This window comes from Carya illinoinensis, chromosome 8 (assembly GCF_018687715.1).
Source record: "Carya illinoinensis cultivar Pawnee chromosome 8, C.illinoinensisPawnee_v1, whole genome shotgun sequence".
Taxonomy (NCBI): domain Eukaryota; kingdom Viridiplantae; phylum Streptophyta; class Magnoliopsida; order Fagales; family Juglandaceae; genus Carya; species Carya illinoinensis.
The window spans coordinates 4,486,584-4,539,048 of NC_056759.1; the positions used below are offsets into that span (position 1 = coordinate 4,486,584).

Genomic DNA, 52,465 nt, shown 5'->3' on the forward strand with positions numbered 1-52,465 from the left:
CACACGTGCAAGCATGAAGCCTATCCTATGAGTCATCCTGGCCACCCATGGGCCACTGACAGCATGAGGCCTTAACCAGGAGGCGTGGGCCCAGAACCATTTTCCCTTTGTAATCGTTTTAGTTGCTTTCTAGTATAAGTGAGGCAATAGGCTATCACTTAGTTTTTATCTTTGAACATTTGGACGAATTTGGCTTGTAAGCCCCCATAGACACATTGGTGCTTTGTCACTTAGGCTCTATTGGGTGCAATCCATGAATCTCAAAGGAGAAGGCTCACCCTGTGCAATTCGTAAATCAGGGTAACCTATTGATTTCATTGTTTTCCTTTGATTAATGCATTGTTGAAGTATTTCAGCATTTTGGATTGTGCCTATTGCATCACATTCTCATTTGCTTGCTGATTATTTTGAACCGTTTGAGTGGGACATTGCTTAAGGCAGCCACGAGTTGCCATTGAAGGGCATCTGATCTGCACCAGGCCACCCTGGTCGAATTTGGAGCAAGGTCGGGGACAAGTTGACAGTTACCACCCACCAGCCAAGCCACACGCCCAGCCCTTGCCACCTGTCTAGCCACAACCGCTCCCCTACTTTGTAGGGAGTAACCAACCATCCCTTAAACCGCTCAGCCATCACCCACTCAGCCAACCCACTTAAACCACCCTTAGCCACGTGTGCTTCATCATCAGAAAACACCTGTGTGAAACTTGGTCAACCCCCCAAGCGAGTGACACATGTGCTTGACTTGGTCGGCCACCATCAGGAGACACCGGGTGCCTGACTTGGTCAGCCCACCAGCAGGAGCCACGTGTGCCTAACTTGGTCAGCCAGCCACTTAACCACATGATCCCACTCACAACCGTTTTTTACGATTCATCTACTACACATGCATGCATGCACGCCCAGTCACTAGAATCACACCTACCATCAACAACTGATCAATCATACGAACTTAGCCAACACTACCCATAACCATCACGGTCAAGCAAGTGGCAGCCCACATCGGTCATTGAGAAGCAAGAAGGGGCGCGACAGCTTGGTGTCTAGGATCTCGACCGAAGACCCTATCAGAGTGGCAACTAGCAAGTGTGTGACTTTCCCGTCTTCATGTGTTAGTTGCAACTTGTATTCGAGTCCATCTTTATCCCTTTCATAAAATATCTTTATAAATATCATCGTATTGAAATTGGAATGTGTCGAACACTATTTTGGCCTTTTCTTGCCTTTTTTTTTTTAATTTTATTTCTCGAGACATCCTTAAAAAAGATTTGAACATAAATTTGGCTTGGGTTGGCGTCCGAATTCAAACGAACCATTTGAACCTTACTACACGGTAACAGGATTTGGAGAGCGTGACTTTTATGGGCTTCTACTCTTTAGCAATCAATTTTGATAGTAAGTGGAAGGCAAGACTCTTTTATCGTTTTATGAAAGGTACTGAAAGTCGAGATATCTCAACACGTGACCTGACTAAATGAACACAATTAATCTTTTTAATGAAAAACGAAGTCAAACACATGAACTTGAGATATTAATAACAATTTCGTCTTAAAATATATATAATTTTTTTTTTTAAATTAATACGCTTTATGACAAACTTAAAATTTGTCCCATTCGTTGGTAATCTCGTCTAACTTACTTCACGGAAATATGGAAAATTTATTTCCTATTTTAAGAAGTATTAAAAAAATTTATTTACAAATAAGTATGAATAATACGTCGTTTATATAGTATAATTAAATTTAAAAAATAAATTTTAAAATGTGAATTTTACGAATTAATTCTTTGCATCTAAGTGATATAGATAGTGTTCTATGCCCAAGACTTACAAATAAAATAACCCAAACACTAAAATTTGACAGATTTGAAGGATGAAATGAAATAAAAATTTTATAAATAGTAATAAAATAGTTTGTGAATAGTAATGAAGTTTGAGTTGAATATTTTTAAATTTTGAAAAATGAGCAAAAAAGTTGAATAAAAAATATTATAAAATTAAAATATTGGAATAATATAATTTTATAATATTATTTTTATTTAAAGATTTGAAAATTTTTAAATTATTTTTTTTTTTTTTTAAATTTAAAAAAATTATAACGATTCATTTAAAAATTTTATATTTAAATTATATTTAAAAATAAAATGAGATTAAATGAGAATTTTGTATTTCATTTCATACCCTAAATCTATCCTTAAAGAATTATTATAAAAAATTAAAATTAAAAAACAAACATGAAAATATATTAAATAAATTTTGCAGATATTTCACAATCCTCATACAGTTACAACCCATGTACAATATCCAGCTTTTTTTCTTTCCTTGTTTTTCTCTCCAAGCTAAACTCATCGGCTAGGCTATTACCAGCACACACGCACACGTGTATATATATATATATATATTTTTTTTTTTAGAGAGCACACGTGTGTATATATGACGTATCAAAACACGCCCAATAACATATTAACAACTGGCAGAAACTGGTTTCTTAGATGACGAGGACGGTACCGGAGCTTGAACAAGCTCCTCTTCTTGATTCCGAAACACCCAACTCTCCACCGCCAGCTCGTCAGATTCCGGCACCTCCAGTACCGATATGTTTTCTCCCCTTCTCTTTCGGCCGGAAAAGGAATTTGGCGAAGACACTCCGGCCTCCAGAGGAAAATTCAATATGGCTTTACGACCCCTCATCTTGAAGGCAGCGCAATCATAGGCCTTGGCAGCATCAACATCAGTGTCAAAGGTTCCCAGCCAAGTCCGCCTCCCATTCCTGGTCGGGTCCCGGATCTCCGCTGCGTACTTACCCCACGGTCTACGTCGAACTCCCCTGTAATGCCTCCCCTGCTGCTGATCACCACAATCCGACACCTTCACGATCGAACCTTCAGCTGACTCGGGTGATTTGAGGTGGTTGATTTTCTTAAGCAGGTGTTTTGGAGTTGAGCTAATAATGAAAGTACCGGTTCCTGTATGGTAGTTTTGGTCGAAAATGGGAGAGTGGGATTCGGATTCGGATATGGGGCTTTCAGCTTCATGTTTGACGGGGTGAGAACAGATGGCTTTGGGTGCACTGAAATTGAGACTGTTGACAAAGGAATCCGTGGAGGTGAAGTCTCCGAGAAGGTGAAGCCGGATAAGCTCCAGGACCGAGGACTCACTCACCGCTTCCATTTCCGAGATAATAAGCAAGAAACAAAAAGAGTTGAGTTTGATCAAGCTGAAGGAAGATGCATTTTTTTCAAGGCTGGGTTGATTTATATAAAGAGAAGAGTAGTAATGTTACAGAAAAATGGTACGATCTAATCAGTGTCGATGTCAAAAGAGATGTGGGACTCGCCTGAATTTAATTATAATCTGCTGGACTATCCTCCAAAGCAAATTGGGATATCTCTCCTGTTTGTTCATCGGGATAACCTTATCCTCTCCATTTAATACAAATCATGAATTGGGAGTCTTTTTCATAAATTGAGATGAAAGCAAGCCGTTAATGGCTTCCAACTCCAAGTTGGTAATTGGCATCTAGCTAGTGGGAGAAATTGAATTCTTGTGTACAGAGCTCTGAGTCTGGACAAAACTTTCCTGCCATCCATCATATTCATCTTTCTCCTTCCAACTTGAAATATTGATCCTACGTGGACTGCTAAGGCGTTCTGACTTTTCTAAGACAAGATATCTTCAACTTGTGTGTTATGACCACAGAGAGATAGGTGTAAAGTGACAGATGCAAGCTATCTTAAGTTAAAACAAACTGAAACATACTTGTTGGTCTCTTAAACGTTTCTTAAATTTACTATTAAAAAATTAATTTTTTTATATAAATTTTATATTTATTTATATTCTACAAATAAATATACTATTTATATAATTTATGAATTTAAATATTATATTTATTCTTATAAAATAGAATATCTCTTATTTGAAGATATAATTATATAAAATGGCGTGAAAACGATGTGTTTGAAATTATAAAGTTTCGGCATCATCAACTTGGGCGCCCATGACGTATATATGGAATCAAGAATAGTAAAGCATTGATTAAGGGAAAGAAAAACAGATAAGGAATTGATTATTGGCTAAGTTTGTAGTTGCTTTGTATGGTTGGGTAATTGGTGATACCACGTCAGCAAAATTCTAGCGCTGATATTTTCTATGCTAATTTTGTACTTCTCCAAAGCCGTTATCGTAGAGAGGATATTTCCATCGTGGATTCTTTCAACTAAACCATCAACATGATTTATGAGAGGAAGAGAGAGAGAGAGAGTCTCTACAACATGATCTCTTACGAGGAGTTTGATCTAAGTCATTGGATGATACTTTCATACCGTACTGTTTGGGTTGACAAATAAGGGCTGCATTAGAGCTGAGTCTAGTAAATTTTATATCAATCTTGTTGAACCTTCGATCTTGTGTTGGGATCGTTTTTTAAAAATCAAAAATTTTATGTGCAGTCATTTTTGTGGACTCTTTTGTGCACTCCAGTGATATGATTGGTTGTGTATTAAAAAAAAATAATCCAACCAATCATATCAGTAGAGTGCGCAGAGAATATGCAAAAATAACTGTATGTAGCATTACTCTATCAATTTCTTTAAGATAAATTTGCCCCTACCAGTAATAATATGTACAAAAATTACAAGCGAGTTTGTCTTTAATACATAATGAATAAGTTTGTTTATCTAATTACGTTATGTACACATAAAATTAGACATGAATATTTTCTGATTTTACTATTCAATCAAAATATTAAAAATTTATTTTCTGCAGAATGGTCAAATCGTTATAACAAAGTTTTGAAGAAATAAAAAATTTTGGGAGAAAGAGAATTTCGAAATTTGCTTATGAGATCGTTCAATTCGTAGGCCAATAAATCTACTTATAAATGATCAACTGATGTGAATGGAAAGTTATAACTTTTCTTTTTATTCAATTTTCTCTCTTTATTTTTTAAAATTCCATAAAACATTACTAAAACTATCTGAGTACTATTCATAAAAGAGTTTTGCTACGTACAAATAAATTCGCGCACTAATCTGCATGTCAATACTGATTCTTTCATATTCAAAATTTAAATTAACATTGTTTTCAATAAAATTTACTTTTTAACCAATTACATTAGATTGATATATATATTATGCGTAGTTGTGCTTACAACTAGATTTTTCTTTCATAAAATTCTCATAACATCTCATTCTCCAAGCTTACCCTTATGGTATACACATAGACCCAAAATGTTAGAAGTATAAGCCATAGTTTATAAACTTTCCATAATTTCTCTTTTTCTAAAATAATTCATCCCTTTCAAATAAAACCTAAAAATAATTTTAATAATAAATAACAAATATATATTATTTAAAAAATATTTCCAACACATTTTAGTGTACCGTGTTGAACCATGCTAAATAATGTATATTGATTAATGTAGTTTCTTTACTTTACTTTTCAACGTCTTTTTGTTTTTAGTAGCTTCCTTACACTCGAATTTTGTACGTACGGTTGACGTGTTACCAATGTTTGCTGGAATTAGTTTTTGAACTTTGAAGTAATTGCTAAAATCAATCACTAGCAGTAGCCGTGGATCTCCAGCATTATGGTTATTTATTGGGCCTTGGGCTACTAGCGGGGGGAATAAATATTCAGAATTCTTCCCATTAATCTACATAAGCATGGGTCTAAATTTGGCAGGAGACCCAACCCATCAAGAAACTCGAAGGAGAATTTTAAAACAAAATCATTTTAAAAATGAAATTTAAACAATATAAAATATAAAGGACCATAATCACATTTTAATCTAAATTCAATAGACAAATCAAACCGCATGATGTGATCAGATAAGGAAAAGCATTAATATTATTTTTATTTTAAATGAATAAAATAATTAAACATTTTCAAGCTGACTTCTCTAGTCCAATACCCCCAAAAAGAAAAAACAATTAAACATTGCCAAGGCCCCAAAAATAAAAATAAAATAAAATGAATTCAACATGATTTGAGAGCTGAGACTCTTCTAATGCGGCCTTTCTTAAGAGACAGAGTGTGGAAAATATTTTCCTTGTTTATTCATTGATTTCATACACGTATATAAGCTCGAGTAAAATAAATCATACATGGAAAGAAAAATGATTTGTTGTACATAGAATATGTAACGGCTAATTAGCTAAAATCATGGGATTGCTAGAATTTTAGAATGTTGCGAGGATGAGGGAATTTGATTTGGTAATAGTCCCCCTCAAGTTGGCGCATGAAGATCCGTAATGCCCAACTTGCGAAATAGATGATGAAAAAGATCACTACCCAAAGCTTTGGTGAAGATGTCGGCGAGTTGCTCGGAAGAGGATAAGTGAGCGATGGTGAGAAGACTAGAGCAAAGTTTGTCACAAACAATGTGGCAATCGATCTCGATACGTTTGGTGCGTTCATAGAAGACAGGGTTGTGAGCAATGTAGATAGCAGATTGGTTGCCGCAGTAGAGAGTCATGGGACCTTTGTCTAAGATGCCAAGATCACGAAAAAGTTGTTGCAACCATACTAGTTTACAAGTGGTGACAGCCATGGCACGGTATTCGACTTTAGTAGAGGAACGAGCAACTGTAGTCTGCTTCTTGGTGCGCCATGAAATAGGACTAGAGCCAAGAGTGATAAAAAAAAAAAAAAAAAACCAGTGGTAGAGCATCGGGTGGTGAGGCAGCTGACCCAATCAGAATCTGTGTAGGCACAAACATGAAGATCATTTGAAGAGGAGAAAAAAATGACTTGGCCTAGAGTGCCTTTGATATAGCAGAGAACACAAGTAGCAGCTGTCCACTGAGAAATTCTAGGAACATGTATGAATTGGCTGAGGATGTTGACGAAAAAGACTATATCAGGGCGAGTAATGGCGAGATAAATGAGTCGTCCAACTAATCGTCAATAAGGTGCATGATCAAGAAGTAAATCCCCATTAGTATCATTGAGCTTCAAGTTCTGTTCCATAGGAAAGGAACAAGGCGAGAAGCAAGCTGATCACTATCGACAAGAATATCCAGGGCATATTTTCACTGATTAAGAAAAGAGCAATGCTACATACAGTCGTGGAATTGCAAACGCCGCGCAATCGCTTTGAAAAAAAGTGGGGTCCACGATTAAAAAGTTAGTTTTTTTCATGTGGGTCCCATATTAATTCATTTTTTTCAAAGCGACTGCACACCGCTTGCACAACTACGACTGCAAATATCATTTCTCTTAAGAAAAATACCTGAAGGTGATCGAGTGACTTCAAGAACAAGGAAGTATTTGAGAGGTCCAAAGTCCTAGGTTTTGAAGTGAGTAAAAATAATAGTCTTGAAGAAAGTGACTTGAGAGAGATCATTACCAACAACCAAGATGTCATCGACATATACCAAGATAATAGTGAGACTAGTTGTAGTAAGCAAGGTAAATAGAGAGTGATCGGCCTGAGATTAAACAAAACCTGCATTAAGAAGAACAAATGTTAGTTTAAAAAATCAATTCCAAGAGGCTTGCTTGAGGCCAAAGAGGGATTTTCAGAGGCGACATACACGGGTCTCCCTCTTAATAAAGTAGCCTAGTGGAGGTTGCATGTAAACTTCATCATCAAGTTCACCATGCAAAAAGACATTGTGAACATCCATTTGGTGAATGATCCAATTCTTGGTGGCAACAATAGCTAGAACGCAGCGGACTGTGGTCATTTTGGCAACTGGAGCGAAGGTTTCATGATAGTCTATACCTTCCACCTGAGTGTAGTCATTGGCGACAAGTCGGGCTTTATAGCTCTCAATGGTACCATCAACGTTGAGATTGGTCTTGAAAACCCATTTGCAATCAATGAGTTTTTTGCTAGGAGGGAGGGGTTCAAGTGTCCAAGTGGAGTTTTCCTCAAGGGCATGAAGTTCGGAGGCCATAACTTCATGCCAATGAGAGTGACATTTGGCTTCGGAGTAACATGTAGGCTTAACAGAAGTAGTAAGAGCAATTAAGAATGAATGATGAGCATGTGAAAAATGAGACTATGAAAAGAAAGCAGATAAGGAATGAGAAGTACCTAAGGATTGTGCAGCGGTTGAAGATGCAGTGGACTCCATAGAAATAGTAGGACAGACATAATCAAGAAGATAAGTAGGATGGGTGATAGTACGGCAAGGGCGAGAAGGAATAGGGGAGGTGGGATTTGAAGAGGGAAGAGAATAATTGGGGTTCAGGTCTGTAGGTGTGATCAGTGTAGGAGTAGATGAGGAAATGAGTTCGAAAATAGGTAAATATGAAATTTGGGATGGGTTGGGATGGGAAGGAACAGAGTGTTGAAAAGGAAATTAAACTTCATGAAAAGTGACATCACGTGAGTAAACAATGGAGTCAGTGTCAAGGTTATATAATTTTTAAGATTTATGGTTGCTAGGATAACCAATAAAGATACAACAAGATGCTCGAAGAGAAAATTTGTCGCAATGAGCAGTAAGGGTCTAAGCATAATAAAGACAACCAAAGACACGTAGATGGGAGTATGTGGGTGCAGTATTGAGAATGAGTTGAAAAGGATTTTTATTTTAAATGGACTGACTAGGTGTCCTATTGATGAGATAAGCAGCAGCAAGAACACATTCTTCCCAAAATTTAAGGGTAAATGGGCTTGAAAATGGAGACTTTGAGCAACATTCAAGAGGTGCCTATGTTTATGTTCCGCAACACCGTTTTGTTGAGAAATTTCAGCACATGTATGTTCATGAAGGATGTCATGATCATGAAAGTAGGTTTGAATATTTTTGGAAAGAAATTCCTAACCATTATCGGTACGAATAATTTTAACCCTTGGAGTTGTATTGATTTTTTACAAGAGCAAATAAATGCATTAAATGACTAAAAGTTTTTTTTATTTAAAACGCATTAAATAAATTCATGTAGTGCGAGAAAATCGTCAACTATAGTAAAAAATAATGAGCACAACAAATAGGGGTAGTAAGATAACCGCCCCAAATATCACAATGCAATCGATGAAAAGGAATTAAACTTTTATTCGCATGAATTGGATAAGGTAAACCAGTGTGCTTAGAATGAGCACAAGTATCACAATAAGAAAGAGTACATGGACTATCAAAAATAGAAGGAATAGTAAAGCTTGAAGGGTGACCTAGACGACAATGCTATAGGGCCTTATTATCAATTTTATGAAATGAGAAAGCAATATATTTTTTGGGCCAAAAAATGTAGAGTCCATTGCAAACTTCACCCACTCTAATCAGCCTCTTCAACTGAAGGTCCTGAAAAAAAACAATAAGAAGATGAGAAGGTAGCGACACAAGATAAGTGAGTGGTGAGATAAGGGATAAAAAGGAGATTCAAGCAAAAATTAGGAACGTAAAGGACATTATGAAGGGTGAGATTTTCAGAGAGAGAAACAGATCCAATCCCTTCAATAGAAATGGTCTCTCCCGTGGGTAATCGAATGGACCGAGCCATGGGTGGTGGTCGAAGGGTCGAGAAAAGAGAGGGCAGCGATCCAATCTTGCTGTGGATTAAAAGCAGACGGCAGCGAGATGGAGTTACTCACAAACTGCTCAACAGAGGGAGGTTGAAGAAGAGCCATGAGCTGCTAGTAATTTTCTGGTGAGAGGCTTGGGATCGGACTCGAGTTAGCACCTGCAAGATTGGCAGTAGCAGGCAGCTTCCCAAGAATAGAAGGAATACGATTGTTGCGAGGTTCTCGGCCAGGAAGGTAGCTGATGATATGCCAACAACAGTGATGAAGGTGACCTTCTTTGCCACACTCGGTGCATTTGAGAGGGGGTTTATCGGAATGAAAGGCTCGAGCAGCAATGGCTAGATTTTCGGATGGCTAATGGGTAACATGGAGGAGGTGTTGTTTTTGTTCTTGGAAAAGGATGGAAAAAACTTTGTTGAGATGAGGAAGGGATCAGTGACAAGGATTTGGGTGCAAAGAGCAGCGAATGAGTTGTTAAGGCCCAGTAGAAACTGGAACACACGCTCATCCTCAGGCCTTTTTTCTACAGTGTTTGCATCGGTGGGGGGTTGAAGGCTGCCGAGTTCATTCCATAATTGCATGAAGCTATTATAGTAGTTTGGGATGAAAAGTTGGTTTTGGTAAAGATTAGAGATTTCTCGTTTGAGATGAAAGAGACGAGTGTTGTTTTCATGACAAAATTGAAACCCAAGGTTTAACAAACATCAAGAAGATCATCATGGTAGTCTAGAGAGTTGGCAAGGGAAGGATTTATGGTGTTGAGAATCCAAGTGAGGACCATGTCTTTGGTCCTACTCCATTGAGCATATTCGATGGAGGTGGTAGCTGGTGGTTTAAGAGTGCCATCAACAAAACAAAGTTTGTTTTTGACATTTAGGGCACGGCAAAAAGCACCTTGCCATTTGAGAAAATTGTTACCAGTGAAATGACCAGAAATAAGAACGAGGCTAATAGAGTCAGAGAGATGAAGGAGATATGGAGAAGGAGAAGAAGAGGAATCATCAGAAGAGGAAGTCATGGAAGGGAAGCAAAGGTATGTCAAGGTCAATATTTGGTTGATACCATGTTAAGAGACAAAGTGTGTAAAATATTTTCCTTATTTATTCATTGATTTCATACACGTATATAAGCTTGAGCAAAATAAATCATACATGGAAAGAAAAATGATTTGCTGTACAAAAATATGTAACGGCTAATTAGCAAAAACCATGGAATTGCTGGAATTGTAGAACGTTGAGAGGATGAGGGAATTTGATTTGGTAATAGCCTTCACATACCCCGGTCTAACTTGACGGCGTTAACGGATGAACCGCCGCCGAAACACTCTCTGCCATTGCTTCCCGACCAGGCTCCGCCACCTCTTTCTTCAACTCTTTTCTCTCTACAGTGTCGTTCGTCTCTTCACTCTCTCTCTCTCTCTCTCTCTCTCTCTCTCTCTCTCTCTCTCTCTCTCTCTCTCTCTCTCTCTCTCTCTCTCTTTCTTTTCATTCCGACATTCAGTGCGGAATTTGTATCATATTCCGAAGAGTTTGCAGCAATCTCTAGTGGAAAATTCACTTTGGCTTTAGCTCCACGCAGCTTGAATGCAGCTCGGTCGTAAGCTTTTGCTGCTTCAATGGCGGTATCGAACGTTCCGAGCCATACCCTTGAGCCTTTCCTATTGGGGTCCCGTATCTCTGCAGCAAACTTTCCCCATGGCCGTCTCCGGACTCCCCTATAGTGCTCATAACTTTCATTAGGATGATCCGAAACGTTCAAGTTACCTCCATTTTCCAACATGGGTTGTGAGTGTTGACCGAAGGTTGTCGGAGGTATTGCAAGGTTTAAGGATGGTCTGCGGTGGCTTAAGTTGGAAGGTTTTGGGGAATTTGAGATGAAAGTTGTTGGTTTTGTGTCGAGGTCAGAGCTGGTTTGGTCGAATGAATTTGAAGGATAGGTGATGGGTTCTTCCTTGGCGAGCAAATAACCAGAGACTTCAACATCAGTGTTGATGCTGCCATTTTTGAGGTCGAAAGTTTGGGTGGACTGGTTTTGGGAGATACCGGAGTAAAAAACATCGAGATCGGAGATGAAGCTCTCCATGGAGATAAAGTCACTCGAAAGATGCTGTCTGATGAGTTCTAAGGTTGAAGCTTCCTCCAAAGATGTCATTTACAGTAGTACTGAAGGAGTTTTGGTTGTAACTTGTGCGTGTGATGCTCTGCGAGAGGGAATGGAAATTCGATAGGATCAATGAGGAGGAGGCAGGGCTTCTTGAGTTGAAGAAAAGGGAGCTACATATAAGAAGGTACGAACTCTGTGCGGCTTTCACGGTTGGTTCCCGGATAGAGGAAAGAAGCATCGTTCGGCATTTCCAATCATGCAAATTGCAATCTGCATGGTGGAGAGCTCGACCCATCTCTCTGTTTGTCAGTATCTATATCTATTACAGTCCAATCATTCGTGCCACTCTGTTTGAATTTTGACTGAGGCAGTGGAGTCCTTATCCCCTTGATCCAGAATTGAGAGGGAAGCAAAAGCATCTCTCACTCACACTGCCACAAGTCATGACATCCAAGTTGGTTGTGGAATTTGGCATCAAGCCAAGGCAACTAGTGATTGTACATAGACAGACAGCCAAGGGCGTTTGTCTGAGACAAGAAATCTGCAACTTGTTTTGTAGGGGCTAGGGAGATGGGACCCCATGCATGTAACACTCGACTCATAAGCCAAGATCGAGAATGGATGAGACTTGAGAGCAATATTTGACTTCAACGACAAGTCTGCACTGACCACTTACCAGCTTTGAAAAGTCGTTCTTCTCCTCTTGCATTTATGACACATGGGGAATAATAGAGTTAATCCCATACCAAACACCTGTTAATAAATAAATAAACAATAAAATAGGTGTGTGGTGGGGATAATTTTTCGTATTGTTCGCTCATAAAGAATTTTTATCTTAAATATAAAATTTTTATCTTATTATTATAATTTTTTTAAATTTTTATATAAAATATAATAAATAATTTAACTTTTTTCTTATTTTTTTAAATCTTAAAATAATAATAATAATAAAATATAATATTTTAATATTTAATTTTAAAACTCAAAATTTTCATTTAAAAAATCTGGTCAAGCAAAACCTAAGATTCAACTGACTGCGCTTGTCTAAGCTCCGCTTAGTTAGAAAAATCAAATCCAATTTTCTCGTTCTATCTTTTTTATTCGTAAAAATTATTCGTAAAAAAATTGATACAAAGACAACAATTTCACAATTGTTTTATTCAAAAAATTAATAAAATAAGAAAAATGTTAGATATAATCGGCAACTCTCACATGCTCTTTTAAAAAAAAAAAATTACTATTTGCTTTCCAAATTTTTATGTTTAAACAAAAAATTACAAAGCTTACATTTATTTCGACTGTAAATATTATTTTTTATTAAAAAAATTAGTACTTTATTAAATAAATGTGCAAAAGTTATACGTATAGTACATTTATAATTTAAGAAAAGTCTATTTACAAGTACACTTGTATATTAATATATGTATTAATTTATTATGATTAATAAAAAATAAATTTTATTAAAAATAATATTAATTTAAATTTTAAATATAAAAAAATAATATTAATATATAAATTAGTATGTAATTTTATTTATATATAGTAAGACTGTATAATTTATGATAGCCGGAAAGGACAAACAAAGGGAAAGGTGACAATGTAAAGACGCCGTGGAAGACCGGGCCTGAAGGGGCCACATAGAATAGGCCACAAGAACACGAAGGGTGGTAAACAGAGTCCTGTTGTACGGTCCACGACAGGGGGTACACAATAAATCGGCCTTCGAAACATGTTGAAGGCCCACCACGCCCATCAGTTCGATTTGCCCAAATGAAATATAAGCTCGATAAATAAAGCGGCGAGAAGTAGGCGTCGCAATAGAAGGGAGGAAGTAGAATTTTGACAAATCCTCTGTTTTGAGTTGGACATCGGAGCTTCCTCTCATAGAGACCCCGTTTCAACATGCTCTTGTACTTTTCTTCGCGTGTGCTCACTTTGCAGGTTCTGATCAATGTATGCATTTCGGCGCGAACTCCGCCACATTTTATTTATATTTTGGCATCGGATTTCGACGTTGACAGAAATTGAAAGAATATATAAATGAAATATAAATAAGGAGGAGAATTCGAGAGTGATTGATAACAGTCAAAGTCAATAAAGGACTAATAATAACTTAAAATGAGTTAATAATGGTTTAAATATGGCATCAGGCTCACTAATAAAAATACTCGAAGAGTCAAAATGTATAAATTTGATACGAAACATAGTCAAATGTAAGGGCGTAAGCCAGTCGACCGAAAAAACCCAGACCGATCAATTTGGATCGAATCGGATCAAACTTGAAACCGATTGATCTCAATCTCAAAAATTATGGATTAAAACCATTCAGTTCGATCATAGAGTTTATAAATTTTGAATCGGACCCAATGTTCCGAATAAAAGGAAAATGGATATATAAAATACAGATACAATATTTGTTGCTTATATATATAATAAATAAATACTTAAAAACTCTGTATATTTCAAATTCGGTTGACATCTTTAGAGAATCTTGATCCGGAGCTGACGCCCCAATCAACGAACACACACAGTAATCGTAGGCCCTTAAATGAACATTGAACACTGAGCTGCGGAGGAAAAGAAAAGCCCTTCATTACCATAGAAGAACAAACGTACTCACATAAACCCCAAACCACATCTCTCTGTATTTACATTTAGCACACTTCTTTTGTTTTAATCTTTCTATTTTTTAGAAGTCCAGAAGGCAGTGTTTCTGGTATCACTCGAGTGTGACTCTTCCCATTTGTACGAATTTAGTGAACTCCGTGATGCCACCATTCGCTGCGTATGCGCAGCCTCTCTCTCTCATACGGAGCTGTCTTGGTCCAGAGTCCATGTCGGGATCAGGATGCGGAGAATGAGATAGCGGAAGTGGTAACGGACTCCTCTCATGTAACCATAACCTGAGAGTATCCCAACGAGGGATGCGGAGATAACGGCGATAACAGAGGCACGCTGAAAATTCCATTCACGTCAGAATCCCAAAACTCGGTCCAACTTGACGGCGTTAACGGACGAGCCGCCGCCGAAACACTCTCTGCCTTTATTTCCCGACCAGGCTCCACTGGCTCTTCCTTCAACTCCTTTCTCTGTACAGTACTGTTTGTGATATCTTCACTATCGCTCTCTCTCCTTCTCTTCTTTCCGACGCTCAAATCAGAATTATCATACTCCGAAGAATTCGCGGCAATTTCTAGTGGAAAATTCAGGATGGCTTTGCTTCCACGCAGCTTAAACGCGGCCCGATCGTAAGCTTTTGCTGCTTCTATGGCCGTATCGAACGTTCCGAGCCACACCCGCGAGCCTTTCCTATTGGGGTCGCGTATCTCAGCCGCAAACTTCCCCCACGGCCGTCTCCGGACTCCCCTGTAATGCTTACTTTCATTATTACCAGCAACGTTCAGGTTACTTCCGGTTTCCGGCATGGTCTTTGAATCTAAACCGAATGGTGTTGGTGGTATTTCGAGGTTTAAGGATGGTCTGCGATGGCTTAAATTGGAAGGTTTTGGGGGATTTGAGCGGAAGGTTGTGGGTTTTATGTCGAGGTCAGAGTTGGTTTGGTCAAAAGAATTGGAAGAATAGGTGATGGGTTCTTCCTTGGGGACCAAATAAGCAGAGGTTTCAACATCAGTGCTGATGTTGCCATTTTTTCGGTCCGAAGTTTTGGTTGACCGGTTTTGGGAGGTGTTGGAGTTAAAAACATGGAGATTGGAGATGAAGCTCTCCATGGAGGTAAAGTCACTCAGAAGATGTTGTCTAATGAGTTCTAGGGTTGAAGCTTCCTCTAAAGAAGCCATTTACAGCAGTACCGGTGGTTCTGGTTGTGAGGGTGATGCTTCGAGTGTATGAGATAGAGAGGAAATTCAGAGAGAGAGAAGAAGAAGAAGAATAAATTGAAATATAGGATTAATGAGAAGAAGGGGTTTTGAGTGGAAGAAACTAGTGTGCTGGAGCTATATATAAGGGACGAATTTTATCGCTGGAAACAGGGATACCGGCTTTCGAATGAGGTTCCTGGATGGAGGAAAGAACTAAGAAGCATCGTTCGGCTAATAGCAATTGCGGAGCCCTCACGTTTCATGTCTGATCTTTTGGTATGGGTCCCCCGTCCACCATATGCAGGTCCCCCATTAACAAAGCTGGTTCCGGGGTCCTTCCAGCGAAGCAAAAAGCCGTGACGGAAGAGGATTTTAGTTTATTTAATCATTAATCAGTCGACCGGGATTACAATAATGCAATATCCCCACGTGCTCGAAAACGATTCCAACTTGTTTTTTCAAAGTTCAAACTTTTTGTCTTTCTTTTTTCTTTTTAATTTGAGCAGATCTGGGAGAGACATCACCGTCGTCGCGCCAGGTAGAAACTTTGTCGTTTATGGGATTAAAAATAAAAGTCTTCTTTATAAATTGTGGATCCAATAAAGATGAATATCGTGGTCCGATATGTATAGCATGTGATATATTAGTTTAGAAGTTTTGCTATATATATATAAAAAATAAAATTGTGTATTAATTTACATATTTACATATTAATATATATTAACTAAATTTTGCTTTTGGTTAGATGTGATTTGTATATATATTTGATTTTTTTTTTTAATCCCATAAGCGGGCGCGTTGTTTCTCGGGAAATATATGGGCTGGTTAGCTGGACCATGAAAGGATAAGGGGGAGCAACTAGCAAGCGAAAGTGTTTTGAGCTTTACACGGCGGATTCTTTATTCATTCTTTAAAATATATTAATATAATTTATTTTTTTATTACACATATTAATTTTAACAATATATCATATTTTAACTTAATTAATTTTTCTTTCGAATCATTTAAATATTATATTTTTTAATATTTTTTTCTCTAATAGAAAATCAATAACAAGAAAGTAAAATTAATTTGAAATATTTATAATGATAAATAGTTTCCTCTACATTTAATGGATTCCTCTAACAAAATGTAAAATAAAAAATAGAATACAAGATCCATTTGAGAATATTTTTGATAGAATTTTTTTATATTTTAAAGAAAATTATATTATAAAGTATTTATTGGGAGTGCTCCAATAGATAGGATGGCAAGCTACTAACAAGGTGGTAATTTAATTGATACGAACTGTATTTTATAACTTTGATGTCAGGAATTCAAGTTAATATATAAATTGAAAACACTTGTAATGGTAAAATCCAACTTTTGAGGCCATGATACGAGTTTTGGACCAAATTGATACTTTGGAGATGTTGTGGTGATAAATTTATCATTTAAGCAGTAGTTATAGTTCAAATCAAATATTCTATAGTGGGAAGAGCTTCCTATAATTACGCTCAAAAAAATTGCTACGTTGGTCACCTACTTATGCAAGATGGTTTGAATCAACTAATGCATTTTGATAGAAAATATATATTTAAAATCGAAATAGTTTCTCTTCCCTGAAGTCCAAAACATGCGTCCGTGGCCACAATAAATTTAAACAACTCCGCAAGTTGGATTTCGTTGCACAAGATAATGTATTTTTAGTTGCACGAGCTTTATTGAAGTTTGTTTTTTTGTTTTTTTATCATTTCCTTCTTGATTATTGAATTTTCCTTCTCACGGTTGCATTATTGGCTCTTACCAATGAGGTCATCCACAACGTGTGGGGTGCATGCTCACTGCTATGATTGTCCTAAAACACCCCCCAACAAATTCAAAAATTGCTTTTTGACCGTCGAGAACTAATTCAAGAATTAACCATGTGTTGTTGAATATTGACTTTGGTACCAAAAATATGCGAAGTGATCATCCACTTGCCGAAACGACATGCAGAAAATATAATAATATATAAAATAATATAATATATATCCACTTGCACAGCAGCATAAATTACTTTTGTCAACTTGACAAGCGTCACCGCCCCTTGTGAGGAACTGCCTGTAATCTGCACGCATGTACATTCCCAAAGACGATGAACGCGAGCGAATTTTGCGAATGAGGAGTCCTAGCTAGCCGTATATTACTTCGGCACGCTATCTACTTATATTATAAGAATAATGGACAGTCACGTTTAAAGTGAAGATGATGGCCGCAAACTGAAAATAGGTGGAATGGATAAAATATCCAAGTCCCAAATAAATATCTAGCTCATCAAATAGCCTCTTTTAAGATGAAGAAAATAAAAGAAAAAGAAAAAAATAGAGAAAATAGACAAAAGGTTGAGAAGAGTAGTATATTATAATGGACTCTCATTTTCCTAAATTTTTGTAGATGTAGGTATAACATCGAACTACATAAATTTGGGTGTCATTATTTCTTTATCTTCTATACGTTTATTTACTATTTGCCACCATGTATGTATGCATTAACATCGTATAACCGCACCAAACTATAATTGAGGGCTCCATTCTATACTAATTTAGGCACAAATAATCTTTAAAAGTCGAAAATGTATCTTTCTCTTATTCTGATCAATTGTACTATTTTTAGGCATAAACAATAGGAATATTATATATACACACATATATACTAATAAAGATATCACGTATCTCGATCGAAGATGGCATAACCAACCAATATGTCGATTGGACCGGTCTTGTTCGGTGATCTTGAGTAGGGGTTATCTTTTTTCGATACCAACGTGTTTGTCATATTGAATTTGCTGGTGACTTTGAGTAAGAAATATTTTATTGCGATGTTTGGAATTTTTTAGCAATGTTTCAATCGACTAAGTAATAAAGGAGATTAATGTTTTAAATATTAGATAATTTGGCATATGTAATGGTCAACAGTGATCATGATAGACTGAGTAACTTCTATTAAAAACTGCAAATAAATTAAGATATGTTTAGGGCTCCATTGTCGGGAATTTAAAACCTTGTATGTTATTAATTACCGGGAGTATTAGTTCATAAATTTGCATTTATATTATATTTTAGTATTCTCAGAAAATATTTATTTTAATAAACTACAATGCTAAGTACTAATGATAAAAGAAACATAATAACAATTTCAAGAAGTAACAAAACCACAGTAATATCTTTTAATGTTAATTATTACTAATTAATTTTGATTAAGGACCCCACGATGTCGCTGCCACCATTTTGTCGTTTAGAATCTGACTCAAATTTTGCGGCAAAGGCCTTTGATCCAGTTTGGTTCTCAACCTAATTAATCTCAATTTATTTTATTTAATTATTATAATTTTTTTAAATTTTAATATAAAATATAATAAATAATTTAATTTTTTTAATCTAATAATAATAATATTATTAAAAAATAATATTATAATAATATTTTATTAAAATTTTAACTTTTATCTCAATTTAATTTAACTCACTTAATATCTAAACTTAAAATAAAAATTTTAAAATTTAAGATAAAATAGATGTCGCTGCCACCATTTTGTCGTTTAGAAGCTGACTCAAATTTTGCGGCGAAGGCCTTTGACCCAGTTAGATTCTCAATCCATTTAATTTCAATTTATTTTATTTAATTATTATAATTTTTTTAAATTTTAATATAAAATATAATAAATAATTTAATTTTTTAATTTTATAATAATAATAATATTAAAAAATAATATTATAATAATATTTTATTAAAATTTTAACTTTTATCTTAATTTAATTTAACTCAACCTAATATCAAAACGTAATGTAAGATGAAAATTTTAAAATTTAAAATATAATATTAAAATATAATTTTATATTTTAATTTGAAAATTATATTTTAATATTATATTTATTTTAAAATTAAAAAAAATTAAAAAAATATTAAATTATTTATTATATTTTATATAAAAATAAAAAAATTATAATAATCAAATAAAAATTTTAAATTTAAGATAAAAATTTTAAAATGCTAAACCGAGCTTAGGAGTCGCTGGGGAAATGCAGACCGTGGCCGCACGCAGGCGAAGGAACAGAGGCACTGTTTGGGTCAAACGTTCAACTTTAAACAGGTTGAACGTTTTAAAGTTGAACGATGAAATTATTCAAACTTTTCTCTTTCTTTTCATTTTTTTTTAAATATATATATATCCACAATGCTTTATGTATTTTTTTCCACACATTATTTAGACACGTGCGTTGAGTTTCTTAACAATTGGGTTAATAATCGGTAAGCCCAATAGCTTCCCCAGAATGATGGCCCATGAACAGGAACACTGGCCCATTTTGGTTCAGGGCAAAGAAATCAGATCTCCTACCAAAGAGGTATGCCGTTACTCCATGAGAGGGCCATGTCGGGTACAAGATTTTTGGAGAGACACCTAAAATCTTAATAGAAAATGATTCACTTATAATTTGTTTATAAATACTTTATAACTCTACATAAAATAAAGAGTAATTTTATAATATTAAATAAAGAAGTATGATCAAACACATTTTGTGAGAATGTTTTCAAGAGTTTATTTGAAAATATATCAAATTTACAAAGAGTTGTTATCTCCTTGATCCTTATCTTTACGTTGGTTGTCTTCTTGATGTGGTGCAAGTGGTCGATCATAGAAAGCAAAAGCATTGGAAAGCGACACGTTAGCTAGGCCCCAATTTGGCAGTTGTTGCAATTTATAAGTGTAATGTATACATCCTGACTACTTTAGTGCTTGACTTGTCTATCTACGCATGCATACTGTACGTACGATTCTGCCGACATTGCCAAGGAACAAGTGGCATTAATTTGTATGTGGCTGATAATTAAGGTCTCGTTAGATCTACATTATTTTGTATATGTGAAGATGATCTTAAAATTTGAATATTTTGAAATAAACTAATTAAAATATAATATAAAGTGAACAACAATAAAACGTTAATTCGACATTCTTTAATACGCTAATGACTGTACTGCCTCTTTGTATATGTTGATGGACAGAAAAATTATTGGATTGTCATATTTCTAAATAACTCATATCATATTGTGTTATTTCTTGAAATAATCGTACACGAAACTAATCCTAAGTACGCTACAGCACAAGGGATGACCAAATTTATCTAAAATTTGTTCAGAAGAAATCATAGGGGTAAAAATATAATTTTTTTAAGAGACAATACAATTAAATTAAGGAAAAATAGATAATAAGATAAACATGAAAGAAAACAAGAGGCACTAATGGTTTAAATAATAATATTTTTTTTTTTTCAAAATGATTATATAAGGATTCTATAATTATGTATATTATTACTCTTAATAGAATATATCAGGATAATGAGAGGGGTGTGGCCACGTCGAATTTGCTATTTCGCAAGTCAAATCAGCTTTAATAGTGGAGATTAATATTTTAAAAAATATTAGATAATTTGACATATTTAATAGTCAACAGTGCATCTTGAAAGATCTTATATTTATTAATTATCAAAAATTCTATATACAATTATTTTTATATATTTTTTTATACACTCTACTGATATAATTAATTTATATATTAAAAATATTAATATAATTAATTATATTAATAAAGTGCATAAAAAGTATGTAAAAATGACTATACTTAATATTATTTATTAATTATTGAGAGTATTAGCTCGTAAATATGCATTTATATTTTATTTTTAGTATTTTCACAAAACATTTATTTTAATAAAATACAATGCTAAGTACTAATGATAAAAGAAACATAATGATAATTTCAAGAAGTTACAAAACAACATTAATGTCGTTTAATGTTAATTATTACTAATTAATTTTGATCTGTATAAGTTGGCAAAGTTAAATGTCATTATAAGTCTAAACTTTAGATAGACGTGAGAAAAAACTTTTATATTGGATTAGCCAAAAGTTTAAAACTTAACACTTGAATTACAGTAAATAAAGGAAGCTCTCCATTAATTTATTATTTTCATCAACTTCTCATTCTTTCTTTATCATATTGAAATAAATTATCACATTGAAATAAATTATATAAGTACTATATTGAAATAAACTACCACATTTTATTTTTTAATAAAATTGTTAATTAATATATGAAATGTATTTGTAAAATATAAAAAAATTATTTAAATATTATTAAAATATATAATATTATATTATTACTTTATATTTAAGATTGCTAGTTTAATGTAAATTTATTTAGTTAAAAATTAATTTATGGTAAAAAATAAAATTTTAAACTTGATAATAATTAAATAATTGAAAATACTCTAAAGACCCCACGATGTTGTTGCCACCGTTTTGTCGTTTAGAAGCTGACTCAAACTTTGCGGCGTAGACCTTTAAGATTTGGGGAGTCGTTGGGGAAATGCAGACCGTGGCCGCACGCAGATTAAGGAACAGAGGGGCTGTTTGGGTCAAACGTTCAACTTTTAATAGGTTGAACGTTGAAATTATTCAAACTTTTCTCTTTTCTTTTATTTAAAAAATAATAATAATAATATCTCTATGTATTTTTTCCACAAATTATTTAGACACGTGCATGGAGTTTCTTAACTATTGGGTTAATAATCGGAAAGCCCAATAACTTCCCCAGAATGATGGCCCACGAACAGGAACACTGGCCCCAACATTTTGATTCGGTTAGGTCTGAATAGTGGGAAGTATTGTGAATGGTAATAAAAAATAATAATAGAATATTAAATAGTAATAAAAAATAATAAATAATAGTAAAAAATATGTGAAAAATAATCATAAAGTAATAAATAGTAGTTGAGTATGTTAAAAATACCTGAGGTACTTTCAATACCCAAAGACAGCGTTACATTTAGATGTTGAGCTAAACTGAGATAAGTTGAGTTTTTTATAAATAGCAGTAAATTGAGATAGTCAAGTGATTTTTGTGTAAGATGAGTTTATATGTTAAGATGAGTTTAGATTTGTTTATGAAAAATTAAAAAAGGTTGTGAGTTTCACGTGTAAGAAAATTTTGAATTGAAATAAGTTTTTAATTTAAGAATTATATATTTAGATATTAGACTCATATTAAAATTAGATTGAATTGAATTGATTTCAGAATACTTCAACAACCAAACCGGGGTGTGGGCAAAGAAATCAGATCTCCTACCAAAGTGAAAGTGGTATACCGTTACTCCACAAGCTATGTAGAGTACAAGATTTTTTGAGAGACACCTAAAATCTTAATGGAAAATGATTCGCTTATTATTTCCTTACAACTACTTTATACCTACTTTATTAATCTGCATAAAATAAAGAGTAATTTTATAATATTAAATAAAGAAGTATGATCAAACATATTTTGTGAGAATGTTTTTTTTTTCTATATTTTTTCTAGAGGATCAACGTATATTATTTATAGAAATTTTGATACATTTGAATATGTTATAAGAGTTTATCTAAAAATGTCCAAATCCTTTAGATCAATTAGCAACACCTTGATTTCTTATTAAAGACACGAGGCCTGATTGACATTACTCCTAATCTCTAAAATAGGGGTTTGAAGTTTGAAACCCTCTCTCTAAATGTATCAAAAAAAAGAAAAAAGAAAAGGGTCTATCTGAAAAATATATCAAATTTACAATGAGTTGTTATCTCCTTGATCCTTATCTTCGCGTTGGTTGTCTTCTTGACGTGGTTTGTTTCCTTTTGCTTGATCTGGTTGTTGAGCTTTATCAAATTGTTGAGTTTCTGTTGATTCATCATTCATTATTAAATTTTATTTTTAAGAAAATGACACGATTGTATTGATTAATTGAAAATGAATTATAACTTCTTCTTCTTCTTATTTTAATTTTTTATTTTAATTTTTATTTTTTTAAGTGGATGGCAACTTATGCAATACTTTGAAGGGAGGAGAGGCTTATCCACATGAGATCTGACACTCGAAAAGTAGATATATTTCAGGTGATGTACTTGTCAGATCAATGCTGATCATGATTGGGAAAGCGCAATAGGCATGTGGACTTCTCTTTAATTCCTGACCTCCCTCGGAAGCTACCTTTGCCTGCAAGTGGAAGAAGCTCGATAATGATTATGACGATGGATCATATAGGGATCGATCATATCCTGTAGAAGAGATAAGAGGGGGCTAAGTAGATTTTCTCATCCTATAGGGCGGACTGCATATCAGCTGCATCATTAATTATAATTAGTTATTAAGTTTAGTAAGTCTTATCGAAGAAGCCATGGCAAGGGCTTATGATGTTTTGGATCTTCCTCTCCATGCTAACTGGGTTTTATCTTTTCAGTGGAAAGATCATTTTTCTTTTTAAAAAGAAAAAGGTGGTGCAAGTGGCCGGTCGATTACAGAAAGCAAAAGCATTGGAAGGAGACATGTTAGCTAGGCTCCAATTTGGCAGTTGTTGCAATTTATAAGTGTAATATATACATCCTGACTGCTTCAGTGCTTGATTTGTCTATCTACGCAGCATGCATACTGTACGTATGATTCTGCCGACATTACCAAGGAACAAGTACTGGCATTGTGCCTGATCTGTAGAGTAGAAGGGCCGGGCAATGGCGGATAATTAAGCAATAGACAGCTAGGAGAAATTACCAGTACGACATTTTAACAAGTGGATAGAAAAAATAATGACTTGATCGCTATTTTCCATTTTCAGTATTCTAAAAGTATGTCCGTTGTGATTATATCAGTAACTTTTAGATCTCTTTTATTTTTTATAAAGAGATCATCCTATCCATTTGGTTTCTCTCTTGACGTGACAAAATGTCCAAAACTGCAAGCTGCCTGAAAGAAGCTTCAATTCCTAGCTTGCGTCTTCAACTGACTGTCCATGAACATTGATGCAATAGTTCTCCTCGCGCGTCCCTTTGCATATATAGCTTGAATGATCACTTGAAGTGCATGCGTCGATCGCTTTAATATTCTAGTATCACAGACGTTTGCATGCAATCCGAACTGATCGACGCTAGCTGCCGCTATCATTGAACTGGATCATTATAATAATATCCGAGGGCCTGCGCAAAGCTGCAAGAGCCTGCCTGCCCTCATGATCCCAATCACCCTAATTATTCCAATCTTCTTACCCCTTTATAACCTTCTCGTATGTGTAGAGAAGCAATCAAATTGATCAAGTGATCATGAAGATCGATAGCCTAGAATCCCCTAACGACTAAGATATAATTCATCCTGTAGTGATTTGGATTCATCATATTACTAATGAAGTGTGCTTGTTCTGGTCATAAAGGAATTATATAAAAATAATCAATTCTACAAACTAAAGTAGTTTCATATAATCTATCAGATTTGCTTACAATAAAAATAAGTACTTTATAGCCTGATGAACCATATCAAAATACATCAGTTTATGAGAATACTTTTATATAATTTCTTTGTAGTTAAATTATTTCTTATTACTAATTATAGGTCGATTTCGTGTTGATCATGAATGTTATTGTAAAATTACCAATAACTTTAGAAAATCTAGTAACATTTTGAACGGAAATGTAGCCAGCTCAATCGATCCTATAGAATCGATTATATATATAATTAGCTAATTATATATATATTATATATGGGATCCATGTGACTGAACTCGAAGAGATAAGTTTTACTGAAGATTGGAAAGAATGATAAAATGGAAGAGAAAGGGGTAAATTAATAAAGTACTTGGTTCTAAAAAAACTTTAAATTTTTTTAGAAAATGTAACCCAAAAAATTTTTAGAATATCAGATGTCTTTTTTTCTTTCTTTATTTTTGGTACTAAGGGCTAATTTGAGTACTAAAGTATTTTGATAATTTATTATTTTATCATTATTTTTTACATATTTTCATTATTTTTTACTACTTTTCACTATTATTTAATATTTTATCATTACTTTTTTATTATTATTTATAGAATATCTGATATCATCTTATTATCCTAAATTGGACGGCGTAAAAGCATGTTTAATTAGTCTGAGAACTATTTTTCAATATATTTATATTCTTATCAATGGAATTTGAAAAGTTGACGAGTCCACTGAGAAATTGAGAAAATTTTTATGAGATGCTTTTCTTTCTTCTTTAGCTTTCATTATTATAATGTTTTGTTTTTTTTTTTTTTCTATTTTGTGTTTTTTTTTTTTCGAAATTAATATTGGCAATGATGATTAGATAAAAATAATTTTTAAAACTGTTTTGACCATTAAAAGATAGAAAGTCAAAGAATTTTCTAAAATCTTCAAAAACTTTTTGAATCAAACCAAGTCCTCAATTATGGTAACCATTTTTCCGTGATTTGATGTTAGTTGCATCAGCCTTATTTTCCACTTAGTTCCATTGATATCAATTGGTCAACATAAAGGACCATAGCACTGAAAAAAAGTGAATATAAGAAGAGATAGAGGATGGAGGATAAACACCCAAAATAGGACGGTGTACTGATCGCCTTTGAAGGTACTGCTTTGAGGTTTGATTCCCCGTGTAAGTTTGGCATGCAATCATAAGAAATCATCCATTTATCCTCCCCCTTTATCAACGTATTATTATCTCAAAGAGGAAATGCAAGTCCTGGGGGTTTATCTTAGAGCATTTTAATTCCCTCGTCCCCACTCCCTCTTTAGTTTTTGTATTTGTTTTTATTTTTTTGTTTAATCTACTAGCTAGTAATCCAGCCGGCCAATTATTTCCACCTGAATGCATCATCGTATCTATTGCTAGTTTTTGCAGTCGAACGTACCGCACAGTTATGAGCATGAGGAGACTGAGGATTAGATGTTGTTGTGTACGTACACGCATAGCCCGGCCTATATATGCGTCGCCCCTGTAATGGACCCCGGCCTAGTGCTAATCAACCTTCTCGATCGCTATCTTCTCCCCCATTGATGATGATTTCTAGCGATAAAAGCATCTAATCAAGTATGCTGTTAACAGTTGACAACTTGACACATGAGATCGTATCTTAAACGTGGTCTTTACTTTGCACTGCAATGCTACCTACTTACTGTTCATATCTATGGTTCACATTACGAGCTGATCACTCATTTGTGTTGAACTTTTAGGCTCATCTTCAACAAACTCTACGAAAAAAAGGACTTCCAAAATGATTTATGCAGCGTCGCCCTTTTATTTCCTGTCTCAGAGAGAATTTCTACGTTCACAAAGGAGAAGTTTAGACATCAGAGTACAACTTTACTTCTATAACAAACAAACAAATTGGAGACTCCATCACAATTAGAAAGACAAACAGGGGGAGAAGGCCGTGTGTACATGTCGACTGAAAAATCGACACGTGCACATGTAAAATGAATAACTCGATGAGTGGATACATACATTTTTCTACATAAAACTCCAAGTTATCGACAAGCCACTTTAAAGTCCGTGTCTTGACACCGTGTATTGCACGAACCTGCTTACCGCGCGACGTGTGCACATTACGTCAGCATAGCTTCTCAACCACAGTGCAGTGATATGATATCATATTCAGTCCGTCACGCTGCTCCAACTCCCACACATACGCACCCGCAATTGCCCACTTGCTCTCTCTTCCTACTCCTACATCGTGCATGTGCTTCTCCTCTCCTCTTTCTTCCACTATATATCTCCTTTCCAAACCCTTCCTTCCTACCCAATCTTATCTCTACCCTAACTCTACCTATTCCAAGCTCTATCGCCCACCGAAACTCAAGAACTTTCTGAATCTTTCAGATTGCACAGACATGAACGAAGCTACCTTGGGTGACTTTGGTTTTCCTCATCTTTGCCACCGAAGCTCCGGATTTAGCGGTCTCTTCCCTTTCCTTACGGAACAGTGGGGAGACTTGCCGTTCCATGTTAACGACTCCGAGGACATGATAGTCTACAACTCCCTCCGCGATGCCGTCAGTTTTGGGTGGTCTCCCTTAGATTTAAAGGCGACGAACGTTAAAGCGGAGCCGGAAGAGCTGTCGGAGCTGACTTCTATTACGGGAATTGTATTGGCTCGAGAAGCTGCTTCGGCCAGGAAATTGTACGCAAGTTCTTCCTTTATTGATCCGAAAAGCGAAAATCAATGCGAAATTGTGACGGAGACGGCGAAAAAACACTTTCAGAATGCTGACAGGAAAGTGATAAGAGAGAGGCATTACAGAGGAGTGAGGCGAAGGCCATGGGGGAAGTACGCGGCGGAGATACGTGACCCGGCTAAGAACGGCGCGAGAGTGTGGCTTGGCACGTACGAGACGGCCGAGGAAGCTGCGTTGGCTTATGATGTAGCGGCTTATAGGATGCGAGGCTCCAAGGCTCTGCTTAATTTTCCACACCGGATTGGCTCCGGTGAGCCCGAGCCTGTTAGAATCACTGCTAGGCGCCGGGATCCTGAGGCGGATTTGGATAGCGGTTCCCCGAAGAAGAGGAAAGGCTTGGCAGCTAAGGAAGCCGAGTTAAAATAGAGAAAGAATCGAATGTGTTCCAGCTGGGACAGAAGATGGACCCACTTCCAATTGCCGAGCAGTTATTGCTTAGTTGACTCAGGAACAGAAGCAGTCTCCATACGCAAAGAAAAAAAAAAAAAAAAAAGCAATGAAATCACTGTGAGGTCTTTTTTGGGTCATCACGTACAAAGTAAATTGAAATGTTAGTGCCAAGAGTCCGATGGCAATTACTACGTGAAAAACGATGCCACTTTTTCAGTGTAATATTCCCTCTGTTTATTGTTAAATAGAAAAATTTAATTACAATGTATTAATATATATGTTAATCTAATATAATTGATCAAAAAATAAATTTTATTAAAAATAATATTAATTTAATTTTTTAAATATAAAAAAATCATCATTACTACACAAATTAATATATAATTATATTTATATGTGGCAAAACTCTTGTTAAATTAATTGACCACAATGATGATTTTTACAAATTTTAATATCCAAGTTTTTGTAAAGAGTTGACTCCATCTAAAAAAATATATATAAAAAAAATATTATTTATTGTTGAGTTTTTTTTTATAAAAGATTTGTATAATACTTATCTATTTAAAATTTATACTTAACATTATTCAACCGCTATAGATTAAGAAAACAAAAGTGTTCATAAAACAAGTCATTGTAAAATGAAGCAAATTATGAGCCTCACAAAACAGTTACCTTTATGAAGCAAACCTTAAGAAGGATTAAAGAGAGATTTTGTTCATAATCCTGTATACATTTTATATAAATAATTGTTTGGCTTGCATTCTGTTAAAAATTCAATGGATACATGCATGCAATTGAAAAGTGAATAAACAAATTTGAAAGATTAATTAAAAAAAAATCAACTTATTTTTTATTTAAAGGGTAAATTGAATCTCGCTATATATATATGAATTTTGTTATATACAGTCAATTTTATGTATTTATTATGCACTCTACTGATTTAATTGACCGAATCAATTATTTTATATTAAAAAAATGACGCAATCAATCACATTAGTAGAATATGCAAAAGTTAAGTTTTATATATATTATGTGAATTATATGCTTAAATTAACAAAAATTTTATGTGCATTCACTTTTACGTATTCTTTTATGCACTCAAGTGATGTGATTAGTTGTGTATTAAAAAAAATTGATCCAGCCAATTATATCAGTGGAGTGCGTAAAAAGTACGCAAAAATAACTGTACATAACATTAATCTTAAATTAATATTTCTTTATAATTTAGAAGGTTAGACTTTTGATATATTGGACCAATTATTACGAATCACTTTATTATGAAATTTTAGAAGAAGTGAGATATTTGTATAAAGTTCTTTATTACGAATCACTTACAATTCTAAAACGTCCTCTCTCTCTCTCTCTCTCTCTCTCTCTCTCTCTCTCTCTCTCTCTCTCTCTCTCTCTCTCTCTCTCTCTCTCTCTAACAAAACATTAAAGAATTAATGAGCAATGTGAACGATCTTGATCTTATGAACACGTGGGTTTAAACTTTAAAGCAAGTATTTATATCATGGTAATTTATCTCCCTTTCAAAAATATTAATGTAATCGGGTGTACAATCTTTAGCGTTTTAGAGTACTTTTCGTTTAGTACCCTTTAACTGTTTAATAATTGAGGAGTCATTTTCGTAGCATGCATGCATGTCAATTAACACACTTTTATTTTTCTTCTTCAATGGAAGGCAAGAGAAGAGGATATATACCTATAGGTCGACGTTTACAAAAGAAGCATGCTTTGGATTTTTTTTATTTTTATTTTTATTTTTTAAGAAGAAGACGATACTCCAATTTTATTAAAAGCCCTCATTTTCTACGGAAGAAAACTGTAATTACAACCCGACACCTGGGGGTTACAGATACACAAAAAGACTAAACCCAGGCATTAAAAGCTAAAACACTCAAACAATAGATAACCAATACAGTACAGACCAAAATACTACCCGAAAAGAGCCAAGAAAGAAGTACCTGCAGGAAAGAGCACAAACAACAAAGGATCAATCAAATAAAGCTAATTAAGACATAACTAGTAGAACTACGTAGTTCGCAGATAAGGGAGACCAAGTCTATCCATGCAAAGAAGGCCTCGAAGCTTGCTGGGCAAGAGATCATGAGCATCAAACCATTCCGAGTTAGGACCCCCCGCTCCTTGCTTGGCAAGAAAATCAGCCACAAAATTGCCTTCTCGAAAAACATGTTTCATCGTATACTCCATACAAGAAAGATAGCCCTAAATTTCATCCCAGAAATATTCTAAATACCAAATATTACAGTTTCCTTTAATGATCCAGTTGACAAGAAGTTGAGAATCAGACTCAATCTCTATGCGACAAATTCCTAGGTGATGACAACAGTGGATCCCTTCCAACAAGCTTTTCATCTCCGCAAAATTATTGGAACCCTGGCCCAGAAACACAGAATAAGTCCCAAGTAATTTACCATCTTCATCACGAATAACTCCAGCTCCAGCCGGGCCAGGATTACCCAAACTACTTCCATCAATATTAAGCTTAACCCAACCCTGTTGAGGGCGAAACCACCTCACCACATGAACCTTTTTAGGACTATGAGGTAAAATATGAATATCCAAACGGTTTAAAATAGCCTCATCCTTCTTGGAAATCTTGGAAGATTTTAAAAACAAAGTCATAATCTTGCGAAGCCAAAGTTTAACAACATACCAAATCGATTCAACTATGTCACTCTTGGCCTCAAATCTGGCTTTGCAACGCCAATCCCATAGCTTCCAAGAGATAATAGAAGGAATAATGCCAAAAACAATTCTCAATTGGGAAGATTTACTAGCACGCCAGAATCAAAAATTGATTTGCTCTTTCCAAGTTTGAAAAGCGCCCATATGCACACCTAGATTGATGGCAGCTAAACGCGAAATTTGTCTAACAATATCACCAGAGCAAAGAACAAGATTAAGATCCTCCGTATGACCCTGAGAACAAAAATTACATCTAGAAGCCAAAGGTACCCCGACTCTTTGGATTAGTGGGGAACATTTTCGCGTTTATAAGTATGAAAAATAATATTGTTCCTTTCCCGCTTAAAGCTAGCTTTCAAATGTAAAATTAAGAATATACGATTTATGTGTCGAGAAATACTTTAGGTCCCGAATTCAGGACCCAAATTGTGTTTTGAAAGACTTTTTTTCTTTTATATTTAGTGATTAAGAAAGTATTTTTTAGTGATTTTGAGAAATTTTTTAAAAATATTTAAGAATATTAAAAAAACTAATAAAAAATATAAAAAAGAAAAAAATTATCTCGTTTGGTGGATATTCAGAGTATCCTTTCTGTGTCAAAGAAATTAATTCCCATTCAAATTTTATTTTTTTTAATCTGTAATTTGATTAATTAATATCTATGTTGATTTTCATATATAAAAGATCTACGTTGCAAGACATCATGATCAAGACTTTAATTTGGTCACTGAGATATTAGTGGGAAATTACTATTTTATGTAGTAAAGGTGAAGAAGACATCATAGTATATATATATATTAGCATACATGTGAAAGCAACAAATCTTAAACTTTGTTCACATGACTAGAATCAAAAGATCCTACGTACGTAATGCATCATGTGTTTCTAATTTATTTCCTCGTTCAAAGTTTCAGCCGGGCTCCAAGTCTCGCACTAGCTAGTTCTACTGAAGTTGACCAAAGTTTCAGCCTTTTATGCACGACCAAACTTGACTAAAATAGAATAATGTTAACTATACAATTATACACATCTTTCATATCAACCCCTAATTATTATAACAAATTCCTTTGCCTTATCATAATTTTTGACAAATATGCCGTACGTGATCTCCACGGGCAATTAGTGCTTTAATTTAGGTGTATGTACCATTCATTCATGGCTGACTTTTACCAAATACCAAACACAAATTATTTTCTAAATCACTTTATCACAAAATTTTATATTTATGTTGTCATTTTCTTGATCTCTTTTAAGTTTTTCTAATTTTCCGGTTTGGATACAAAAGTCTCCAAACTTATCTCAACTCATCTTATTTAATCATTATAATTTTTATAAATTTTTACATAAAATATAATAAATAATTTAACTTTTTCAAATCCCAAAACAATAATAATAGTAAAAAAATAATATTATAACAATATTTTATTTAATTTTCATCTCAACCTATCTCATTTCAACTCACTATCATTTAAATAATATAATGATGAGAAGTGGCAAATTAAATATATTACTTTTAGGAAAATATGATATATAATTTAACATTTTCTATTAATTATATTAAAAGATAACCACAATCAATCTCAATTTATTGATGTTTATAAGAGAGGTATTTTATGTCCCGTTTAAAACTTGGATTGAATTAAAATCAACTCAGTTCAGTCTAATTTTAAACTAAATTTAATATCCAAATACCCAACTCTTAAATCACTAAACTCATTTAAATCTAAAACCTCTTTATACATGAGACTTGCAATTATTTTCAACTCAATACCTCTTTACATGTGGAACTCACTTTCAACTTCTCATAAATATATCTAAACTTATCTTAACATCCAAACATATTTAAATTCATCTTAGGTGGGTTTTACAAAACAAACTCTACTATCTCAACTCACTATTATTTATAAAAAAATTTAACTTATCTTAACATCCAAACGGAAGCTGCCTATTCAAAATCCTAACTTCTAACTCTTTCAAATTGAAAACGAAAAAAGAAATTAACAGTTGAGGAAATATGTTACTCAGAATATCAGATCCTCAATTTCAAACAAATACTGTAATACAAGCACCGTAGAAATGGCCCAGGGCCGATGCGGTCCGGCATTTCGGCCTAAATGGATAGATGGCCCTGATTTAGCATCCTCGGCCATATTTTAGCTGGGCCGATCGAAAAGGATTCGGCTTATCCTTGGCCCAACATGTGGCTGTAAAATTAGAAATTGCTCGACTAATTTCTGTGCCCGCTAGGTTTTGTCGCAGCACACACCCACAACGGAGTTAGGTCGGTCAGATCGTCATCATCATCGTACTCTCTCTCTCACGAAAACATTTTCCGGAAACCCGAAACCATGCACTATAGAAATAGTTGTGCAAGGGGCAAACTATACCAAGCCCAGGCACATCAGGTCCAGCCTACCAAATGACCATTGCTATTTAATTACCAGAAGATAAAAAGAGATAATAGAGATAAAGAGGAGATAATGGAGATGATTAGTGTGTCAGGAAGAAAAGATAGACAATATTAAGAGAAACTGGGAAAAGGAGATGTGGTCAGACATGAAAATGGAAGGGTGGCCATGCCTAACCATAATAGGGAGACGCGCGGAAAGAATGATCAGATAAAAGGGGACTTCGACATCTAATTCGGGGCTTCTTCTTCAGCAGGTTCTTCAACCTAGCGACCTGGGTTCCAGAATAGTACTTCCTCCAGCAAATAGATCCCGAATATTCATTATATGGTGATGATGAGAAACTGTAAAATAAGTATATTATAGTAGATTTTTTCTCTCCAAACTCTACGTGAAGGTAGGCAATATGTTGAACTATATAAATATATGTGTTTCTCTTTTCATTTCTTCTATGCTTATTTTCCTTTAACCATCATGGATGTATGCATTGATACCGTACAGTCACACCGAAGCATTATCTGGAACTCCATACCACACCGATTGAGGTTAGAATCGTCACAAGCGAACCGAAAATGCCTCTTTCTTTCCTTCCAGTTTGTTATGCATTTTTTTCAGCATCAACAAGTAGTATAAGGGGAAAAAAATATGAATGAATGCATATTAAAAGATGGTAGAAACTATGGAAAAAAATTTAATGAATATTATAATTTCATTAATGCGTAGTACTGTGTATATACATACATACATATTAAAATTGTAGTATTACTACTCGTATTATAAACCGATCGTTCCGATCATAAATCAGACAAAAACGTTCGACGTACGTGTCTTAAAACCAAGCCCCTGCGTCTACATGCAACCCCTGCATGAAAGCTCCCCACCACGTGCCGCCACGTTGTTCAACGCGTGCCTCTCGAGTACCCCTACACTCCCACCATCTCTATAAACCCCACCTCCCTACCCCGCCCGTTTCTCAGCATTATCACACAATTTCCCATTAGCATACGCCACTTCTGCTCGATTCCCAATCCTCCGATCATCATCTTCATCTAATGGCTGAGCACCAACAGCAATCCCAGCGTCCGGACCTGCAACCTCGGTCCCATCAAGTCGTGAAGGCAGCCACCGCGGCCACTGCCGGAGGGTCCCTCCTTGTCCTCTCCGGCTTGATCCTAGCCGGTACGGTCATTGCCTTGACCGTGGCCACCCCACTGTTTGTGATATTCAGTCCGGTTCTCGTCCCGGCGGTCATCGCGGCGGCCCTTATTATCCTTGGGTTCTTGGCGTCCGGCGGCTTCGGTGTAGCGGCGGTGACCGTTTTGTCATGGATATACAGGTACGTTACAGGAAGGCAACCACCCGGCGCGGAACAAATCGACCAGGCACGCATGAAGCTGGCGAGTAAGGCTCGAGAGATGAAGGACAGGGCCGAGCAATTTGGACAGCAGCATGTCTCTGGTGCACAGGGTTCTTAAGCTGTAACGTACGTAGTACCATATAAGATGCATCGATCTCGTGATGATCTCTCCCTCCTCCTCCTCCTCCTCCTCCAACTCCAAGTGATGGAAGCTGCTGCACGTACTAGAAGGTTTCATTGGTTGTCGTTAATTTCTCGTACTTATAATTCTGTAGCTTTTTGAGTGTGATGGAAGCTGCTGCATGTACTAGAAGGTTTCATTGGTTGTCGTTAATTTCTCGTACTTATAATTCTGTAGCTTTTTGAGTACTTTTATGCATGGCGTCTGTATCACTGTCGATGTAATAAGTTAAAACACTTATGAAGTGAACTTGAATTCCCATAATTTGTCATTTTCCTACGTAATTGAGGCGCTGGATTAATGGGGCTCTGATTATTATCAACATTAATTTTATTAGCTGATAAATTATTATTTTAGCTTTTAGGAAATTTAGTTATTTTGTCTTGATCACGATAATAATAAAGAAAATCTTAAAAAGAAATTTAGTTCATAATTCTATTTTATAATAAAAGTAATTATGAACTGAAAATGATACGATTTATACATTGATAGGGAGTAAACATTTTTTGTATTGGAAAGTGAATAATATGACTCAAACAGCCATAAATACAACATTTAGCTCTGAATACTTTTTTGCGATTTCTCTCCTATGAAGACACTAAAAATATTCTGTGGGATGGGAATTCTTCAATAATTACAAAAGTATTGCTACGCCGGCTAAGACCTAAAGGTCACGAACTTGCGTACATAATTTTTATTTTCCTATTAAGTTCAATCATACAAGGTACATATTTCTTTTCTAATCGGATACAAGCTGGAATGCTTGGATAAAAAAGGGTAGAAAATGAAAATGAAGAAGGTGCTGCAAATGCCAATAATAATACATCGATCAGTGATGAATCCTTTGCTGATTGAAATATAATCCATCTCTTTAGGGTTTAGGACGGGATTCCTGGCTTTGACATTTTCTCAAGGGTAACATTACAATTGTCCATGGTGCGCGCATCAAGGAGACCGTGATTCCATAGCTTGATCATGAATAATCTCCAACACCTGCCAACCGGCCACCCATGAACATATTATATTATTAGTACTTCAGACAAAATAGAACTTAGGTTGAAATCTTACCAATCAAATAAGGAATTAACATGCAAAATATCATATGTATTTTAGGTCGCGTGCCATATTTTCAAAGGATGACTTGGAAGGAATGGCCATAACTACTATTTGGAATCACATGAAAATGGCTTACCAGATCAAGGCAGGGTTCCGGACCAGGTCAGGTCCATGCAGTCTCGAAAAGGCCTCACATGCCCAAGGAATATGACCATCTGCTAGCACCCTGACATTATCATATGAAATATTTCAAACCAAAAGCTTCAAAAGAATAAAACCAATGCCGAAGACCATTTTGGGCAGTTCAGAGAGGCATGGCACTGAATGGTTGTCTTCTGGCAATGGACATCAAATGAGAGTCCCTAGCAAAGCAATAAAAATAAGAAAGTCACAACGAGGAGAGAAGATTACCGTTGCTTCCTCACAAAAGAGTTCCACATGTGCATCATCAACTTCTCATCCTTGGTCACATCAACAAAATCATCAAGCATCTGCAACATTCTAGATTGTATCAATGCTATCTCATATTCTGAATCACCAACGAGGACAGAAAATTGCGAGTAAAACATGGGCAGAGATTCTAGTTGAATTGAACGAGCTTTTACCCATACTACCCAACCCAAAGCCCAAATATTGTCAGCAAACTGACCATTGACTCAAGAAAGACTGGACCAAGACTTTGTTTTATCATTCAAACTTTATCAATGGAGACCAAAAAGGAAGAACCGCCATTAAGAAGCAAAGATGTGCACACACGTACACATGCATTTAACGAGCCAACAATATGCAATTTACCACAATCATAAACAATTAACTTCCGGAAACGAGACCATGCATCTGCATGTCCAATTTTCCAGTTGGTTAGCGTGCAATGTGCTGAAACTTCTGAATTGCTATGAAATACATTCCATATGTAAGCAACAAATATTGGAGTACGGAGGCTTTAAATAACTCTGTAAAATATTTTGAATTTCATGTTAGTTGTTTCTCACATTGTTTTGTTTCTTCAATTTCAACTCACTGATTTTGTGCACGAAGCCCTATAATCAGACCAATCAACCATTGAACCCACAACAGGAAAGTTTCAGGAGTTTCCCTTGTTTTGGTTTTAAAACATAGAGAATGTACATCATTTCCACTTTTATCCCGTAAGGGATCCTAATTTTGATCCTTAAAATTGATACTTCTTGAGGTTACCTGAAAAAGTCTCTTCAACAGAAACTCTTCTCAAACCAAAGAAACAATTGCAAGGAAACAACACCAAAAAAATATTGTTAACCAGAAAATCATTAAGCATACTCTCCGATCTTCAAAATCTGCAACATCGTCATCAACTTCATCCTCACTATCCCTATCTGCTAATACTTGCTCCGGTGCCATCAGCTTCAAGGACAAGATAATAACTAGTTTCAGATATTTTGAGTAATAAGTATCGAAAACAAAAGATGATGTTGCTGAAAAGAAAGTTAGATATCCCTAAACGATATGAAGTTGTCACCTGAGCTCTATGCGAGTGAAAGAACTGTCGCTTCCGCAGCAGGGCACAGCTGAAAAGATTAGGAAAAGTAAATGTAATAGTCTGGATTTGCTGTGCAATGTCATCTTTTATGGTACATAAAATGATGAAATTTCTAGTTTATAAATTCCGGACAAACCAAATCTTTATGTGCTGTCAATAATATATGTCTGGTTTGATCATCTGATAATGTCCCAAAATAGAATACAAGCTTGGTTAGATATGAGCCAAATACCACTTGGTACTGGATGTCGCCAAACTTTGAAGATAAAGATCCTGTTTGAGGCTATGAGCCAATGCAAGGCATTTGACTAAACATCTTAACTAGGGAGATTCCAAGGTTGCGAAACTAGGCAAGTTAATGGCCTTGCAGCAAGGAATGGCCACGCAAATGCCATAGGAATAAAGTTCATTTACCTCAGTATAATCTTCTCGTATTTTTGCAAATAATTTAAGCAGGTAAATGAAATAAGAGAGATTGAAATGGATTTTGGTAGATGAAGACATTGCATTTCAGACATTTATAGTTGCTTAAAGAGAGAACATGAAAGGCAATATCTTTACTCTAACGTTAATGTATCAAACTTCATATAGTTGTTCACCCAACTACTAACAACTTTTCAGACCAGTGGCTTGCCAATTTGAAATGGTAATTTCCAATGCACTGTAGAGCTTGGTAGGGGTGAGAGAGAGGACTAGCAGACATACTTTCTGGGATCAGAACGTTCAATAGATAACTTTCTTGTCTTTGCAAATTGTAGCATGGTAGGGGGCACAAGATTGTTCCCAAGTATTGATTGAACACAATCAGGATCAACATGCGATTGGGGTACGGCATTTGAAATCCCTGCAACAATAAAGCCAGAGAAAACATATTTTAAACATTCTTCAGCACCAAGAATGGCATTCTGCAAATCAACCGCACCTGAAAAACGAGCCTTATCACCTTGGCTAGAATAAGCATCTGAAAAGAAAAAAGATTGTCCATGAATAAAATCCTAAAATCCATAGGAGTGGATGAAGGGTAGATAGTTTCCTAACAAATAATCCACTCGGAGAATCCTACTCAGTATTACCCATAAAAAATAAAATAAAAAAACTTCTCAGTATCAGCAGATATCTAAATTACAGCATAATGCATTATTAAATCTACCGGAAATATCCCATGGGCTTGTTTAAAAACATGATATCTAAGAAAACCTGCAACAATAGGTTCATGCAAACTTTTTCATATATATCCAGGCTCAACAATTGTTACACAAAGCTAGATAAATTGCAACAATTCAGTCCTAGTTTGAGATGGCCTTTTGCAACAACACTTAGTAGAGCAACTGAGGTCGTTTCACAAGATTCCAATAAACTCCAGAAGGTCATTTCACCAAAATGCAATGTGCAACTGAAATCTGGAGATTACAACATGTTGCAGAACATATTCGCCAACAGGTAGAGAAAACGCCACAGTTTAATCCCATATGATGTGTTAGCTGTGTTTAGAAGCTCATGCAAAATAACGAATTAGAAGATCAGTTGAGAGTCTTGAGACTGCTGATACGTGATAAAAATGAAAGGACACATACCATCCGCCTTGTCTAGAAGCTCACAGACTTCTGATGGCAAATCTGTTTCCAAGGCGAGTGGATGTACATGCTTTGCACTTTGAACTGGGTTCTTTGGTCTTCTGCGTCTTAGTGGCTTTGAGCTGCATAGAGAAATGAGACCCCACACTTATCCTAAGAAATTGATGAATGTAGTTGTAAATGGCACAAAGCCAAAGAAATTATTAGCTCACGCTACAGAAAAAAAGAAGACATTACATACCAAAAGAAGAATGTCTGTTGCTTAGGATCAACACCATCGGCAACAACCTGAAGAGAACAAACTTGGAAATAAATTCCAAACACTAATGCAAAAGACAAAAACAAATTGTTGTACACAACACAATGCATGCGTATTCTTAACCCAATAATGCTAGACACTAAATGAGTAACAAGGTACAATAGCTGATCATTAAGTAATTTTTCACGGTTAAGTTAATTGTCACCTCAGATCTCCACGTATCAGTTTTCACAGACACATTTACAGCTTGATACTCTTCAGTCACCTATAATATATCCATGCTTCAGTAGTTATGCTTCACCAAAGCTTAATCACCAGAATGACAAGATTTCTGAAAATTACCAACCCAAAACTCAAAGTTGAAGAGATCATGTGATGAAGACAAGTGAAATCTGAGACCCTACAAAAGAAGGTTCAAGATTTATGAGCATCAACACGACAAATCATACATACTATCTGTTCATTTTCATATGAAATGAACTACAAAGATATCAGAAAACAATTCAGAAAAAAGCTTCACCTTAAAGCTAGCACATTTTACCAAGCAGAATGGGCAGGAAAAGTCTTCTGTTACTGCAAGTTAGAGAATTAACCAAATTATGGCTCCTACACCACAACCATGCATTAAAAGAAGAGAGTGGAAAAAGAGCATACATCATCAAAATTATTAGGAAGGATTAAAATAGCAGGAAAAAAAGTACAAATAGAAATTTCCAAGAGCCAGTCAGCCATCATTAATCATAAGCATCAATATCCATTATATCTGAAAGTACATGGAAATAAAAAGTAAGATTATATAAACCTTTTATATATATATGTAAGTAGAGTAAGATTGTATGAACATATCTTCTTTTTTTTTTTTTTCTTTTTTTTTTTTCTTTTTTTTCTTTTTTTTTTTTTTTTAATGATAGGGGAACCACCCCAAGGCAGAGCCCTTAGGACTCACCCATGGAATCTAAACCCCTAAGGAGACTAGCATAGCAACCCACCGCCATGGCCTCCCACTTAAATCATAGTTTGATCCCAAGGGGAATTGAACCTGTGACACGGAGCTCATGCGCACAAGTTCACCCTTACCACTAGGGCTACCCACAAGTATGAACATATCTTGGACAAGGTGGACCATGTATGAAGTTGACAGTAACCAAGGGATATCATAAACTTCATAGACGGTAACCAAGGGATATCATAAACTTCAGAGGTGCTTTTCAAGCACCAAGGGTCCAAGAGTGCTTAGATCAACCCTTTAATATTTTCTTTCTTTCCTTTAGCTTTACCATAAACTTTTGAACCAACTCACACCCAAGACTTTATTTTTTTGAGAAATACACCCAAGACTTTATTAAGAGGTAAATTATGAATTTAGTTACTTATTTTTGCATGTGATTTTTTTTTTTATTTTTGTATGTTCATGTGGGCTTCAAGATCGTTATAAAAGTTTATTAGGGCTACAATTAAGGTGTAACAAGGCCCAATCCATGTTCTAATACAAATAATCAAAAGAATCCAAGAAAAACTAGGAACCCTTGTTAACAAGGGTTCCTCTTGACTAATCAGACCAGCCGGCACTAATTTTCAGCGACAACAAACATTACAAAATTAATATAAATCAACCAAAAGGAAACGAAAAGAAAGAGAAATTCATATCACCTTCTGTCCTTTGCAACTTATTGTCGTAGTATCGGTAATTAAAAATGACATTTCCTGCCCTTAGCCTGGATAGCAAAAGCAGCCAGATTTTTTAATATTTGTCCTTGAGTGAAAACAAAGATATACAAATCCAATGTTGAAGTGGAACGCAATAGACAATAAGCATGCTAAATGCACATACTCTAATCTTCCAAATAAACAGAAATACACATTTTTTCATGATCAAATTACATTTTTTAATATTATTGACCTAGTTATGGATTCGATTGACTTGAGGCTAGTTTGTGATAATCTACACTAGCATGTGACAAAATTCTTGAATCAAAGTTTGTTTAAATTGATAGAAAACCAGTGCATATAAAAGACTTCTAATAAAAAAAGCCACAACAAAATATGTGCAGTATATGAGTTCTAGGAGAATACTAGTCAGTAGATTTAACAGTGACAACTCTTAAAAGCAAACTATGATGATTTAAAAAATGCAATTCTAACAGCATCTCTGAAGCACAAGAAAACGGAGATATATAAACATGTGTGATTAACTACAATGCAGGTGGGGTTCATCAAGATTGACAGTCCCTCGTCCTTTCTCACATGAAATAGTGCTTTTCTCCTTCTTTTTTTTTTTTTTTTTTTTTTTTTTTTTTTTTTTTTTTTTTTTTTTTTAGGTAAAAGAAGTTTTATTGATCCATGTAAATAGGCAAAACCCGAGTACATGAGAAATATACGAGGAAAATCCTAATTTTTTTTTTTATGTCGCTTTTATCCCAATTTTTAACCATTGAATAGTTAAAGATACTCTAATATGAACTACTGATTAAAAAACAGATCCTCTAGTATGAACTTATAAAAAATGATCTTTATGAGACAATTAAAAAGTTCAAATATAAATTAAATGACCCTTTTCTTTTGGGAAAAAAAAAAAAAACATAATTTTTGGCTCATACATACAACAATATTCACCATTCAATTAAAGATACAAATTGATGTGTTAAAAAATTCATCAAATAAGGAGATTTCCACCTTTATGGTCGGTAGATAATTGTATTATATGAATATACAGATCATCCCATTATTGTTTGTGAAAACAAATAGGACTATTAATCTTGATAGCACGATACTTCCAGTGTACCTGGGCTATGCCTATCTTTACATCAATAAAATATCTTATTACTTATCAAAAAAAATCTTGATAGCACAATGCACATAGTATATTATCTATACCACATGTGGCTGCATTTGTACTACTGTGTGGCTGTGTTTATGAATGTAATTACATGTATATATGACAGAGAGTAAAAATTACCGGATAATATGAGACAGTGATGAAGAAGGAGCGTCACTACATAAGTACGAATTATAAGGAGATTTCTCCAGGGCCCCTGTCTCTTCTGCAGAAATAGTTACTTGCACTTGCTGCGATGTACTCTGAGGAAACCCAAAAAAATCAAACATTATTGATGACATTGACCTAGAAGAGTAATGTGAAAAGGATAAATATAATAATAAAATAAAAGGACATTAAAACAAAAAATAAAGGATACCCATTTTCTCCAATTAAAAAAGGAACATGGAAGGTAGAAAATACCAGAGTTTCAGGATTATAGGGAAGTTGAATTGAGATACATTTGTCCTCATTCAAACAACTAAACTGAGGAAAAGTGAAAATAAACTTGTTAGAAGATGAAAAAATCCTAAAGTATGTCTAAGCAGCTATTTGCATGTCTCAGCAAGAAACAAGAAGAAACAATTAGTTAGTAGGCATCTATAATTCATACCTTCAAGAAGCAAGAATGCATATTCACAGTAGAGATTATCTCAGCCCTTTGGCCTAAACTAAAGTTTGGAGAATTTTCCCATGACATATAAAGTGATTCGAATGGTATCTTGCCCCATAAGCAGTATCCTCCAACAGTTGCTGTCAAGTTAAAAACAAACGAAACCAGCAAAAATCTTATTTTGAGAAAAAAATTGACAATGTTTTGCACTATATGCATCATGGGGTGGAAATACATTTAACAACAAATTTGGAGACTAAAATGTTAACTACGTATTGTACTTCCTACCCAATGTAATAATATTATATCTAAGATTTTCTCATTATTCACCAGATTGTTCTACCTCACAAAAATTTTCCTCGCAACTTTTGGGCAATCTACAGTTACCATCTAGAGTTTTCTCCCTAAAATTATCACCATCAAAGCATAATTTGAGAGATCACTATTTACTTTATAATTAGGAAGTTAAAAAATGGTGTTAAAACAGAACCACATAGAAACCTTCAACACATTTAACATAAGTAGAGTAGATATAACGAACGGGAAAAAAAAAAAAAAAAAACCTTTCCTTTTTTTGTAATTGATTAAACAACAGAGCCAAACACTCATAAACTGTTAAGCACTTGAACTATTAAGCTAAAACATGAAGCCAAGTGTTTATATACAATAAATTTATGCAACTAAAGAATATCTTACACAGAAAAGAAGTTATATCCAAAGATCCCTTGGTTATATTGATTCCAAGCAAAGGATTTTGGGCCCCAACTGCAAGAAACAGATATTGCAGCGAGTCAGACTTAAATCCATCTTACAACATTCAGTGACAAGAAAGTAACTATTATTGCATACCCCAGCTGACAAGCAAGATAGCAAGTGAGCCAGATTTAGCCTCCATTGCTAGCTTATTAATCTCAGGAAGAATAATATTTGCTGCTTGAATTTGAGTACCCCTCTCAACTCCGGTTGGATTGGTCAAGATGCACACTCGACTAAAGCGGTACACAGCTGAATACTATTTTTTTACGTGGGGGGAGGGATATAAACAGCAGATTATTGTCAACAAATACTAGCGAAGTAAGGATAATTTCAATTAGACATAAATTGATTAATTAACTTCGCTAAGAAAGAATATGCATTCTTACCTCAGCATCTGCAACATCAGAAACTAGTCTCGCCAAAAAAATGAACAAAGGAAATAGATTTTGAGTTTGTAAACTTTCATTCACAGTCCCGGGTACGGAAATTTTCATTTGTATTCTACATGATCAGCCAACAGGAACCAAGTAAGAGCCTCGAATTGTTAGCTCTAGTGCCCTTATTCAACTGATTACTCCAGGGTCATGAAAAGTAATGAAATTCAACTAACCATGAGAAGAAAAAGATTCAAGTATTCTTAAAAAGAATAGATCGGTGCTATCGTTTGTACTCATCATATACTTGATGGAAGGATTAAATGTTACAACAAAAGGAGCACAAACAACAATCTTAGTCAAATCAAAAGCATGAGCAAACCTGGTTCAGGATGTTTATCTAAATTGTGACAGGAGGTATTTCTTTCTCTTAAATACTAGAAAACCTTCAAAGTAGTGGCATTTGGATGATAGTAAATTTCAAATACAAAGAGATGTAAATCATTTTGCCCAAAAAGAGAAGTATCGAACTTCTTTATATCACAGACACTAATCCAAGGCTCAGTTTAACTTCTTCATTTTTTTAATTTTTAATTTTTTATTTTATTGGAAGTTTAACTTCTTCATTAGGACGTCCACATGACGGCGTTACTTAAGAACCAAGATCCAACAGCTACTCAATGGAAGCTTAAAAACATTTGCGGGAAAAAACAACAACAATAGCAGAAAATGCACAACTGAGAGAAAATGTAGCATATGAGCACCAATGTAAAACGAAATTTGGACTGGAAGACCATATACCTCTTTTTATGCATTGCCTCTATCTTGTAGCGCAAACATCTCTGAAGAAAAGAAGGCTACACAAGCAAAAAAAAAAAACAGGTGTTCCAGTTAGAAACGCAGAGATGGAATTGGAGACAAAAGCAACAAAAACAAAAACAAATTGTAGGGCGACTACGTTTCTGATGGCACGGCGCTGAAGAATGTTGTAGAGCTCTACGGGCTTGCAGTAAATAGAGAGGCTCTCTTCGGCGGCGCTTTCCTCCTCCGCCGACATACGCACACGGGAATCTTGGCGGCACATATTCTACGATTAGCTTCTGCAATTTGCAAACGGTAATTGAGGATTTACAGCTGAAAAATCCAAAAAATTAGAAGCAAAAAAGAAAACGAAAAGGAAGAAGGAGCACTAGTGGACGAAAATCACAAGGGATGATGATTCATTGTTAGATAACGGGTCACAGTCACAGAGCGCTTAGAAAGCAACCAGTACTGGAGGGGTTACGATTTGGAAAAGTCGGGTTGGCCGTTCATCAAGTAATCAGCTGAATTTGGGAAACGAAGTAGTACCTAGGAGGCTAGGATCAGTTGTTCGGTCCTCCACGTGTCGGGTGCATTTTAAGTTTTTAACTTTAATTTTCCTTTGTCATTAATAGGACTATAGGACTGACGATCTTTTGAAAAAATTTTAAACAACGATAAATGTTAGATAGGGAAATGCTTGTGCTCCGATGGGTTGGATACAATTTTTTTTTTTTTTTAATTTAATGATTTAAAAAATGTTTTTAAATGATATTATAAATATTTTTTAATAGGTTTAATGGTATAAAAAATGAATGAAAGATAAAACAAAATACCAAATAACTTTATCGAAATGCATCCTTGAGCTACACTCTCGGTGGGTGTAGCACCACTTATTAGAAAAATAATATAGGATGACAAGTATCACATTTTAAAAAAAAAAATGATAAATTTGAGACTCACATGAAAATTTATATTTTTAATAATTAATCTCAATATTTTTAAAATAAGTATACAGAATTTATACACTTTAAGATTATATCCAATACCGACTATTTTATATAAAAATATCCTTACATTGATAATCCACAGTTTTAAATAATTTGTAAGAGAGAAAATCCAAAATTTTAAATGTCTGAATTTAATTAACACACTTAACTATTGACATTAGGCTCCAATTAAGTCACTTATGACTCGAAGCAAATAACCTGACACAAATTGATCACCCTTAATCAGTAAATATGGTCTTCGGATTTTATTTTATTTTTTTATTTAAATTCAAATTTTTTTATGTCAGTAATTAAAGGAAAGCTTTCAAATGTGTTCATTAGTATTCCAAGACTTTTGTGCCATGATAACAAATCAGTGTAATTAGTAGTATTCAGAAGTTTTGAATCTGTCGTCTCTCACAATGCGACGCCTTAGATGGGTCATTGAGGATAAATAAAATAATAATAATAAATAAATAAATAAAGGAAAACATAAAAATAAAGTAAAATTTATTAGATCTATTAACATAAAACATTTTTTAATTTTCAATTTTCAATTTTTTTCATATAATAATTACTTAATCATTAAAATTTTTACAAACTCCCAAACAAAACACAAACAATAATACTAATTTTTCAAACTTTAACTAACAATTATATTAAAAAATTATATTCAAATTTAAGAGAGCTCTCACAATGCGACGCTTTAGACGGGTCATTGAGAAAAAGAAAATGAAGAATTTAAAAAAAAAAATAAAGAAAGAAATAAAGAAAAACATAAAAATAAATAAATAATTTCTTAGATCTCTTAACATAAAACACTTCTTAATTTTAAATTTTTAACCTTTTTCATATAATAATTACTTAATCATTAAAATTTTTACAAACTCCCAAACAAAACATGAAAAATAATACTAATTTTTCAAACTTCAAATAAATATTATATTAAAAAACTATATTCATACAAATTTATAAATTTATAATATTTTTTCTCAAAATTTTCTCTTTCCTTTCTCAAAAGCGAATAAAACATTTTTAACTCAAACAATTTCATTGTTATTTAAGATATTCTAGGAAAGGTTTTAATAATGAGTTGATACTAGAGTTAAAAGTTGAACAAAATATTATTTTTTAATATTATTATTATTTTAAAATTTAAAAAAATTGAATTGTTTATTATATTTTAAATAAAAAGTTAAGAAAATTGTAATGATTAGATGAGATTAGATTAAAAGCTTATTGTGTCCAAACCTAGAGTTTCCTGACGGAACTTAATAATTTTGTGCATTATTTTATAAATAAAATCATAAAAACAATCCTATAGGTTTAAATATGAGAACGAAGTGAAATCACCAAGACACTGAATGCAATAGAAAAGGCCATCGAGTTATCGACAAGAACGACGGAAAATAATTAAGAGACCATTTAGAAACAAACAAAAATAGGAATGAATAGCAGAACATCTAAAAGGCAAACTGACGTGCGAATCATCATCATACCGGTTTTAGGGGATTAGACCACTCTAATTCATAGAGAAGGTTGCTCTTACAAGCATACATAGCAATGGAATATCGAAAAAGGAGCAACTAAGAAGAGCAGCAGCCAGCCTTCTGGTTAACAGGTTGTCCTCGGATCTGAACCGTTGGTGGTCTTACATTGTTCATTGGTTGACTCGCCATCCTTGAAAAAAATGATGAAAAAATTACTTGATCATAAAAGAAAGGCAATTGCAAGCAAGGATTGAATAACAAGATAAAGCTGAGTTTATTTATTAATTAGTTCCTCAAAGCTGCCCGGCACTTGTTTCCTCCTTGATATGCAATGTTACAACTTATACCTCTTCTCTAACGGACTATTACAGTAATGGTATCAGAGAGTCGTAAAGATGAGAAGTACCTATTCTTGATGTCAGCGGACATGGCCATAAATGCCTGCTCCACATTAGTAGCATTTTTTGCACTTGTCTCCATAAATGGAATGCCGATTTCATCCGCAAAGGCCTATTAGAACCCAGCCAGTTCATGGGCAAGAGTGTCATTTGAGTTATCAATAATCCAATTTAAACGCAAAACAGCCAGGGATATCTATTACCTTGGCTGTTTCATAAGACACAACTTTATTGGCAGTGAGGTCAGACTTGTTTCCAACCAGAAGCTTGTTTACGTTCTCACTAGCATATCGGTCAATTTCACTCAACCATTGCTTAACATTGTTAAAGCTCTCTTGGTCTGTCACATCATAAACTATCTGCCGCACATGCAAAGTTCATTATGAGACAAATTCAAACAAATTCACAACCATAAGCAAAATGCCAAAAAAACAAAATTAGAGGAAGAGAGAGCTTACTATGATCCCATGTGCTCCACGGTAATAACTACTGGTGATTGTCCTAAAACGCTCTTGTCCTGCAGTGTCCCACTGCATGTCCCAGAAAAAGTGAAAAATAAAATAAAAACAGGTGAGTTTCAACAACTAGATAGGAACAATAGCAACATGCACATTGTGGATATGCATAACTGAACCAACTCCATCTAGAAGCAGCATTAAAAAAAGGATCCCAACCCACAAGGAGACGATATGATCTTGGTTTTCCAGACTTATTTGTCTATAACAATGTTTATCTAGTTGTCATGTCTTCTTTTGAACTTGTTATTTCAGTAAGTCAGATTTTTATTTTTATTTTTTTTATGATGTGAAACTTCACCAAGGCAGATTCGTTCCAACCCACCCATGGAGTAAACCTCAAATAAAAGGCCTTACCTGATAGAACCGAGGATCATTGAAAAAGTAATGTAGATGCTACAAGCCCCCCCCCCCCCCCCCCCCCCCCCCCAACCCACAAAACACACACACAACATGGCAAAATTGTATCATGAGATTCCGCCAAAAAAAAATTATGTATAACCTTTTAGCACCAAAGCTAGCATAACTCATCTCATATCATGTTTCTTTGATATCTTCAAAAAAATACAATAAAAGATTTACCTCAATAACTATAGTAATTCCTGCTAAATCATGTTTCTAGTGATAATAAATACATCTCATGCATCCATGCAAAGCTAAACCCTTGACCTTGCCCTTTCACCTATTTTAAAGGGAGGGAGACTCATTTAATCCAGAGACCATTGGCTTACTTTTATTGTCATGCATTTTACCCAATACCTCAAGGACAAGGTAACCACCTAAAAAGGTAAGGCAGATGCATAAAAACAATCCAAAGACCATTTGCAATTGCAAACACGTCAGTCAACTAAATGCCCAGGAACTAGTACAGTTCCTACAAAATTTGAAATAAAAATTAGAGGGAGAGAAGTCTTACGATTTGGAGTTTGATGGTCTTCCCATCTTGCTCTACTGTGCGTATTTTCTAATAATAGATGGAACGGTACAATTAGAATCATATCTCTTCATTTAAAGTAGTATATTCTAAAATCCACAGGCGATACTTACAAAGTCAACTCCAATGGTACTAATGTAACTGTCCACATACGAATCATCCTGAATCAAAGAGAAGAAGATATTAATCAAGAAAGAGGAAAGAAAATTCCACTTTTCATTCATATTCATGAATTTTGTTCAAGAAAGTTATAGCACAGTAGCTTCAGTACGGTTGGCAACAAGGATACTTTCCAACAATAATACAAACATTTTTTCCAAAATTTTTTAGAACACCATGTCACCAAATGCTTCTTTGCATATAATACAATAATACCACAACATACAAACATGTGGTATTACACTACAGACTAGACTGCAATACAAAAATGTGCATCTTTGCACTTTTTGATATGATATAATCACTAATTTAAGACAAACATCTTATTGCAACTTTATAAAGGGTCTCAACAGTGCAGACCAGCACATACATAGTATGAATATAGAGACTCAAACCTTCGTCTCTTCTAAGCAAGAAAGAAAAGTATAAACATTTACACCAAGATAAAAAAAATTAATAATAATAATGATGGTGAAAAGAAAATTGAGGTTGATAGATGACAATATCCAGGGGGGTGCATGACAGAAAAAACGGCATCAGGTAAAGCAAATTTCAAAAATATGAACAAGATAAAAATTAACCAACAACAGATTGGGGAAGGAGGAGGGGAGCATTTAATGAAGGCTGGAATTTGAATAGCTTACAGAAAATCTCAGAAGAAGACATGATTTGCCCACACCTGAGTCTCCAATAAGCAAAAGCTTGAACAAATAGTCACTGCAGAAGAGAACATGAAATCAATAAACTTTTTTGAATGGCAAATTTGTAACTTTGTTTAGCAGATGCCAGATGTGTCTCTGTTTAACAAAAAAGATTTACTGTGCTAAACATGAACATTAGTGAATCGTGAAAGATATTCAACAGTGTCTTCACTTAAATGATTCAGCGTGACACTAGTGTTAGGTAGCATATGTATGGCACAACCGAAAACCGTTATTCATGTCTTGAACCCAAAAACCAAATTGAATTAATTAAGGGTTAACTCTAATGCTGTGATCACTAGAGCGGAAGAAACAGACAGAATATAAATTGAACCACACTGCAAGAAGCACCTTCTTTCTCGAAGCAAAATTTCGAGCTTCTTTCTTTTTATGGGAATTGTATGTGAAATAAGGCTGGAAACATAGCTGGAGATGGGCGCCAGCCAACGAAAGGACTACCTTTCTTGGACAGTGAGAGACGACACCAGATCAGAGCGAGAGACGATAAATAAACAAATATGCAAGCATGCGACCGATAGCGTACAGAAACATACACAGAGTTATCCAATCGAACCAAACGTTTAGATCTGAAACCCAAGACGGTTAACATTTCGAGGTTGAAAATTGCAATCCAAGCAATGAATGATTTCAATACAAATGATAAATTTCATAAGAAACCATCAACCAATCAGAAGTAAAACATTCATGTGGCAGATCCAGCCAGCAAAGATAACGATGCTTCCGATTGGTCGCCGATATATATTAGACAAATAATAAACGCTAAGAAAGCTCACAACATCGAATAGCAAATAATAGTAATACGTACTAAAGTTCCTTTTCTTTCCTGAAGGATAATTAATTGGGTAATCCTCCCGAATTCAGTTGATGCCCTAAAGAGAAATGGAAGATTAATCCACAAATCCACCACTCTCGAAAGCAGAAAACCATCAGAGATATAAAGAGATAGTCAAATTCACGAAGATTTTAATTGCGAGAAACACGAGAAGGATATATATATATATATATTTTTTTTAAAAGGATATTTACCATAGATTCAGAATTTTCTTTTTCTATACAGATTCGTTCTCCCGGCGACCAAATAACGGTAAAAGCCGCAATAATCCAAGAAAAGGAGAATGAGATAGGAGAGTGCTTACTACTCGGGATTCATGACTGAGTCGTTGGTGGTGGTGGCGGTGTTTGATCAACGACGAGATCGACCGGGATAGGACCGGTCAGACCGGGAAAGCTTACAGAAATACTTTTGAGAGGAGAGAATGGGGAGGGGGGCTTACGAATTGAATGAGAGCGAAACAGAAATGGGAATGGAAGGTCAGTGATGAGAAATGTACAAAGTGGACGCTGACGAAACCGAAAGGTCCGGGTCTGCACGGATCTGTCGTCTTTGTAACCTGTGCACGTACGACTTTTTGACTTCAAAAAAGAACAATGCTAACGGAAAAAGTTAAAAAATAAACAAATAAATAAAATTAACGATTCAAATTATGAAAGATAATAGTTTTTTATTGTAATTTATAATATTTTCACTCATCACAAAAATCAGTCAATAAAATTTTAATGGATAATCAAAAAATATTTTTCTTACGTTAATTAGTGTGTCACGCTTGAAAAATTCAGGCATTAAACCATTATCTCTCCCTTATTTTGCAATAATGAGATGAATCCGTCGATATTGTTTTTTTCTAGAAAATAATAATAATCTATGAGTGTTGGAAAGTATTGTATTTTTAAGTAAGATGAACTGATTAGAAAAATAAATAAAAATTAAAAAAAAAAAAGCTTAGATGAACTAGTATAATAAATTACTCATCATATTTAGGCTGTTTGGTTTCAGAATTTATATATATCATATTATTTCATTTAATTATTATAATTTTTTTTAAAATTTTATAATAATATAATAAATAATTTAACTTTTTTCAAATTTTAAAATAAGAATAATATTAAAAAACAATAATTTAATAATATTTTATTAAACTTTTAACTTTCATCTCAACACATCTCATCTCAACTCACTATCAGAACCTTACCAACATCATTTGTTTTTACACATGAAATAAGATAAGTTGAGATAAAAGTTAAAAGTTAAATAAAATATTATTTTTATTTTTAAATTTAAAAAAATTGAATTATTTATTTTATTTTATATGATAATTTTAAAAAATTATAATAATTATATGAGATGAGATGAAAATAATTATAAATTATTTATTTTAATGTTTATTTATTTTGTGTTGTGTAATAGAGCTTTTAATCGAGGAGTTTAATTTTATTTAAAAAATATATCATTAAAAGTTTGTTCATTATATGATAAGTGTATGCTTAAATCACTTTTTAATTTGTTCGCTAAATTTTCACATCTTTGGAGGTGCTTTCCAAATCCTTCAACTTAAAACCAAACAGAAACCTGATAACTTTTCAATTTTCATCGAAATATTTGATTAATAAAATAACTTAAAATGTAACACATCAACTAATTTGATTAAATATTATAAAATATGAATAATATTTCTTTATATTTTAATCTATATCTATATTTTTTTAAGATCTATGTTACCAGAAAAACAAAAATTAATTAAATAAATATTTCTTCTAAAGCATTTATTTCCACTTGTTAATTAATGTCACCTTTTAATATATTTTTGTTTTAGGTTACATCAGGATTATAAGTTTTCTAAATTTTCAGATTTACTGATAATTTCATTCATCTAAACTCCAAACCATTTTAAAGAATTTAGGCCCGGATTGATTATACAAAACCAAAAATTTCATTTTATCTCATCTCAACTTATTATTACAATTTTTTTAAATTCTCATACAAAATATATTAAATAATTTAACTTTTTCAAATTTTAATATAAAATTAATATTAAAAAATTATATCATAACAATATTATATTTATTACTATTTAAAATATTTCGTCTCATCTCATCTCATATCATTTATATAACTAAACGGGATCTTAAAAAAATATTAGATTTCAACTTTCATTTTGGTTTTAGATATTT

The 52,465-nt window shown here is 34.3% G+C and overlaps 6 protein-coding genes and 1 pseudogene across 8 annotated transcripts; 2 read left to right on the forward strand and 5 right to left on the reverse strand.

The window, feature by feature from the left end:
- Positions 1 to 2,219: 2,219 nt before the first annotated feature.
- On the reverse strand, positions 2,220 to 3,541 carry LOC122318006 (ethylene-responsive transcription factor ERF106-like). Its single transcript, XM_043135124.1, has one exon. It carries the CDS (start codon positions 3,167 to 3,169, stop codon positions 2,462 to 2,464), a length of 708 nt encoding a protein of 235 aa, XP_042991058.1. The 5' UTR covers positions 3,170 to 3,541; the 3' UTR covers positions 2,220 to 2,461.
- Positions 3,542 to 9,226: 5,685 nt separating this feature from the next.
- LOC122318739 (ethylene-responsive transcription factor 5-like) lies at positions 9,227 to 11,896 on the reverse strand. Its single transcript, XM_043136327.1, has 3 exons — positions 10,906 to 11,896; positions 9,632 to 9,711; positions 9,227 to 9,252 (listed from the first exon to the last, which is right to left on the reverse strand). Exons 1-3 carry the CDS (start codon positions 11,622 to 11,624, stop codon positions 9,227 to 9,229), a joined length of 825 nt encoding a protein of 274 aa, XP_042992261.1. The 5' UTR covers positions 11,625 to 11,896.
- A 2,110-nt stretch (positions 11,897 to 14,006) lies between these two features.
- LOC122319385 (ethylene-responsive transcription factor ERF105-like) lies at positions 14,007 to 15,512 on the reverse strand. Its single transcript, XM_043137440.1, has one exon. The coding sequence runs from the start codon at positions 15,371 to 15,373 to the stop codon at positions 14,465 to 14,467; it is 909 nt and encodes a 302-aa protein (XP_042993374.1). The 5' UTR covers positions 15,374 to 15,512; the 3' UTR covers positions 14,007 to 14,464.
- An 11,344-nt stretch (positions 15,513 to 26,856) lies between these two features.
- Positions 26,857 to 28,100, forward strand: LOC122318351 (annotated as a pseudogene).
- A 5,806-nt stretch (positions 28,101 to 33,906) lies between these two features.
- On the forward strand, positions 33,907 to 34,746 carry LOC122318352 (oleosin 1-like). The gene has a single exon (XM_043135628.1). The coding sequence runs from the start codon at positions 33,997 to 33,999 to the stop codon at positions 34,417 to 34,419; it is 423 nt and encodes a 140-aa protein (XP_042991562.1). The 5' UTR covers positions 33,907 to 33,996; the 3' UTR covers positions 34,420 to 34,746.
- A 290-nt stretch (positions 34,747 to 35,036) lies between these two features.
- On the reverse strand, positions 35,037 to 44,817 carry LOC122318350 (polycomb group protein EMBRYONIC FLOWER 2-like). 3 transcript variants are annotated; one of them, XM_043135626.1, is made up of 22 exons: positions 44,656 to 44,817; positions 44,407 to 44,548; positions 44,250 to 44,305; positions 43,461 to 43,575; positions 43,168 to 43,330; positions 43,015 to 43,083; positions 42,319 to 42,458; positions 42,129 to 42,191; positions 41,847 to 41,968; positions 40,541 to 40,605; positions 39,411 to 39,463; positions 39,237 to 39,290; positions 39,096 to 39,155; positions 38,873 to 38,919; positions 38,632 to 38,753; positions 38,001 to 38,018; positions 37,763 to 37,901; positions 37,037 to 37,085; positions 36,838 to 36,921; positions 35,950 to 36,029; positions 35,675 to 35,764; positions 35,037 to 35,475 (listed from the first exon to the last, which is right to left on the reverse strand). In XM_043135626.1, the coding sequence occupies exons 2-22, from the start codon at positions 44,530 to 44,532 to the stop codon at positions 35,361 to 35,363; spliced, it is 1,830 nt and encodes a 609-aa protein (XP_042991560.1). In that variant the 5' UTR covers positions 44,533 to 44,548; positions 44,656 to 44,817; the 3' UTR covers positions 35,037 to 35,360. The 3 variants fall into 3 exon arrangements, with proteins under 3 accessions (XP_042991560.1, XP_042991559.1, XP_042991561.1); XM_043135625.1 differs by having other exon boundaries at positions 37,980 to 38,018; XM_043135627.1 differs by lacking the exon at positions 38,001 to 38,018.
- Positions 44,818 to 46,582: 1,765 nt separating this feature from the next.
- On the reverse strand, positions 46,583 to 50,812 carry LOC122318550 (ras-related protein RABD2a). The gene is made up of 8 exons (XM_043136008.1): positions 50,593 to 50,812; positions 49,379 to 49,451; positions 48,689 to 48,736; positions 48,558 to 48,605; positions 47,585 to 47,656; positions 47,330 to 47,485; positions 47,135 to 47,238; positions 46,583 to 46,918 (listed from the first exon to the last, which is right to left on the reverse strand). The coding sequence occupies exons 1-8, from the start codon at positions 50,604 to 50,606 to the stop codon at positions 46,825 to 46,827; spliced, it is 609 nt and encodes a 202-aa protein (XP_042991942.1). The 5' UTR covers positions 50,607 to 50,812; the 3' UTR covers positions 46,583 to 46,824.
- Between the last annotated feature and the right edge of the window lie 1,653 nt (positions 50,813 to 52,465).

What these genes read in the sequence shown, in the direction of transcription:
- LOC122318006 (XM_043135124.1), bottom strand. Translation starts at nt 3,169, where the DNA reads ATGGAAGCGGTGAGTGAGTCCTCGGTCCTGGAGCTTATCCGGCTTCAC.
- LOC122318739 (XM_043136327.1), bottom strand. Translation starts at nt 11,624, where the DNA reads ATGACATCTTTGGAGGAAGCTTCAACCTTAGAACTCATCAGACAGCAT. An exon ending in AGAGAGAGAGAGAGAGAGAG is followed by an intron (nt 9,712 to 10,905) that starts AGAGAGAGAGAG and finishes GCATATCATCAG; the next exon opens with CTACCTTCCTGGCCGAGAAC. An exon ending in TGCTACTGCCAATCTTGCAG is followed by an intron (nt 9,253 to 9,631) that starts GTGCTAACTCGA and finishes GTTTTTTTTCAG; the next exon opens with GACCTTCAGTTGAAGAGGCT.
- LOC122319385 (XM_043137440.1), bottom strand. Translation starts at nt 15,373, where the DNA reads ATGGCTTCTTTAGAGGAAGCTTCAACCCTAGAACTCATTAGACAACAT.
- LOC122318550 (XM_043136008.1), bottom strand. An exon ending in GTGGAGCACATGGGATCATA is followed by an intron (nt 47,486 to 47,584) that starts GTAAGCTCTCTC and finishes CATGTGCGGCAG; the next exon opens with ATAGTTTATGATGTGACAGA. An exon ending in TGTCTTATGAAACAGCCAAG is followed by an intron (nt 47,239 to 47,329) that starts GTAATAGATATC and finishes GGGTTCTAATAG; the next exon opens with GCCTTTGCGGATGAAATCGG.
- LOC122318352 (XM_043135628.1), top strand. Translation starts at nt 33,997, where the DNA reads ATGGCTGAGCACCAACAGCAATCCCAGCGTCCGGACCTGCAACCTCGG.
- LOC122318350 (XM_043135625.1), bottom strand. Translation starts at nt 44,532, where the DNA reads ATGTGCCGCCAAGATTCCCGTGTGCGTATGTCGGCGGAGGAGGAAAGC. An exon ending in CTGATGTTGCAGATGCTGAG is followed by an intron (nt 43,331 to 43,460) that starts GTAAGAATGCAT and finishes GTAAAAAAATAG; the next exon opens with TATTCAGCTGTGTACCGCTT. An exon ending in TAAAATGTGCTAGCTTTAAG is followed by an intron (nt 39,291 to 39,410) that starts GTGAAGCTTTTT and finishes CTTCTTTTGTAG; the next exon opens with GGTCTCAGATTTCACTTGTC.